At 32.6% G+C, this 71,736-nt stretch overlaps 7 protein-coding genes across 11 annotated transcripts; 4 read left to right on the forward strand and 3 right to left on the reverse strand.

Annotated features, from left to right (window-relative positions):
- Positions 1–3,109: 3,109 nt before the first annotated feature.
- On the forward strand, positions 3,110–23,035 carry LOC148278486 (purine nucleoside phosphorylase). Of its 2 annotated transcripts, none has more exons than XM_088231341.1 (6): positions 3,110–3,549; positions 10,891–10,985; positions 14,767–14,963; positions 15,812–16,054; positions 21,928–22,071; positions 22,686–23,035. In XM_088231341.1, the coding sequence occupies exons 1-6, from the start codon at positions 3,434–3,436 to the stop codon at positions 22,890–22,892; spliced, it is 1,002 nt and encodes a 333-aa protein (XP_088087467.1). In that variant the 5' UTR covers positions 3,110–3,433; the 3' UTR covers positions 22,893–23,035. The 2 variants fall into 2 exon arrangements, with proteins under 2 accessions (XP_088087467.1, XP_088087468.1); XM_088231342.1 differs by having other exon boundaries at positions 14,785–14,963.
- A 1,259-nt stretch (positions 23,036–24,294) lies between these two features.
- On the forward strand, positions 24,295–27,231 carry LOC148278487 (nudC domain-containing protein 1). Its single transcript, XM_088231330.1, has 2 exons — positions 24,295–25,617; positions 26,702–27,231. Exons 1-2 carry the CDS (start codon positions 24,390–24,392, stop codon positions 27,202–27,204), a joined length of 1,731 nt encoding a protein of 576 aa, XP_088087456.1. The 5' UTR covers positions 24,295–24,389; the 3' UTR covers positions 27,205–27,231.
- Positions 27,232–28,071: 840 nt separating this feature from the next.
- LOC148278488 (epimerase family protein SDR39U1) lies at positions 28,072–31,597 on the reverse strand. Its single transcript, XM_088231331.1, has 5 exons — positions 31,443–31,597; positions 30,858–31,062; positions 29,729–29,969; positions 28,691–28,921; positions 28,072–28,320 (listed from the first exon to the last, which is right to left on the reverse strand). Exons 1-5 carry the CDS (start codon positions 31,462–31,464, stop codon positions 28,105–28,107), a joined length of 915 nt encoding a protein of 304 aa, XP_088087457.1. The 5' UTR covers positions 31,465–31,597; the 3' UTR covers positions 28,072–28,104.
- A 465-nt stretch (positions 31,598–32,062) lies between these two features.
- Tsen34 (tRNA splicing endonuclease subunit 34) lies at positions 32,063–37,851 on the forward strand. Of its 3 annotated transcripts, XR_015823186.1 has the most exons (8): positions 32,070–32,326; positions 32,742–32,828; positions 33,393–33,528; positions 34,042–34,160; positions 34,767–34,871; positions 35,280–35,429; positions 37,428–37,699; positions 37,783–37,851. XR_015823186.1 is itself a non-coding variant. In XM_088231334.1 (7 exons), the coding sequence occupies exons 1-7, from the start codon at positions 32,275–32,277 to the stop codon at positions 37,619–37,621; spliced, it is 843 nt and encodes a 280-aa protein (XP_088087460.1). In that variant the 5' UTR covers positions 32,063–32,274; the 3' UTR covers positions 37,622–37,851. The 3 variants fall into 3 exon arrangements, 2 of the variants coding, with proteins under 2 accessions (XP_088087460.1, XP_088087461.1); XM_088231334.1 differs by having other exon boundaries at positions 32,063–32,326; positions 37,428–37,851; XM_088231335.1 differs by having other exon boundaries at positions 32,067–32,326; positions 35,280–35,439; positions 37,428–37,851.
- Positions 35,894–42,831, reverse strand: LOC148278490 (dynein regulatory complex subunit 11). Of its 2 annotated transcripts, none has more exons than XM_088231332.1 (9): positions 42,589–42,831; positions 41,400–41,953; positions 40,813–41,029; positions 40,451–40,682; positions 40,215–40,374; positions 39,600–40,111; positions 38,895–39,170; positions 38,308–38,532; positions 35,894–38,215 (listed from the first exon to the last, which is right to left on the reverse strand). In XM_088231332.1, exons 2-9 carry the CDS (start codon positions 41,933–41,935, stop codon positions 37,992–37,994), a joined length of 2,382 nt encoding a protein of 793 aa, XP_088087458.1. In that variant the 5' UTR covers positions 41,936–41,953; positions 42,589–42,831; the 3' UTR covers positions 35,894–37,991. The 2 variants fall into 2 exon arrangements, with proteins under 2 accessions (XP_088087458.1, XP_088087459.1); XM_088231333.1 differs by having other exon boundaries at positions 42,504–42,831.
- A 2,313-nt stretch (positions 42,832–45,144) lies between these two features.
- Ent3 (equilibrative nucleoside transporter 3) lies at positions 45,145–57,171 on the reverse strand. Its single transcript, XM_088231340.1, has 9 exons — positions 56,792–57,171; positions 56,130–56,284; positions 55,365–55,568; positions 54,026–54,252; positions 53,238–53,361; positions 52,832–53,014; positions 48,784–48,971; positions 46,868–47,114; positions 45,145–45,899 (listed from the first exon to the last, which is right to left on the reverse strand). The coding sequence occupies exons 1-9, from the start codon at positions 56,956–56,958 to the stop codon at positions 45,529–45,531; spliced, it is 1,866 nt and encodes a 621-aa protein (XP_088087466.1). The 5' UTR covers positions 56,959–57,171; the 3' UTR covers positions 45,145–45,528.
- An 8,489-nt stretch (positions 57,172–65,660) lies between these two features.
- Clp (Cleavage and polyadenylation specificity factor subunit 4) lies at positions 65,661–71,362 on the forward strand. The gene is made up of 4 exons (XM_088231336.1): positions 65,661–65,872; positions 66,009–66,291; positions 68,904–69,144; positions 71,044–71,362. The coding sequence occupies exons 1-4, from the start codon at positions 65,770–65,772 to the stop codon at positions 71,281–71,283; spliced, it is 867 nt and encodes a 288-aa protein (XP_088087462.1). The 5' UTR covers positions 65,661–65,769; the 3' UTR covers positions 71,284–71,362.
- The last annotated feature ends 374 nt before the right edge of the window (positions 71,363–71,736 follow it).

Genomic DNA, 71,736 nt, shown 5'->3' on the forward strand with positions numbered 1-71,736 from the left:
AAAATTTAAGTTCTACGAAATTTAACCTTGATTGTGCATTCATATATATGTATATTTATTTAGCTTATTGCGTTCTATTGTTTTTTTTATTGCCGAGAGATACCTTTTAAGCGGGGCCGCAATTGAACGTAGTTATGCGGAAAGCAGCCAATCCATAATTTTGGAAAAAATGTATATTGGTGTTATCGGGTGCAGTAAGGTCAATGCTATGTCCTGCTAAAAACAGCAAGACCGCTTTCATACAAAAAATGTTTTAATCATCACAAAAACGGCATTTCTTAATTTGCAGAAAACACCCACAGCACTAGAAAAATCTTAACGGATTTTTAAAATTATTAAAACTAGTCAAACATATAATTAGATTCTTGTTTGTAATATAAAAAAAAACTAACATATTCATTGTTTATAATTTGTTAAAGTCAAAAACATTCCAACTGTAGTGTAAATTTGTTAATTCACTCATTTCACAAAGGTGCTTTTATCTCAGTTTCACTTTTCTATGGCTGGCTGCTTTCTGAATAACTACGTTTAATTGAGGACCGTTTAAACAAAGCGAAATATCTTCAAAATGTAAAATTTTCAGAAGAAGGTTTTTTCATATTAAAAATAAAACTATTACCATTTCAAACAAAACAAAAATTAGATAAATAAAGCTGTGGCCACGGATTGAAAAGTAGTGCAAAATCTTAGTGAATGCCTTGCCTGTTTCCAGAAAATACGTCAATACCCCATACATAATTGAATTTTTATTTTGACTACTGTAGGAGTCGGAAAACAACTTTAAGGTTTGTTTGTTTTTTCCACTTCTAAATAAATTTCTGTCCATGTTTTTAGATAGTGTAAAAAGGCAGAAGATATTTCGTTGGCCCCTCTAGGTGCCTGGGTTTCAAGCCAAGTGTAAAAGAATATGTCATCTTTGTGCTGTTTTTTATCATCAGTATGTTGCATGATACGGGAATAAAAAACCTCCCCAAAGCTCAGTTTAGGCAGAGGCTGATTTTGCCGACAATCAAAGCGAACCTTTATAGTGTTTGACTCAACCTCATTCATCAATGAGTAAAGGGCTTTAGCTATCATGTTGTGGAGACGATAATGTGTTTTTATCTTCTTAACTCGAAATCAGTTTCCTTCTTTATTCCAAGTAGAAACTCTTTGCAGGCATAGCAAGTATCCTCACGTGGATTTCCAAAACCGAGGTTGAAGTTCTTGTAAAAAACGCTATTATATTTAGACAAACTCACGCTCAATGGAGTGTAAATATTTCGTTTTGTAAAAATTCACAACATTAGAACCGCTTACAACTTTGCACATATATCGTTTTGTTAAAATTTTATTTCACCAATCGATGAAGCTTATATGAAAGAACCCATTTCCATAAAAAAACGCATTTGGTTTTTTTTGTAGAAATTTCACTTTGTGAAAACGGTCCTCAATTATGATGGGAAGCTAAGGACATCATACCTTCACCGTGACGGTGTATTTGAAGGTGAATTCTCTCGAGCGATTACGAAGATACACTACCGACTGAGTAGGAATTGGGTAGGTACATCAATTTGTAACAAATTTGAGACATTAAAGGAGCCGGTTTAGTAATCGCTCGGTAGGTAAATATAGACGATCGTTAAGCATACCGTCCTGGTAATTGTCAAAAGTCACATAAAAATCATGTTTAAGCGAGCATTTTTTGCTTGAATAAGGATTTTCTATTTTATTTATTTATTTATGCTTTATTAAGTTAGTTCATAACATCTTAAGATCTAATATAAACTTTTAACAACATTATACCTATAACATATATTTTTTAATTAATTTGAAATATTTCAACCCTTTCTATTTCTTTTATTTCTTCAGGTAACTCATTGTACAGCTTCAATCCCTTGTACAACAAGTTTTAAGATTCTGTTTTTTTCCTCATTGGAAATCTTATCTTTTTTTTATCCCTTATTTTATATTTATGACATTGACATTGGTTAAATTTTACTGTTATTTTTATTTTCTTCATTCCTCCATTATTGGAGTCTATAGTCGCTTTGAAGAGGACATTTTTTATCACAGAAGTCTATATAAAATAGTTCTCATTTAAAGTACAAATGAAAACTCTTTTATATTTGAATGAAGTAAGGAATGCGGACTAAATTTTCGGGGTCATTCATTGATTGTATTCGATCATACGACGTCGAGATGACAAGTCGGTAGAGCATACCGAGGTAGATAGAGATAGTACAGAAGTTAAGTGTACCGTCTCGATGAATACATATGAAGATAGCTTTCGTAATCGCGGCACAGGAATCGTTTGGCGCCAGTTGTGTCTTTTCATTTAGCGTTATCCAGGGTGCACCTCGGGGAGGCGAACTAATATTACACCCCTTATATACCTACATACCTTTGCGCTCACACACGTATATTATTAGATCATATTTATAAAACTTTTTTCGCTTAACTTTTTATATTTACACGTAATAACGATGAATATATTTGACGATTTTACTCAAGTATTTAACCGTTACGTATTTTTTACGACTCCCTTAAAGCATTTTTATTTTCTATGGTTCAGCAACTGAAAAATATTGATGTTCGAAGCACATGTAAAATCTAAATGTTGCTTGAAACCGGAAATATGTTTTTAAACAAAACAAACCATCCCAATATAATTACGTCAAAATTAATTTCAACTAGCCAATTCTTGGCATTTCAATTTCTATAAATCGCTGTACTTGTATGGCGGGCGTACACCACTGATATACTTAAATAAAAAAATTACTATGTGGATACCTCAAGAGATTGGCTCATTTCACTTGTACCGTCCCTATACACACGGCACGGTAAAATTAGGGTGGGTGGATACTTATTTATTATCTTTTTTTTTGCGTTTTATTTATTTAGTTTCTACTCTCAGGTAAAAAAAATCAAAACAAAATCGAGTGGAGATGCTTGGCTTCGTGGTGCACTGGTTAGTGCGTTTACCCGCCATTAAATAAATCAAATAATTTTGAAGATTAATTATAATACGATGAAAATCAATCCATCCTATGTTGTTTTATTGTGCCGGGTGGATTTTTATTGTGGTGTGAAAACGGTCATTATTCTCACCACATGCGTTTGGTTATTTACTTTAGGTTCGTCGTTCAAGTGAATAGCATCAAAATGTCATGTAGACGTGTTTAATTTCTTTACATATAAAATTGTTTTTGTTTGAAGTTTGAGAGTTACAGTTTGAATGTAAGTGGAAAAATATCACATAATAAATAAACTTTGAAGATATCGCTTCCGAGAAACGGTATATAAGACGCCTCTCGTCACTGACCAATGTTTGTTTAATAAAGAGTCTAAAGCGAAGCGTCAAGGCACAACAAATTATTCTAGTTTATAACTGAAAGTATTCAGACGTAACAAGTGTTATTTTATTTAGTAAAATTAGCGAAAATTAGCGAAAATGTCTCAAATCAACGGGGTGACTACAAACGGGAATAAAAAAGCCCTTGATATTAATAAATTGCCGGAACTAAGAAGTGATCTTGGACAAGGGATTGATTTGCTGACTACATCTACGTATGTATTATTTTTAAATGACTATGTACCTATTCAAATATCCTGTTACTCTTATAAATATATATATTTTTTAAATTACTAGTAATCAGTATTCCTTTAGAAATCATGTAAAATTTAGTGGGTATGTTAGTGTTTTTTTCATTTTGTAATTAATTTATAATTAGTTTTATTTTTAAAAAATCTAAATTTTTGTATAACGAACAAAAAATATAAAATCACATTTTTTTTAATCTGGGTAGGTCAATTTTTTAAAAATCAAAGTACTTTCTGGATTTTATCCACCGTGGATTTTGTGCTTAAAAACATTTTGATATACTCAACATATTTTTGATTGGAATAACTGGTGAAAGGGGGGGGCTTATAACTGAAAATATATTTTTTAAATGGAAAAATGTAAAAACTTTTGGTTAAATCAATCAATTGAAAATTGAAGAAATGCGATTTTAAACATGAGCAGAATGGTGAATGTGAACGTTACACAGTGTGTAAAGTGCACTTAAATCAGCCAATAATCATTACAATATTTGAGTTTGTCCAGCCAATAATCGATCATTGCCTATGTAAATGCCTAGAATTTCATTTTTTCTTCTCAAAAAGGTTCTACATCTCCGTTGAAAATAAGTCAGTCAACAATAATATTTTTTAAATTATTTACATATTGTAAACAGATTATCATGCTTAGATGCATCTTTGTTATTTAATCTTTGTTACTTAAATATTTATTTGTTATTTTTTCACAGTTTGATTAAATATATCAAAATGAGGTTAATAAGGTACATAACGTTAGACAAACATGCATATAACCTAATGAAAACTAAAATTATACATTTATTTAAAAAAACTAATGAAGTCACCAGTTTTGGCTAAAGATAATGTTTTCTAGTAGAATAATTTAAATAATAAATAACGAGACTTACTTAATTCTATCGTAACGTTTTATTTATTATTTTTACCGCGTTTTTCTAACATTTTCAAAAGACAAAAAAAAATACAAAAGAATCGAATATGTTCATATTCCGAGAAACATACAATTATTTATCATTCTATGACAAGAAATTGAACACATTTTGAGTGAAACTAAATATTATTTTAAAACATAGGTTACAATAGAAAAGAAAAAAAAAGTTTTTTGTGAAATAAGTAAATAAAGACATTACAAAAGCAAATGTGTAAAAAAAGGTCACCGTAAATATTTACTTTTTCCCTATTTTTCCATTATGTCCTTTGTTTCTTTTCTTTGGCAGCTTTGTGATCCAAATTTTATGTTTTACATTGTATCTTGTGTTTTTGTAAAAACTGTATTTTTTCTTATTATTTGATGTTATTTTGTAAGCGTTATTTAATTATATAAGTACAACTATATTGGTTTAAATAAAATAATAATAAAAATTATTTTCAAAATAAGTAGGTAGGTATAATATAATAATAAATCATTGGTCGTGAATTGATTTCTTATGATTGGTAGTATTTTGATTTATTTTGATATATTTACTAAATGCGTTGAATATTGACATTCTAATTAGACGTCCATGACAGCTTTATAGTTATACAAACAAGAAACATATTGATATCTCGTTCCGTTCATTAAAAACATCTACTGACGTCAGCTTTAACTTCCATAAACTATTATAATATTATGTACTTACATAAATATTTTTTAATACATTTCCGTAAGTATAATCTGTGTGATGAAATTAATAATTCTTATTAGTAAAATAATATTATACGGGTTAATTGCTGAGGCCCTAAAATAACAATATAAGCAATTAATTACTAATCATTTTAAAAAAAAACAAATAGCGATTCTTAATTTCACTAGCATACAAGATTAGCTTACACAGTGGGTAAAATACTATTGCTATACTGAATGAGGAATTCAGTGGTTTTTAAAAAAAAAAATGTATTTATCAATCAAACTAAGCCAAATTAAAAAAAAAAATATGTATCGTATTATCATCGCTTTGATTTTTTATAGTTTTGTAATTTTTAAATTACACAACCCGTGATATCACGAGTTCAATAGGTGAGTTTTGCTTACATTTGAAAGTAGAACCCGTACCTATCAAAACACATTAAACAAAAAACATGGTTACCCGGAAACCGTAAATTTATCAAAACACAGCTCTCTTGAATCCGCGCCTCATATCTGAGGATGGTGATCACGCCCGACTCCAGACATGGCTCGTCTGTGGACAGTTTCCCTCCACCTGGAACGGTCTTGTGCTGCTATGTAGGCATTTGTAACTGATAGTTCTGATAATTCAGCAACCAAGCCGCTCCATCTTGTCGGTTAACGTCCACGGGACTTTGTCCCTTCGACACTTCCCAGGAGGATAGTTTTCTCCAAATTCCCTCTGGAAATATGTCTTAAGAACTGCAGGATTATATTCCTGCACATGGATGTTAGCTTTTCTCTTTTGTCTAGTTCCTGGAGTATAGATATGTTTAAACGTCTGATTATCCATGGAATCCGCAGCATTGGCCGCCAACACAGACTTTTGAAAGCTTCGATTTTTTTTCAGATTCTCTTAGTGTCCAACACTCCACACCGCACATGAACACTATGAAAATTAAGGCCTTCACCAGTATTTTTTGGTGTTAATGATTATACTGCGATTCTTCCAAATCTTCACCAGCCGACTTATAGCATTTTTGGCAATACCAACACGTCGCCTTATTTCGCTGATGAGAGAATCTAGATAAATGAAATTTTAGACTCATCCTACGTTGTGCAACAAAGATAATGGTGCTACTTTATTAGCTCGTTCAATGGCCATAAGCTTAGTTTTGATTCATTGAAAAACCCGGGTCTGAACTAGCAGCGTCCATTAAGTCGATTAGTTCTTTCATTTCAATTTCTGACGCATTAGTGTGGTGTCATCAGCATACATCAGGTTGGATAGCTTCTTTCCTCCAATCGTGAAACCTCTTGTCCAGCCGTCAAGTGCCTTCGGGTGATATATTCACTGCTGGAGACTCAAACAAGGCTGACGACAAAATGCAACCCTGTCTAACGCCTTTTCGAAGTGGGAAGTTTTTTGACAGTTCATTGATGAAATTCATTGAGAATTGATAAACTTTTATTGTAAAGTAATTTTATCAGTACGGGGGTATTGATTGAAGACAATGCATAATTTGCTCCAATACGCCCAGTCAAAAGCTTTTTATTATTAATGAAAGAGAGAAATGCAGGTTTGTTAAATTCACTGTTTTTTTTCGATAATTTGCCTGACATTAAAAATCTGCTCACGCGTATCCTTTCCCTTAACAGAACCTGTTTGCTCCTGTGGGATTTGCCAATCCAGGAAGCATTTTTACCTCAAATGTAAAATGTGCAGTAGAATTGTACTCGCATGCGAAGTGAGTGCAATCATCTTACAGTTGTCGCATTTGGCCGCTGAACAACACAACAACGCAATAGTTGATTAGTTAATGTTCGATTCTAAAAAAAACAACGTCAAACAAGGACCTATTAGTCCAGTCGAACTAAACAAATCGAGTGAAAAAATCCAAGAATTTAGGAAATGGTCCTGAACGCTTCCCTAAAACTTGGGTTAATGTGTATCAAAAGTTCCCGATGGGGGGGGGGGGGGGTAAACTCTAGGAGATGGGGGGTTTTTTCAGTTTTTCGCATAAATCTCGGAAACTATTACTTCTACCGGTATTTAATATATATCTGCTTCTACCGAAACACAATCAATTACAAAATGAAAGGTGATATAATTGCCTTTAAAAACAATGATTGACATTTTTGTTCTAGGACGTTTGGTTGCCGAGCTATGACCATTTAAAGTTTGGATGCCAAGGCAAATTGCATATTCAGCGTTCAAAATCCTTCCAAACTATTTTTTTTTGTATACGATAAGCATTTAGATGGAAATAATGTGTGTAGAAATTAAATTTGAAGTTTTTTAGAGAAGAAAATGTGTGACAGTTTCCGAGATTTATACGAAAAACGGAAAAATTTTACCTTAAAACCCACCCCCCCTCTCCTCGAGCTCACCCCCCCCCCACCATCGGGGACTTTTGACACATACCAACCAAGTCTAAAGAAAGCGTTCAAGACCATTTCCAAAATTCTGGGATTTTTTACACCGATTTCCTTTTTTTTGTCTAATTTAACTGGGTCTAATCAACACATAATAATTATATATTACATACATCTACGAGTACTTAAAAATATAAGAAAACTAAAAACAAAAAATATTGTTGAAATATAAGTCACAATATTTTGTTAGATAAAATACGTAATGGATCATTATTATTTATAATTACATAATCTTTCATAATTGGCTAAAAACGTCGTGCATTTATCAGTAATAATTTAATTGTTTGATACAAAATTATCACCTTGCTGTTATAACATCGTTGCAATACGATCTTTAAATGTGTTTATTTGTTTTTATGACCATAAAATTCCAGTCATTAATTTAATCGAACCCCGATCTTTAACCACGTACTCTGAAAATTAATATCATTTTAAATTCCTGGATAAGTACCCACTTAAAAACTTAAAGGTCAAATAATGATAAGAACTAATTATAATATATTAAATCAACAACAAAAATGAATATAATAAACGAATGTTTTCCATGATTGCATGTGCTTCTTGGATCAACTTTTATTAATTTTCTGACAAAGTGCGTTAGGCATATTTTTGTAGATATATAAAAATATCTACAAAAATATGTATTGTATTGATAAAACGATTTTTTTTTTTTTTATTGGGGATATCAACAGTAATACATGTAACAAAAATATAACAAATAAAATATACAGAGAATAAAACCAATGACAGATATCCACAGAAATACATTAAATACACGTACAATACATACTAGTGTGTTTGTGTGAGTGTAAGTGAGTGAGAGGGTGGGTGAGTGGGTGTTATGTTGGAATGAGGGTGGACATGTGTGTAAATATCAATATAATCTTAGTATTAATGAAAACCCGTACAGAATCAAACGTTTCGACCTCAGTTGCAGGAGCCATCTTCCATAGAGTAAAGTTTGTATGTGTTATGTAAAAAAAAATATGTTTAATGTCAGTGAATCTGTGATCAAAAAATATCCGAGCATTTAATTATTTGATATTTTAAGTTCGTTCAAATTTTCGTAAACAAATTCTGGATGGAATTTTCAAAGGACTTTCTTCAAGGAAAAACATGGCAAATTGAAGTAAAAAATAATAAGGGGTAGAATCATAGATATAGGTTTCCCTATTACTTAATTACTTACTATCGGCATCGTGGTGTAGTGGTCAGCGCATTTGCTTAAGCTGGGGTTTCCTAGGACAGCGGTGCCCGTATCTTAACGGCCGTAGTGAACGGTGATGTGGTGGACAGCCGTCGTAACAGTGACTAGAGAGTGGTTTCCAAGGAAAACGGTTTTTATAACATTTATTAACACCGTTTTCCTAGGAAACCACTCTCTAGTCACCGTTACGACGGCTGTCCACCGCATCACCGTTCACTACGGCCGTTAAAATACGGACACCGCTGTCCTAGGAAACCCTAGCTTTACCATGCATGAGGTCTCGGGTTCATTCCCGACATGGTTGACATGAAGTATTTATTTAAAAAGGTGTTTTTACACTATGAAATATTCTACTGACTAGTCCCTGTGTCGCGATAATGAACGCCATCTTCACCTGTACATATCAAGACCGTACACTTAACTTCTGTACTATCTCTATCTACCTCGGTATGTTCTACCGACTTGTTATCTCGACGTCATATGATCGAATACAACCAATGAATGACCCTGAAAATTTAGTCCACGTTCCTTACTTCGTTAAAATTTAAAATAGTTCTCAGTTATATTTTAAACGGGCTTCTGTGATAAAAAGTGCCCACTTTAAAGCGATTATAAACTCCAATAAATCCCAATTCAAGAAAAAAATGCTCGCTTGAACATGATTTTTATATGACTTTTAAAAAATTACCAATACGGTAACGATCATCTGTATTTATCTATCGAGCGATTACAAAGCCGGTTCCTTCAACGTCTCGATACGTACACTTAGGAAGATAGTAAAACAGATGGATAAAATATAATGACTGAATTTATTTTTTATAGTGGCAATAATCTGACACCTACGAGTAGATGCTCTTATACGTTTAATAGACAAAATCTAGACACATTATCCGTGCATCTATGCGTTAGTTTTAACACTGACAGATTCAGTTATGTCGGAATTTAATTCGACTTCAAAATTGACTTATTTCTCTCTCACCTTTTTAATAAGCTTTTAAGGAAAAATGTGCCAACTTCAAAACGATATATTTTTTTAATAAATCGTAATTAGATGAAATATTGCTCGGTGGAACTAAATTTTTGTCCCTTTTAACGCGTAGATATGCGTATCGAGGGGTATAAACCGATGTACTTACATCAAAACCTGAAGGTAAGGGGTCGGTAGTGTATCTTCGTAATCGCTTGAGAGAATTTATCTTGAACTATACCGTCGTGGTGAAGGTATGATGTCCTTAGCTTCCCATCATAATCGCGGCCCTTGACTGGTACCTGAAGCGTAGGACTGATCATCTTACCTTTATGTAAAAAAAAATATCAAGATACACTGCAATTGGTGTACCAATGCAGTGCCCTATGCACCATTGGGTGCGGAAAGGGAATGATGATGATGTAAAAAATGTTAGGCAATGTATGACGGATATTTAAACCAGCCAATGACAAGTAATGTAAATGCCTGGATTTACATAATCCATTTTCTAAAACATCCCAGTTTTTGCTGAAACAAAAAAAAATGCATATTTTTTGCGTTATTATTTACCCAAATGTAAAATTTTCAATGCATTAGAATATTTATGTACATCGTTTTGGCACTAAAAATTTGAGATTGGAATTAAAATTAAAATTTACTTTTAACTTATTGGATTTACAACACTGAACACATGTTTATACATATATATATATATATTTAAATTGCTATATTTAGAATTTGCATAATATAAGTGTCCGAATGTTTTTATAAAAATAATTACTGAATTAAATTTTATTTTAACTTTTTGTATGTACATATTTGAACATTAGCATTATGGCAATTTCTTTTCTTTTTTCACTTTTTTTACAAACAAATTCATATCGATACTAGTCTTCAATGGGAAAGGGAATAAAGAGAGAAGAAAAAATGAGAAATTAAGGAAAAGAGACGTTAATTCAGGCGTTTTATCTCTTTGTAAAATTATCAATGGATTGAATATGGACGTCATCCATTGCCCCTTCTCAAAAACGTTCTCCATCTTTGTAAATAAAATAAATCAGTGATAAAGGATTTACACTGATACAGGATTTATTACATTTTTACTTATTTATTTTACAGATATACTTATGAATCCTTACTGGAAACAGCCAATTTTCTTCTGGACCGAATCTCCATCAGACCATCCATTGGAATAATTTGTGGATCTGGAATGAGTAAGTTAATTACAACATTACATTGTTCATTCTATTTTATTTTATCCTAACATTTAAATTCTTTTTTACAAGACTTTCAATTTTAAATAAGGAATAAACGATATGTGTAAACAGGATCTAGATTTTTTTAAATATGTTCAAAGCATACATTAAAAAAAAATTTTGTGCAAATGGTTGTGCAAAAAAATTATGAGAATTTAGCGTTTTTATTATTAAAATTGCACAATAGTTTTTCCGTGTTGCCTGTAAAAAACAATTACATGAAAAAACTAACAAATTTAATAACTTATAGCAACAGCATTTTATCGATATCATGTTAATTTTATATATCGATAAAATATATGTATCCATACTAATGTTATAAAAACGAAAGTGTGTTTGTCTGCTTGTTTGTGTTTATTTCACGTCGAAATATAAGGACCGATCGACATGATTTTTGAATAGTGATAGCCGGAGAGCTGACAAATGTCATAGGCTACTTTTCATCACGAAAAAAGTATCTCTTAAAAATTCTTAGCGGAAAGATGACTTAATAATAAAACAGAATAACGATGCTATATCGCCTATCTGACAATCGGTCGGCGTCGTACTATTTGGTAAAACAATCGGAACTATCGGACCGTCGTATTTTTTGCAAAGCGATAGTTGGAGGGCTGGCAATTGATACCGGCTACTTTTTATTCCAAAAAAGATATTCCATCGGGAATTTTTTATTGTTAGAAGTCAAAACGATGCTATTATTTAACAGACCATCGGATTCACGCGGACAGAGGATGTGAAGGCCGGGAAGTGACACTGGCTATTTTTCATTCCGGAAAAACATCGCATACCTTCGGAAAACTTGTCTTTTGAAAATTAAAAACACAATCCAAAAGGTTCTTTGCTGAAAAATGCTTAGTAATTTCTCCCTAATACCCCGCAAGCGTAGGAAGCCGCGAGCTAGTTATAATAGATAGTATTAATAATGTGAATTATTCCTATATTTTCATTCCAAAACGAGAACTCTAAAATTTCGAATTCCTTGAACGCTTATTATTACAAAATAGAAGGACATTATCTGATCGGATTTTATGTTACTTCATTATATCTGGAAACCTCGCAAATTATCCGAATGTTTGAAGGAAAAGAGAACCATACATACATAATATTATCTTAGGGTTAAATGCAAAACCGTCACTGTGCATAATCAGAATTTATGGAAAGATCAAGAAAACCACTACCCAAAATTTCATTTATTTTTATTATTAACATATTACAACAGAGATGAAGAACATTTCATCCTTTTCACACCTAATAGGGCACTGCATTGGTTCCCCAATCGCAGCAAATCTTAATCATTTTTTGTTACAAGAAGGAAAGATGATCCGTCTTACGCTTCAGGTACCAGTCCAAGGACTATGAAATATTATCGTGTGAAAACACCCTTTTAAATAAATATTTCATATCAAGCATGTTGGGAATCGAACCCGAAACCTCTTGCATGGCAGGCTAACGCGCTGCCCATTACACCATGAGGCCGACAAAAACATTTTAGAGAAGGTAATATAGATGTCTAGGCATCTACCGGGTTTATGACCTGTCATTGGCTGGTATGAGTGGCCACTTTACACACTGTGTAACATTCACCATTATGCCCATAGTTGAACATCTATATTCCTTCGATTCTTTCGTCTTTTGATGTTTGTGAAGTTAAAGAGCTGAAACCTTGATTTATGCGGGTGAGATTCATTAGTATGTAGGTGAAATAATTCAATTAGATGGTGAATTGTGCCTAGTAGGTGAATTGGTTTAGCCGGATGAATCTCACCCACATAAAAGTCAACAGTTGGAAGAGTTGAGGAAATGTGGATGTTTAAACATAGGCAGAATGAGGAATTTTACACAGCGTCTGAAGTGGCCACTTGAACCAGCCAATGACAGGTCATAAGCCCTGTAAATGCCTAGACTTCCATATTCCGTTCTCGAAAATGTTTTCACTCTCTGCTGCAGCAAATTCAAATATGAATAACTCCCTAAGGAGGAAATCCAGCCAGTCTGCAAGTATTTGGAGATACTCAAAACATTGTTCATAAAACATGTTTACAAAAACACTATAAAATGCTCTTATACAGGGTGTTCTTTAAACCCTGTCACATCCGAAACCACAATGATCAGTATGGACAAGAAAACATATTAGCATATTAAAAAAATATATTAAGAACCAAGAATTTTATTAAAAATAAAATATTCAAAAAAACAAATGGTTGCTTACTTCTGCAGGGGAGAAGTGAGGGGAACGCGGCGCAGTATCAGACTCCCCCCTCCTCGTTTGTCCCCTGCAGAAGTAAGCAACCATTTGCTTTTTTTGATATTATTTTTTTAAAATTTCATTCGTTATAAAAAAATAATTTAATGTGCCAATATGTCTTCTTGCTCATACTGATCATCGTGGTTTTGTATGTGACGGGGTTTGATGAACACCCTGTAAAATCCCGTATAACTTTAATTTTACAGTCTGAATATTAATTTGCAATATAATCCTTTTAAAAACAAGGCGGTCTGACGATGGCCACGCCGCGAGAACAATCAAATCGCTTATTAATTTACAAAACTAAAAGATATCATTAAGGGTGCGTTTTTTAAATTTCATGATTAAACTAAAACATGATGCTAGAGAAGATCACAATCTCACGGAAGTATTTCCTGAGCAATAGGAAATTTTATAATTGAAACAAACTGTCACGAGACTCGAGTCTCAACGTGAAACAAAAGAAAATATAAAAAAAATGTAGAAAACTAACATCTTAAAGATTGACTAAATCATTTTTTTAAAATATCAAATAAACCAACCAATAAAATTTAAACATTAAAAAAACAGTCATCTTATTGGATATTGTTTTTTAACTCGAGTTTCTTCGAAAAATGTTACAAAAAAATTATGTATTACTAAGGAACTAGTCGAATCCCTCTTCTTATTCATTCCCTTTCCGCACCTAAAGGTGCATAGTTGTTCAACTGTTCGCCCTCTTCTAGAATATGCCTCCGTGGTCTGGTCTCCATTATATATCAATCGCATAAATCCAACATCGCTTGCTTCGAAAAGTAGCGTGGATGCTTGGACTAGAGAGAGAGGTAATTATTCTTATGCTGATATAGAGTCAATGTTAAATATTTCTAGTCTACAAAAACGTAGAACTAATATTGACTCCATATAAATGTTCGGCATACTAAATGATGTAATCGATGTTCTATCATTACTGGGACAAATAAAATTTAATATTCCGACTCGTAGGTTGAGAAAAAATGAAGTACTGTTCATCGATCAGCATAGAACAAACTATGGCCTTAATTCTCCAATGACCCGTATTTGTCGTATTGTTAACTCAAGACAAGATCTGAACTTTTTTGGTTTAAGTTTACAACGACTTAAACGAGCACTAAATAAATAGTCCAGATCTTGTCTTGATGTCCCTCATGTTTGTCAATGCTTCTTTTCTTTTTTTTTAATGTTTTAAACTATTCTTTTATTATAATATTTAAACCCTATAAATTGTATACATGGACAGTGTCCGTTAATAAATAAATAAATAGAGTAATGCATTAGTACACCTACATTGTATGGTACACTGCATTGGTACATACAAGGAACTAGTCGAATACTAATATAAAATATTATATTAACTTTAGTTGCAAATTGACAAAACTACCCTGTTCTTTATATATTGTTTTTTTTAAGACCCACGCATGTCTGTGTTTGATCAATGAGACTAAGTACAGAGCGGAGTGTTAATTTAAATTGAAGATCCTAAATTATTTTCAGGCCCGCTGGCCGACAGCCTGACAGAGAAAGTGTGTTTTCCTTACGAGGACATTCCTAACTTTCCGCTCAGTACCGTGGAGGGCCATATCGGGCAACTGGTGTTCGGATACCTCGCCTCTATCCCGGTGGTCTGCATGCAAGGGAGATTCCACTATTACGAAGGATATCCACTTTGGAAGGTAAATATGTCAAAAAAGGTGGTTTGATGGGATTTGGTGTGGTTTAGTGGTACCTGTATTCAATATTTTTGTATATTTACTTTTATGTTTAATTCAAGTAAAATAATACCTGGGGTGGTATTCTGAATGCAGAAGCGGGGTAGAAAACGCATTTTCAACGCGTATTTACGTACTAAATACACGCTAACGGAGCGATCTCTTTGCGCGTAATGAGGAAGTTCAGCGTTTTTTTTTTAAGTTTATTATTTTTTAAATTTTTTGTATATCGTATTATCAGCGCTACGATTTTTTATAGTTTTGTATTTCTGAAATAACTCCGCGTGTGAGGTTCTTTTCCGCTTATTCTCGAACAGTTCTTCCCATTGGTACATCCACAGCAAGCAAACCGGAAATCTTCAATAACTCTCATATGATGGGTTGATTCATATGAACCCGTGAAGTCTTTCAAACTAGTTCATTTTTATCAAAATATTTTTTATTGTTTTTTTCGTACATTTTCAGGAACTTAACCGTACAATTTAATACTCCGTTTTATTTAATTTAATTTATACTGCGCGCAAGAAATCATTTATTGTATCTAATTTCCCGTAGGGCTGAAGTTCCTCATTCCGTTCAGAATACCAGCCCTGCTAAATGAGTTTGAGAAAGGAAAATAATGTTATAAAGTCAGTTCAAGTTTTTGTAAACAATATTATGGTTGTATCCAAATATTTGCCGACAAATTCTGGATTTATCCGAGGGTGGATGTTATAAAAATCTCAAGTGAAATCAAACTATCTTAGTGCCCCTTTCATTTTTTTACATTACCTTTCTTAGATTTGGATGCTAAATTCAAAAACTTTTTTTAGTGTTGTATGCCGATCAGAGTGATGAAGTTATTAGGAGTCACACATCTCCTGGCCACTAACGCAGCTGGAGGGCTCAATCCTGACTTTAAAGTTGGAGACATTATGCTTGTAAAAGACCACATCAACCTCATGGGTTTCGCTGGCAACAATCCTCTACAAGGACCTAACGATGAAAGATTCGGTCCGCGTTTCCCCCCCATGAACAAAGCCTATAATAAGGAATTGATTGATATGGCTAAAAAGGTAAGAAATATTTTAAATTTTATTTTAACACGAATAGTAAATATAACAAACGAGTGAAAATGTAAAAGCTTTTCAATTTTGGTTGGGTCTATACTTTATTTACAAAACTTAACCTAGTTTCACATGCTGGATTTTTGTACGTGAATAAATTATACTAAAACGGACGGTTTTAACGGACCGATATGTTCAGTGATGCTGAAGTTCTCCAAAGACCCAGAGCCAACGGAGAACTGTTGTCGTGTGTAAGGTTAGAAACGTCTCATATTTGGGTTATGTTCTGAGGGGAGATAAGTATCAACTTCTTCAGCTGATAATCAAGGACAAGAAGAGGGACGGCGGGGAGTTGGCAGGATGCAGTTGTCCTGGCTGTGGAATATAAGAGATTGGACAGGAGTGAGAAGAGTTGAGCACCTGTTCCAAGTAGCGCAGGACAGAGATGCTTTTGCCGCAGTGGTCGCCAACGTCGGGGGGACCTGATTAGGCACCGGAAGAAGAAAACGGACGGTTTGGGTGACCATTAATAAATTAGGACCTAATTAATGCCCCATGAAAAACATTCCTTACAACCCTCACGTGTTATTACTTGTAATAATGCAGGCACAAATATTACAACACCAATAACCCTCGTCCTAGTGCAAAAGTAGTTATGCAAGTATTTTGATTAGGTATAAAATAAATTACTGAATTAAAGTTATTTGCATTAAAAATATATAATTTTAATCGTTTGATTGTTCAACCCTGTTTTTTGTTTTGAAATTCACTCGCTTAATAATAGACGGTGTTCACTTTACAGCAAAAACCCACCCGGCCCGATAAAAAAACTTTAGGTTGGATTGACTTTCACATTACTTTTTTTAAATAATAATTTTATTTATTATTCGGCAGGTAAACGCACGAACTAGTACACCATGAGGCCAACTAATCTCCACTCGATTTCATTCAGCAAAATTTTCACCCGCTAGTGGAAACTAAAGAAATAAAACAAAAAAAACAAAATAAATCATTGTTCACACACCCTAATTTTACCGGGCCGGGTAGATTGGCACTACACATACATGTCATGTAAAATGGGCCATACTGTCATCGTGCTTATTAGTTCTTTCGCGAATTCTTGTAAAAATAACTACGTACGGTTCATTATACGGCATGTACCTATTACGCAAATTCTGATGCTTTCTCTATAAAAAAGAGAGAGACTATTTTAGAGGATATGCGGTGGAGGATAATTTGGATGAATAGGTATTTAAACATTGGTTTGCTGTCGCTCAGATGTCGCTTAGATACTGTGAGAAAAAGACAACTGCACGTCGGACTGTTTAAGCCTAAAGAACATCGACAAAAACGACGATTCCGCCCCCCAAAACTGAACCAATTTTTTTTTAGATAGAGTATCGAAAATATTTATCATATTTGTTTGTGTACCGTACCTACGTCCGAGATAAAAATGGATGCTTTTAAAGGTTATTGGATGGTCCTAGTTCCCATAATAAACTATTTATAAAAATATAAAAAAACAACAGAGACATGTCAATGATAAATATCCATAGTGTGTAAATAAATAATTTCTCTAGTGCGGTGTTTTTCAATCTTTTTTGAGTTCGCGACCGCCTACGAGTAGAAAAATAGCTGGCCATACCTTACTTTTTACTTTTGGCTTGCTTGTGCCCGTGACCCTTGTAGCAAGTCTTCGCGACTCACAGGTTTAAAAGACACTGCTCTTGTGCCATAATCTAAGGAGAAAATACGGAAATACAAGGGAAGAAAGGTAAGATCGGAAGAATGAGGAAGTTCAGCCCTACGCGAAATTTGATATTAAATATATATTTTGTGCGCGTTAAAAATAAGAGCATTAAATTGTACGGCGAAGTTTCTCGAAGATGTATGAAAAAAAAAAATAAAAACGAACGACTTTGTAATTTTAAAAATACAAAACTTTAAAAAATCATAGAGCTGATAATACGATGCATATTTTTTTTAAAAGCTTAATTTAATAGTCTATTAACAAATAAATAAAAATTAAGCCCCTGACTATCCTCATTCACAACAACATAAAACAATCCGATTCTTTAAATTCATGGTATAAAATTTATCAAGTAAACTACTTTTGTATTATCAATAGAATGGATTACACAAAATGCGTCAATGATGACCCGAAGCCGATACCGCCAATAGTTTAATATGATAACGATTAAAATTACATGCAGTTGATTTGTTGACCATACCTAAAATACGAGTTTATGTACCTAATCTTAGTCAAATCATGAACATGATATTCAGATCAGTGAGGTTAAGAAAACAATTTAAAAATCAATAAATGTTGTTAAATATATAGATATAACCACTTACCGACTATTCCATGTCTACTGGTTTCGAGACATACCCGTATCTTCGTCAGGACACCAATTAAACCAAAATGCAAAACCCACTCTACACCTTCACCGTGGTTGTTGCACAAAAAATAAAACGTACGTTTCGGAACCGGAAGACATAAAAAGAAAAGTCGGTAAGTGGTTAAATACAAGTACCGTCAAACGTGACAATTTTGCCCAGTTTTAACAAACTTTTACAATATCATTTTTTTTTTGTATGGGACTACTCCTATCCATTTTGTTGATTAGTGATACTAATTATTCTGAGCGTTTTTACAGGTACAAAATGTTTGCTTTTCTTTTATTTATGCAATTTTAGAAGACAAAACATGCTGGGCAAAATTATCTCCACTAATTGACAATTTTGCCCACTTGGTAAATAAATGTTTTTTTAGGTTTTATCATCCTTATCATACGGTTTATTACTACTTTTTGGGCGAAAAAAACTGTTTATGTTTAAACAATAGCATCATTGAGGCATCACCATTATAAAATCAATGAAAAAAACCGGTGGGCAAAATTGTCAACTATTTCCTCAATTTTTCTATATAATGTGGATTTGTGGGCCAGGGTTGGCACATAATTGGATTTTTAACAAAACCAAAGGAGTTTATCTCTAATCCTTTTAATTTGTTTGTGTTTGACTATGCATAAGCCAATTATTTTTTTTTACAAACCATTTCAGTTCTGATGCGATTTTCGTAATTAAGGGAGCTTGCCCCAAAAACGATTTTTCTTTAAATGTGTATGTAGAAAAAAAACTATCTTTATTTTTTTGTAGAGCAGTGCAATTATTTTAGATTACCTATACTTTAAAATTGTATTTTATGTACAGAATTCATAATATTGTGTATGTTTTATTTTCTTCTTTAGACTGTTAAAAATATTTATACGAAAAACATTTAAAATAAAAAATATGTACTGTACAAGTAACAGTTTGGACTGTATTCCACAATCCTGTAGCAAGGGGTAGGTGTTGGCCGTGTCTCACTGCCGTCGTCGCTCTCGGGGTCGTAAATCCCGAAAGTTATGAAGTCTCGAAATTTCTCTCAGGTCCGGTGTCACTGCGTAGGTCGGTGGAAGATACTGGTTCGTAGTCCTGGGGTGAAGCGATGGTCAAGTCCAAGGTGTAGATCCAGTAGTAGAGCGGGAGGTCGGGCGGGGTGACGAAATGAAACGATCAGACTAACGTGATGTCTCGAGGCGAACTCAATATTTATTATTTTAAATGTACACATTATATAGGGCGTGTTACGGGCTCCCGCTACCTGCGTCCGAACCGGCGTTAGGCCAATACGGGAGTGGGGGGGGGAAATACCGCTCCCACTATACCCGGCCGGCGCGCCTCCCCCAAAGTGCATATAGGGAGGTGCCGGCGCTCGGCCCGGTCACTTCGCTGGGAGCCGCCGCACGCGCCACATCAATTACAAAATGCCTTTTTTAAGGCAGTCCTTAGTCTCGTTTATACAAATGCATGTTAGGGCAATAACGGGTCAAACGTCTAGATTCAGGCCCTTTTTAGGGCCTGTAACACAAATTTCTGCTCTATAATACCCCGGTATCGCTAAAGTCAGACCCGAAAGTGGAATATTCATCCTTTATTGTGGGTCCAACATTTAGCCTACAGATACCGGGGGCCCTAACTATATTATTGCATATTTCATTCATTTCACATTTTTAACCGTCCGTTACAAAATAAGTCTTCATAATTTCACAAAAAGCTGGCAAATTAAATAAATAAAACTTTCTAAAATGTGGTCGGATATTCTTACATTATTTTTGAATGGTAAAAATTAAAATTGGTTTTTGTATAACAATTTTTAATTTACTCACAGAAAATGACTCAATCTTGCAGTTTTTAAGATTTACATTAAATTTATGAAAACCTTGACGCAAGATTACAGGTTCAGGTAAAGATTTCACTATGTTCTAGTTAAAAACATTAGCAATATCCTCAGAGATCACACAAAGCTCCTTTACGTTTGCGTCTTACAAATGACATAACAATATTAAAATTGTGGTAGTTGATGCGATGATAACTTAACCGACATAATATTTGTCATTTTATTGAATGTCTCAAAATCTGTTGATTCATCAACTGAGCAGGCATCAAAGTCTGTTGTTTCCGTGTCGCTATGACATTTTTTTCAATGTTCTCTTCTATAAGGTGTAGGTATCTTTTGATCCTAATGGCAGAGAAAAATCGGATGGATTGTTTACCAATTGCTGTGTGGTATATAAAGTTTAAATGAACAGAATAACTGGCTTGTCATTTTCCCCCATCAGATTTAAAAATCTTATTTGTAAAATCTTTAGCAAAAAATTAGATTTATGGGCCAGTTTGAACAAAACATCCCGTTACCTCGTTTAAAATCATGTTTTTGCCGTTTACTTCATTTTCTTTTATATTTTCTACTTTGTTTTTTTCTACTTTCATGGATAGTGTTTTTTCAATTTAGTATGTAGCGATAACCCTAGACGTATATAATATATATTGTGTTTGTTCAAATAGATGTACAGAAATACGTTCTATAGCGTCTTTATTATGTATGCAATGAAATATATAAAACTTACTTTACTCCTTTCAACACAAACTCCGCAACAACAAAAGTTTTGACAGTATTTGTAGATATACTAAAACAGACCTTCAAGTTCAAGTTCAAATTTCAAGTGATCAACTGAATGAAGCTGGCGGTAAACTAAATATTTAGTTTTCCCATGGAACTATCAAAATATACTTACCAAATGTAATTTATATGATACCAGTAACTTTTCTTACTTTAAAACTTGATTTTGTTAAGGATTTCGGCAGTGGGCAAAATTGTCATGTTTGACGGTATTTAATAACATCAAGTAAAATTATTTTAACTAAGTATTTTCCTTCGCACTGTTAAAATTAAAGAAAAAATCTTTAAAAAGCTTCTGCTACTACTACTACTGCTATCTTCACGCCATTTTCGCGCAGGGGTAAGCAGAGAGGATGGAGGCACTCGGTGTTCTTACGGCTTCCCCGTCCCTCTTTCTTTACTTAAAAACAGCAGTAGGTAGGTACTGGAATAGAACGTGACCTTTTATTATTCTGGACAAATTTTATATGGTATTTTTTGTGAAAATAACCTTAAGGGCACTTTACAAAAAATATTCCAATACATTTTGCGGTTGTGATTCTAGAATCATAAGAACTAATTCCCCGATTCCTATAGGGAAATACCAGTTTTTTTTTGTTTACATTTTTTAAGTAATAAAAGTCTATGAAATACTGTCCAGTAAAAAAAAAATGCTGAGTATTAGTAGCATAAAAAATATTTTTAAATTTGTAATTTTGAATTCCCGCAAAAACGGCCATTCCATTGGCCACGCCCCTAATACGTCACGATTCATGTTTATTTGTTCTGACCATACAAATTTGTTTAGAACATTATCACCATACTTATTTTCTCAATAAACGGAGCCTTTTAATTGTGTTTTTGATGTATTTTAATTAAATTTGTTTTTACTTCACAGGTTGCCAAATCACTAAATTTTGACGGAATAGTTCGAGAGGGTGTATATACGTGCCTTGGAGGTCCTAATTTCGAAACTGTATCCGAACTAAAAATGCTTAAAATGTTGGGAGTTGATGCAGTGGGAATGTCTACAGTACACGAGGTACGATTTTTATTAAATCATGATTTATAGTATTTATTTTAACATTTTTTTACTATAAAATAAGCTACAAACTTTTATGAAAATAACCGACACCCGGTAAAATCAAATTTATATTGTTTGTTAGAATGTATTACGATGCTCTCTATAGAAATATTAAATAAATTTACTGATAATATACAGACCTGCGTAAGTACCTACTTAAAATCGTACACGTACCTAATATTGCATCGCCGGCGATTTGTATAGAAAAAAGTGCACTATTATTTTTTTCAATAAAAAAAAATCAATCGTAATTATTTTCTAGAATTCATTTTACATATTATTTGGAATAAAACGATAGTGCAAACTTCACAAATCATGTGGTTTTCAGTGGAATTTCAAAATGGCAGACTGGAGCACGTGCAAAAACTGCTTAATCTGATATTATTTTCATTTTCCTCTTATTAGTATGAAACTATAAAGAACTGCAAAAAAACACTAAGATAAATTTGGCAATAAAAAAAATAAGAATGTATATTTTTAAAACAAAATTATATAGTGTAAAGTATATATTATTAACCTATGTTTTTTAGGATTTCTTAAAAAATATTAAACATTTTTTTATGATTATCCAGGTTATAACTGCTCGACATTGCGACATCACCGTATTCGCCTTCAGCTTGATAACCAACCTGTGCGTGACGGATTACCACAGCTCTAGTGAAGCTAATCACGAGGAAGTAATGGATGTGGGAAAACTTCAACAAGCAACACTGACCAAATTCGTTTATCGTTTGGTAGAAGAAATCAACAAAATACAAAAAAAAGCTGACCGAAAATAGAAAACCTAGTCCTACTTTATTGTCATTGTTATTTATGAACGTACCTAGATACAATTTAGGATAAAAATATTAGTAAGTTTATGCACCTAAATGGATTTTATAATATATAATTATGTAATAAAATAAGTCACCATGAAAATAAACCACAGATTTTTAACCTTTTTTTATATAGTCCTTATTGTTTCCTCTTGCCCTCTTATTGCATGTTTTTTTGATATTTTTTTTTCCACTCACAATATTATGAAAATACGTAGGACGGGTGCTAAAGTAATTAGATATGCTACAGTATTTGGACATTCTAAATCTAATGGGCAGAAATAAATAAATATAATGCGTTCATTTTAATAAAAAGCCACATAAAAAAATGTTTATTATATGGCGGAGATAAATTTTGACATTTTCTTACTTTTGACCATAAGATTTAAAGAGTCCAATTACTATAGCATCTCCAATTACTATAGCACCCACCCTTTTACGTTTTAATTACAAGTGAGTACGGTTATTTACCGGGCGCATCGAATTAAATACCCATACGGAAATGAAATTTTTCGATAATTTAAAATAAAAGCAATTAGAAAAACAGAAAAAAGTAACAAAAAAAATACGAATGAATCAAAGAAAACCTTCTTTCGAATAGTGAACTTAAAAAAATACATCTATGTGTGTGTATATTAAATTGTCTTTTTCACTTTTTTCTCAAAAAGTTTTGTTTTTATTTGTTTTCTGTTTTTAAATTACTTTTTTTGGTATTTGATATTATTTTGTAATGTATTTAGTTGTTTACGTTAGTGAGTAGATTACCAAATACAAGAGCCTGACTCTTCTTTGGCAAGTCCAACATGAATTGTACTTATTTTTGTGTGTTTATTTTTTTGTTAAAACAGAGGTTTTTAAAAAAAACTAATTTCAAAGAAGTAAATGATGGCGTAATATTTTATACCCAATGATACAAAATCGAAAGACGCATGAGTTAGAATAAGTATGAGTAAGAAAAATGATTTCGAACTAGCTACCAGAGATTCTTGTATATATTTTTTATATGTCTCCTCACATAAGTTGGGAATTCACTATTCATTTTTTTAAATGAATCTTGAAGGAAAAAATCTATTTTAATACAATTAGAATGATTTATTTACAGTGGTCAAAATATTCAGATTAGGATTGTCCACAAGTTGCCCCGTTCAAACTCAAATATCTTCTTTAGAATTAACAAATTGTCTTTGGTAAATTAAATTGGCCTAGAACTTAATTGTCTATTTTTTATTCATAGATTAAAAGTGTAGTATCGAAATTTGGCCGGTCTGACATTTGTCAAGTGATTTATCTGTGCACTTGTACTTGTACAATATAATCTGTGTCTGTGACCACTCTGTGACATCAGAGATAATGTAGAACTATTTGTGACATCTGTGTATTCGCCCGTTGGGTGCTGGTTGGTTTTTGGCATATTTGTGAAATTTATACTCTGTAAATCAAACATTTTTCCATTCTGATACAATGAAGTGTTTAGTAGAATTGCGTCCTAATAGAACACTTTTACAGCCTAACTTTGACGGGTACAAATTATCTTTAGAACCTATTCCTGTTTGGCGAAAGACATTAGACACTGAAATTGACAGGGTTTTTCCGAGTGATGAGCAGTATTCACTTATTCACGCAAAATTATTTGGCCTGCACAATCACCTTGTTTACGATTTGTGGGCTGAAAGTGGGGTTTATTTTGTAGATAAAAACTGGAAGGTTAATAGAATACTACTGAAAGAAAACAGAACATTAGAGGAATTTCAAAATGTTTACGAAATTCCATCTCACATTGAGAGACAAAGTGGCCACTATCAAGTGTCGTTGAAATTCTGTTCAGAACAATACGCAGTTTTGGCAGATGGCGCAGGAACTTTACATATTGTTAAAACGGGCTTCCGAAATCGTGCGGATATTCAATGGAACTGCATATTTTCCGATCAGGTCTTGGGTTCTGAAATTTGCTTCGAAATAATAGATTGCAGATTAGAACACGAAGAAGGAAAAGAAGTGATTCACTGTCTTTTGCAACATATCCAACAAAGAGATAAAACTTTTGATACAGTTATTGAGTGGGTTTCTTTACAAAAGGAAAATCACGTATGGAATGTGGTGTCCGTGAAACAGTTAAAAGGACAAGGATGTTTGCACTACGCCGCTCTAGAGTCTCAGTGTCGTGGGATTTACATTGCTAGTGATCACGCATTCCGATTCACGAGTGATTTGAATAGTGTGGTAGCAGAACAATCAGAACCAGTAGAAAGAAATCTAATATACACTTGGCTTCAAACAGGAGAGGATGTAACATTAACTCTTCAATTGGATAAAAATTATAGTAAATCATCACTTGTCATTGAAACTTCTTCTAAATCTGTAACAGTCATATACAATGGATCGGAATTATTAAAGGGAGACTTGCACGGGGTGATCAATAACGATTTGACTACGTGGAATATAGACTCAAATGGGAAACTGGATGTCTTGTTGACTAAACATCACTCTGGGGCCATGTGGGCAGAATTCCTGGTTGGAGGAGACAAGAAGGGGGAGCAGGTAATGCACCCGGGACTGGTTGAGGAAGTTCACCGCAGGCTAGCCCACCTCTGTAGTGATACAGAAGCTTCTGCAGAAGGAGGTCCGGCCGCCTTCAACAACCAGGAGCTAGAGGAATGTGATGCAGTATCGGAAGAAAATACTTGCTTAGGTACTCAAATACGTTTTTATTTTTAAAATTTATTTTATTTATCATAGTCTAATATAATATTTACAACACAATATTTACATTTATACTTGTTCTAACATTTTTTTTCATTATTGATCACTTGCTGTCCTAATTTATAATATTAATGCAGGTTTTACGTATAGATACACACACATACTTAATTAACAAATGTTTTGTATTGGGTTATTATGGTGAATGTTGAGAAGTAGTTATTTACTAGTGTTACCAGCTTAGAGCGTTATGTATAATGCTATATGTTTAAAACCATTCAACTAAAAAATTATGCCACAGTTACAAAATTTATAATGATTTATAATTTATATTTATTTAAATGTAAAAATTTTGATGGATATATACAGGATGTTCTTTAAACCCTGTCACATCCGAAACCACGGTGATCAGTATGGGCAAGAAGACATATTAGCATATTTTTAAAAATATTTAGAACAAAGAAAATTTTTAAAAATAAAATATTAAAAAAAACACAAATGGTTGCTTACTTCTGCAGGGGAGAAGTGAGGGGAGCGCGGCGCAGTGTCAGACTCCCCCTCCTCATTTCACCCTTGCAGAAGTAAGCAGCCATTTGCTTTTTTTTTTTTTAAATATTCGTTCTAAAAAAATATTTTAATGTGCCAATATGTCTTCTTGCTCATACTGATCATTGTATTTCGGATGTGATAGGGTTTAAAGAACACCCTATAAATTATAATTGAAATAAATTGAAGAAAACTGATAATGTCATAAAGTTTGTGTACAACAAAATACTTGTAAGTGGCATATGTTCAAAGTTAATAATCAATCTGGAATTGATAAAATTATCCATAATTTGTTTTGAACAATGAATACTTAAATATATAATAAATTAAACAAGAGAAAAGTTTAACTGATTTGAAACAAAAATTGTGAGAAAAACAACTTTAAATAACTGCTATCCATTTTTTTGTATTCGATTTGTCACGATTGGCATATTTTATATTTAAATAAAAAATGGTAGTATACCTGTGTCTATTTATTTGTTATTTAATTATAAAGTACTAATGATTTGGTATTTGTTTTTTTTTTTCAGTAAGGATTGATGGCACCTCACATAAAGTAACCCATCAAGCTCCGTTGAGTGTTCATCAAGTGGTTTTGACTGTCACTCTCGCACTCTCCTCCCCGCCTGCACTGGGACTTCGGCATGATGTAGACACCTGTATATGGCAACTCAACCGACTCGGTGAAGATGGTCATACTTGGCCGGTCAAGCACGAGGGAACGTTGCCAGCCTTTGGATATGTTCAATCATCCAAGCAGCAAAAGAAATTTACTGTCTGCTCTCCTAACATGGAGTACAGTGTGGTGTGTGAAGCCAATCGGCACATGTTTGTTTACAGAAGCAAGTCAGCACCAAGGGAAGGATGCCAACTTAGGCAAAGAATTGGTGGTGGAGAAAATAGGCCGGTTAATATTGGACAGCAACAAGTAGTTTCTCTAGACCGTGATGGTGAAATACTCGGAATAAGTGCGACTAACGATACTTTATATATTCTTTCTGAGAAAAATGTCATTGCTCTTCAAATGCTGTAGCATTTTAAATACATTTCTTATTTTAAACATGTTTTTTTTATTGCTTCCGAGGCTTGTATTATAAATAGACGGTAAGAAATTAACACACTTCATGCGGGAAAGGTAGTTCTACCTGCATGCCTGACTGGTGCTTAGCAACAGGAAGGGTAGAAACAGCCAATACACTGGCTCCACTTTAAAGGGGGGAAAGGTAGATCTACTCGAATATTTCATCAAAAAAAAAACTATGATAGGCTGTCGTTTCATTTACCTACACACATATTCTTGCACAGCCCTTACGAGTAACATAAGAGCTTTTACATAAGATGATTGGTTTAGTCATGAATTATATTCGTCTTCTTTATTTTACACATTAATTTTTTATGATTGGTAAGCAAAAAGGCAACATTTTCTGATTGTATTTTTTATATGAAGTATTGTTTTTTGTTTGTTGTTCTGCAAATGCGAATATATACTTACTTATTTTTTCATGGTTGTTAACAACATATTTGACTTCTACTTATGTGTGTATTTGCAATTTCATTAAAAAATAACTGATATTTTAAGAGATCGAGCGATTTTTATAAAAGTAGTTTTTATTTCATTTTTCATTGATTTTTGCCCGCTGCGTTTACCTGTTACACTGTGTAAAATGCCTGCATAAAATGTGTTAATAGACTTAACTCAAACTTCCCATTTAAAAATTATAATATTTGTATGATATTTTGTCAGAAAAATTATTTTACTGTTATATATAATATTAACAGTTTTAAAAATAACTAAATATTTTTATTTAAATTTTGTAAGTATCTCTAATTTGCCCCCCTGAAGTTATTAAAAAAATATATTTACCCATGAAAACCCCATCATAAATAGAAAAAATAGTTAGATATACATATATTTTTATTAATACAGACTGATTTACTTAAATATGTTTTTGGGAAATATATATGATACAGATTTACATGCACTTTCAATATTGCAATACTTGAATGTGAATCCATATTCCTCACATCTCTTTGGAGTGATCATTTGACCGTGGGTTAACATTATCGCTCGCTCCTTACCGAGCAGGAGATTCATCATAAATGCTGGTACTGGAATAACAGCAGGGCGGGTCAAAGCCTTTGCGAAAGCCTGAAAAAGATATTCAAATTAAAGATTGTAATGTTTATTTACTTTTGTGTAAAACTGGAAACATGTATTTTAATTTTATACATTATAACTTTAAAATCTTTAATTTTTTTACTATGCAAACTTTATGAAAAAACTTTTTAACAGTCTTCCTCACTAAGATATCCTGTTCCAAGTGAGACTGTAGTCTTTTTTATTTGCTTACATTTTAGTCAAATAAAGGACCAATTTCTGGGAAATATAGTTTTAGGAATCGAATAGAGAAAACTCAAGTTAAATTGTTCCGTCAATACATTTTGACACAAAAGCACTCAATATATTAATGTCTAAAAGTAAATTTTCTCCAGAATATTGATAATTTTTGTTCACTTACGTTTGTGAATTCACTGTTGGTACAGGGGAGTGGAGCAACTCCATTTATAACTCCTTCGACATTATTGTTCATGCAAAATAAAAAGAGCTGTATGAGGTCATCAATATGAATCCAAGGTAAATACTGTGATCCAGTACCAATTTTGCCACCAAGTCCAAGAAAATAAGGGATATACAGATTCTTTATCATTCCTCCTTCTCTACCAAGCACAACACCACTGCGAATGCTTACCTACACATAAAAAAATGACAACATGTTGTATAATAAAATTAAATCATCAGTATCCCTGTAAAATAAAAGATATCCTACAAAAAAAAAACATGGTTGTGAGATTTGAGCCTCAGATTATTTATTCAAATCTATACAAATGGTCATATTGCTGCATAGCTACATGTTAATCTGAGGTAGCCTGCTTATATGGAGTTAAGGCTTCCATGTATCGAAATTTCGAGACCAGCAGTGTGATTCTGAACGCTTTCTAGGAGGTAGAGAATGCGTTGCTAGCATGTAATAACCTACTGGTTGCTAGCTGATTTCACCCTTAACTAGTTATTGATTTAAGAAGATTATTCTGTTACGTTATTCCAGTTATGGTTATGGCTATTGTGATATATGTGTGTTTGGAGATATTAGGGACAGTTGGTTGGTATGTTTTGTATTCATTTTAATAAAAGTTCAGTCTCAGAATTTCAAGACTTGGTCTCCGAGTCTCGAGACTCAAATTCGTGTCAAAATTGGAAGCCCTATATAGAGTATTGCATATGGCTGGTGGAATTTATAACTTTTGTACAGTAATGATTTTAAGAAACATTATAATTTTTTTTAACATTCATTTTTGTTATTCAGTGGTCTTTATAATAACTTACCATGCCGATTTTTTTATTTATTATTTAAAATAATCATCCAAAATTCTATCACACGAGGTAGAAGTTAGTAGACAAAAATATTAATTGTATCATGGGTGTTCTCTCTCTCTCTAAACTAAACTCTGAATAAGTTTGATAATATAATTAATCAACATAAATTGAATGCTCTTACTGTTCTGCATGTCCCTGGATTCTTCAGTTTAGATGCTTTTTCCCAATGGTGACAAAGTTTAGAGAGAAAATCATACTCGCAAACATTAGAGTATTCATCGTATTTCACAGAATCAGATGGGGGATAAATCCCAACTCCTGACATACAAATAAAAGATGTTGGTTTTTCACTAGCTTCATTGATAGCTTTAGCTAAAATAGATGTAGTATTTACTCTGGAATCATACACACTTTTCTTGAATCTGAAATAAAATGTATCAATTACAGACTGTATTCACTTCGGATAAAAATTGTAAAACAGTTTTGATCAAAATGTTCTAGCAAGTGAGTTGGTCTTATCAAAATTTAATTAACATGTAGCACAGTTTTTTACAAGATACATTATTTTTGGGCTAAGATACATATCTAAATATTAATACAGTGCCTTTTTGTACAACATTCAATCACAAATTTATTTGTGACACAAAAATAAGACAAAAACTGTACCCTAAAATCAAGGCCAAAATTCTAGCTGGTTTGTAAGTAGATTATAGATTCAAATTGACATTCAATAGTTTAAGTTTCATATTTAATATTTGAGTTCTTATTTTTTAGCCAAATATTTCAATTATGAATCCACATTCCAAGTTGTGCTAAAAATAATAATCCACGGGACCACGGTTCAAAATGAATGAAAGGATTTATGCAAAATCTTTATTCTAAATATCGTTGACGGCAATCCATCACCATGTATGTAAATCACCGCCTAAGTAATCCAGCTATGCCATTTGCCGCTAAATGTATTTAAACATCGCTAGTAAAAACATGAAATATAATTGTAAAGTAAGATTTACCTAAATGTTAAAAAAAATATATAATTTTACTGAACATACATAAAAAAAGTAATTTTAATCTCTTTCCTCTAAAGTGGTCAAATCGCGGTGATGGATTGCTGTCGACAATATATTTTCGTGGTAACAAAGGACCAAGCAATAATGCAATTTTCTTGGAATCAACTATGTTTTTATCTATAATATGTGGAAAGCATTTAATGCATTTTTTACTGCTTATCAGTTGACTAATCTGTGTATTCCCATCTTAAAACCTTGTTAATTATGAAACCATAAAACAATAAGTACTTAATTACTTACTCATCATTCCACCGTTTTGAAAAATCAAGTACATTCACTCCTGCTAAATTGATTACTGAAGTAGTTTTCGAGGGGAGACCATTTTTGGCTATATAATCCCATGTGATACCACACTTCAAAGGTTTGCGAGATATTACAGTTACATCATAACCATTCCATTTCAGAAAATATGCCAATTGTTTACCAATAAAACCAGTACCTCCTCCTACAAATTACTTTTTTATAATTGAAATTAGAAGAAAATATAAGTTTTTAACTATGCATATTATTAAAATCATCTACCTTTAAACAAATATCTGTAACTTTCTATGGGTTAATTATTTTTCTCTGCAAGTTTATTTTCGCATAACCAAAGTTATTTAGTGTAAGACTAAAAAGTAATGTGGCTAGTTTAAAAGTTAATACTTTTCTTACAGTGTTATTTTTCTAGTAGTGAAAGCAATGTTGAACATTTTTAGTTAGAGATTGTTGTATGAAAGTGCATGAAATTCAGTTATTCAAACAATATAAGGTAGTTATATAATTTACTTTGAAAGAAGGAAATTCAAATAATTTTTTTACACAGTTACTAATTTATATGCCTACCTATTAATACACGTTGAACCATTTCAACGTTATTTTTTCGTTTATAAAAATCACATCAAACCAAGCCCGCAATAATATTTTTAAACAGACCGGGCCATCAGGAGTGAAACGTCAAAATTGGTCCAAATAAACAATAAACATCAATTGAGCTTATCGTAGTGATGTGTCAGTTCGAATAACTGTAGATCGGATTCTCGTATTTAATATGTTTTATGTTAGGAAATTTTTAAATGTTTTTTACAGATCAGTACTGCCTCATTCCTATTATGTCATATTTTATTATATAAGGTGAATAATGTACTACCCGCGTACCGCGGTGGGGGCGGGTCGTGTATTATTTGTAAGATTTTAAGGCAATATATGACGGATTTATTACTTTCGAAGTTACTAACTTTAGTCTGAATGATTTTTAAAAGTCTGAAAGTCTGTGGCCACCACCTTTCAAGTGACCAATAGGCCACATTAACCGAAACGTCCATCCGACGAAAGATGATTCCTTCTTATAGTGATGTGTAGAACAGAAATGAAGTATTCATTCAATTACTAGTCATTCGATTAGTAAATTCATTATATTATTTTTATCTCAAGCCACAACTACTTGTATTATTAATCTGTGGCCACAACCACAGACTAAATGGGCACACTTGTACAGCAAAAGTATGAAAGAGGAAGATGAAAATCACGTGCATCTCGATTTCGAAACGTCAAAAGTCAAAATGACATTCGATTTGTTTATTCTCCATTGGCATTATTTTGATAATTTAAAATATGAAGCGGTTAAATAAAATAATATTTCTAATAATAAATATTGATCACTAAATAATACGCCAAGATGATAACTTTACATTTTTTTGATGGAAAAGCCTTCGTTTGGAATGCTGAAGGTAACTTATGAGATTTACTTACTATTATAAATATAGCTTTCACTATAATAATAAAAATACATTTATAGTTTTATTCCACTTTTATTTATAAAATTTTACCAGTGACCGACATCGTCAGACTGGTGTCGGCCACGACGAAACCCTGCCATGAGTAAAAATTTATAAATAAAAGTGGAATAAAACTATATACGTATTTTTATTATTATAATTAAAATGCAGTTCCATCGAGAAATGTTAATAGAAAAACTCAATCTATTGCTTCAACTATTTAAATGGGTAATATAATATACTACAATTATGAATTTGATCAAATATGCTACTGTTATGATAACTCTCTTAACTTCATTTATTTAAAAATACCTGTATTTTAATATACTTCAGATCAATAATTTGGTGAATTTTATTTTACTTATAGACTGGATAAAAATACGGATGACTTATAGAATAACTGGTGAATTGATTGGAGCAATTGCACCCTTTCCACGTCATGGCGGATTTCACGGTAAATGCAATACATCAATCGCTTCTTTTCTGATAAATACAACAGTGTCGATTTCCACATTTCACAAATAAAACACCTATGAATAATTCTAATTTCTCTATTTTTTTTTTATACACACATTACAATTATGAATGAAAACAGTAATTATAAGTTCATAATGAAAATATATTATAAACTGTTATTCTTCTATATATTTTGTTGCTTCAGTTACACAATAATTTGAAAACCATGATACAGGTAGCTTTAAAGTCTTTAAAAATGTTTAAAATAAAAATAAACAATAAAAAGTATTGCAATACATGTAATGAAAATGTTTTCAAATCACATCACCCAAAATGCGATCCCTGCAAGTTTTGGTACTATTGTATATCTGGACCAAAAATTTGCATTAATTGGGGAGGGCTACTATTGTTTTTTTTAAATTTAATTATATGTATTGCAAAGAAACAAGCCTGTGCAACGTCTTTTTTGTTAATTTTCTCACTTTACTCCCATATGTACATAAAAAAAACTGTTACCGAATTATAAATACTAATATTCCTTAAATCTGAATAATTTTTGTAGGATTTCCAATGGCTTTAATGTCAGAGGAAGCTGCATTACTTGTTGACGAAGGTTACTGTAAACTAGTTAAATCCTCCGATTTATGTCAAAAGGCAGAAGACAACACAATTCATTTAGCAGAAGAAACTGAAAAAAGGTAAATACTTATCGCTGTATTTTATATCTTTTGTTTACTTTAACAGTATTATTATTTCTCTTTTATCTAGTTTTAGTTTATTTACACTTTAGACATCTATCAGACACCATCTTTGTTACATCTCAAAATTACACCTTATGTGGTGTGAATCTAAATGGTTTAATAGCTAAAATCTCCGGTTGACCTTATGGTAATAGCCTCATTTGCTCTTAATAATGCAATTAGTACACTTAATTTTATTTTATGATAACCTATGATGAAAAATATGTATCAAATTTTCATAATCAATCCTAAAAAAACATTTTAAAAAAATATTTTTTTAATGAAATTACACTGACTAATATTCACTATGCCGTTCTAGAATATTAATGTGAAAAATATCTAATTGGTTTTTATCTCATTTCCTTACTATTCTCAATAAAAATCACGTTTTCCATTTTATAATTATTCATACATGATTTATTTTTACATTTGATTTTGATTTGACATTATTCTTTTTAATTTTTTTTTTAGGTTGTACTCGGAACAAGTAGAATGTATGAAAGAAAAGCGTGTAGAACAAATTAGTTCACGAATAGACATGATTATAGCAGGAAAACAAAAGAAGTTAGCTGTTCAAGGAAAAGTTTTAGGTAAATATCGAGTACATATATATATAATTTTGATTTCCACAAAATAATGTATATTTATTACAGGTTTAAAAAGGGTAATTACTATATGTGGCTGACGTGAGCACCCGGACTTCAAGAGCCCGACCATACACTAGCGAAAAAATCGCTAGTTCCGGCTATTGCTCCTGTACCCAACACGGCACGGTATGCTGCTAGTACTCGAAACCAGAACGAGTTGTTTTCTGTCACTTTAGTACCGGGGGATTTGAATTTAAATTTCTCCACGATGTGTTGAGGGGTACCCCCTCGTCAAAGATATCTGTGATTAAATCAATAATGATTTTCCAGCATTACTACTAGCTTTACTGGACTTTCAAAGGAATAAATTATTATTTTATATTTTAAAAGGAAGGAAAATGTAATTTATAATTGGTTTTTTATACACTGTACTAAAATTATTGGTCTATCTTTCATAAAGAAAATGTGTTAAGCATTTAACAATAATTTATCATGCCATGTATTATATTTTGTTAAAATTATATTTTTACAACTATTAGTTAGTCTTACTTTTTTGGTGAAAATATTTAGTAAAATTTAATTCGCATTTATTGCCTCTCAATTTTTTAGATTGTAACCGAGAAAGCATGCTTCAAGAAGAAATACAAAAGGTACAACCTCTAAGTACGGGGAACACTTTAGTCCAAATTCCTACCGAGCACCCATGGCCATACAGTTGAGTACACATTTGTTGAATTATCTATGTATTATGTAAGTAATATAAAACCATTCAGTGCTTGACAATATTGGAACATTTTTTCTGAGAAAGTGATCAGTGCAATTTCTGTTAATGTCCTTAAAAATCAATTATATCTGTAAATCTAGGTTTTATAAATTTAAGTTATATTATATAGATTAGTATTAATATAAATCTCCACCAACAATCCACAGAAAGTGGCTTGGTGGGATTCTTGTTACAGTAAAAATAAAAATTTCAAAAAAATAATGAAAATATTAAAAGCGTAAAAATGCATATTAATGTAAGCACAAGTTTCTAGCCGATAGTGTACAATTTAATAATAAAATCACAAAATTATTTAGATTTTCGTTGTATGTAATGATTAAAGTTTTTTTTTGTTTCAGGTACAAAAGATGTAGATATAAACAAATTGAGTCCTAGTGTATCTTCAGGTGAAGGAAAGCTACGATATGCTGTTTTTAAAGATTTATGGAAAAGGGGTCACCACATAACTGCTGGAGCTAAATTTGGGGGAGACTTTTTAGTGTATCCAGGTTTGAGAGAGTACATAGTATATATTCATATTATTATATTGGAGGATTCATATATCGCCATTCTTGTAAAAATTATCTAAATAAATGAAACTATCTTATATATTCTCGATTCTCTCATAATATGCTTTGGCACTAGGTGCTCACCACAGCCAGCACAGTAGTCAGTCTTATAGTTGAATTGAGGTGATGAAAATATAATTTATGCAAATAGCGTGTTTTATTAAATGTCTTGTGTACACCGTAAATTGTTCGTAATCTGATTGAAACCTCAACAAAAATAAACACCAAATAATTTTATCAATCTTTCCAAACCGAAAAAATACTTGCCCACAATGACTACATAGTTTTTTCTGCAGGCGCATCTACAAGGAAAACACAATGAATTTTTATTCTGTTTTGGAATTTTTCAAATCTCCACTAACTAGTTATATATGAGGGCGGATTGAAAATGAAGCTACCTAAGTAGGAAAAAAACTTTTTTTTTTCAAAAACCATTTATTTCTCAACATAGTCTCCTTTTACTTCGACACACTTAGTAAGACGATATTCCAACTTTTTTATACCATCTGATTAATACGATTTTGGGAACCTCTCAAAATACGCATTAGTTTCGGTAATCACTTCTTCGTTTGAGCTGAATCTTTTTCCTGCGAGCCATTTTTTCAAGTTTGGAAACAGGAAAAAGTCACTAGGAGCTAAATCTGGACTATAAGGTGGATGATCAACCAGTTCGAAGTGTATTTCACGTAATTTTATCATCGTATCCAATGCTGTGTGAACCGGTGCGTTGTATTAAAGAAAGAGCACTTTTTTTTTCTTTAAATGTGGTCGTTTTTCCTTGATTGCATCATTTAATTGATCCAATAATGCACGATAATACTTTCCTGTGCTTGTGAATCCTTTTTCAAGATAATCGATGAGCAATATTCCGAGTGCATCCCAAAATACAGTGGCCATAACCTTGCCAGCCGATTTCACTGCCTTTGCCTTCTTCAGAGCACTTTCACCAGCTTCCACCCATTGTTTTTATTGATTTTTGGTTTCAGGTGTATAGTGGTGCACCCACGTTTCATCAACAGTTATTAATCGACGCCAAAAATCAACAGGATTACGCTTTATCATCTCCAAACACTGCTGTGAAGTGGTCTCTCGAACTTGTTTTTGTTCAACACTGAGCAAACGCGGCACCCATCTTGCCGATAGCTTTTTCATATGCAAATGTTCATGCAAAATGTTGAACACACGTTCATATGAGATGTTTACCATTTAAACAATCTCATGCAACTTCACTCGGCGATCATTCATAACTATATCGAGGATTTTCTTTTTGGCCTTCCTGTTGATGGTTTTGTTGCAGTGCTTGTTCGGCCGTGTTTAAATTCAGCAATCCAATATTTTACCATGTAATCTGACGGAGCAGACTCACCGTAATGTTTATCGAGCTTTTTTGTCTCTTTTGCCGTTTTCCCTTTCAAATAATAGTGTTTAATCACTGCACGAAATTTGCTTTTTTCCATTTTTCAAGAAACACAAAAATTGTTTACTTCATATGACTACAACAAATAAACTAATCGATGAATTTTGGTGACATTTTAACAGCTGCCGTTTTACAGATCGCAATTTGGAAAAAATAAATATTTTTTGTGTTTGTGCTGCCATCTAGCTCTAGGTAGCTTCATTATCAATCCGCCCTCGTACATAATTCTTAAGGTTGACACAACTGGTGTGTACTATAATATGCGAAGAACAAAACTATTATAATACGACTGACTATAATGTGCACCTAGCCCTACGAAAAATGTTTCTGAATGGCACTGACCAGCATTTCTCAGATTAGGATCTATGGAAATAATGATACAATAAAAAAATGATCCTCTACCAGTTGTTAAATTTCTTAAGACTTTATTTTTTAAGCACTATGCAATGGCGCATTGTGGGTTTAATAGCAATTTTTTAATTGAATTCCAGTAGGTAAATAATGCAAAATTTAATTTGCAGGGGATCCCACCAAATTTCACGCTATGTACATTGTTAAATGTATATCATCACAAGAAGAAGAAATGCAGTTAGCCAGTATCGTGGGGTTCGGTAGACTGGGAGTTTCAGTGAATAAATTAACTGTTTATGCTTTTTTCAACAATAATTGTGAAGTGGTGTATCAATCTTTACAGTGGCATGAAACATTAAGTTGAAAAATAAATTCAAATAATTACATATTAACTTATTTAAAGAAAGTCCATTCTAAGACATGTAAAAAATAAATATCACCGGTGATACTGCAAACAATAATGTAACAGTTCCTTGGTCCCTAGAATGAATTTATGCAGTGAAAATTGAGTGCGTAGTATTGCAGTATCACCAACAAAATGTTACAATACTTGTTCAACTATTAAAAAAATAATAAAAAATAATTACGGGCTAACACCATGTTTTTAATAATTTATATTAAAATAATACTCGCTTCTTTTTTTCAAATTTCTTGTTACTGTATAATATACAATCAGCATAAAAAATACAAAAGTCGTAAAAAATATATTGACAAAGAGTTAAACGTTATTTCTCCTATTTTTTTTTCTTGTTTCCTTGTTGATTTTCTACAAATGCCAACTTTTGCCTTCCAATTGTTGTCTTCCACCAAAATTGCTCAGCCGCCTCATCTTCTTCTTTGAATACTGGATCATATTTACTCAAAGCTAGTATAACCTCATTGGCAGTCAGAGGTATTACTCGGAGTTGAAGCATACGCTTAGTGGTTATAACACTTTTTAGAACTTTCAGGATTTCACCTTTTAAAATAATTTTAAAAAAATATTAATGATTAGTAAATTATCACTCCTACAATGACTTATTCCTTAAATTGAAATCTTTTTACGCTCACCAATAGTATAGCCGTCAGATAATTTAGCAATAGCGGAAACTTCAAACAGGGGTCCTATTCCACTGTACTGACGCAGGTGGTTCCTCCACATATTAGAAACTGTGCCATAATCAGGACGGGGTATCATGATGAACTTTTGATATGCTGCTTGTAAGGATTTCACATCAGCATCCCAAGGCACGGCTGACGTTCCAATAAATAATATTCTATCCTCTGCTGTAATACCTGAAATGTTAAAAATAGAGTAAGAAATTTCAATTTGGTCTTACACATTTCTTCAAAATTTCCTACAAAACTGACTACATATCTTTATTAGGTTATTAACAATAAAATTCTGCTATTGTTTGAAAATACAAAACTGTCATTTTAATATGAATATTAAATTATTGTGGACATTCCAAAAATAAATGCATGTATGTATAATATGTACTGATAGAAATATTAAAATAAATACATATATTATGTAAAATTTGCACAGAATGCATATGTATTATTATTTTTTGTTTATGTTGAGAATGTAGTAACATATTTGCAGTCTAAATTTTTGTTTTATTGTTTACTATTTTTTTTTTTAATGTCCATTGTACCTTTTATTATTTTAGGAATGTCCTTTTTTAAACGCTTGGGGTCTGTTAAATCTGTTTTAGGGACTTTTCTGAGAAATGGCTTCTCTGCATCGTCCATAAATATAATGGATGGTTGTAATAATTTTGACATTTTAGAGATCAAATGCAACAGCATTATCAACCCCGGTTTTCCTGGATATTTTCCCACTATGTTTGCAGGAGACAAATCAAATAAAACTGCTCCAATTTCGGTACATATTGCATGAACTAGCATTTTCTTTCCACTTCCACGGGGACCTAAAATTATAGATATAGACACACACAATAATTTATTAATTATAAACCAACATACTATTTATTTTTTTTAAATAATTTTTTTACATTACATTATTTAATATTTTAAAATCTATATTATGGGTATTATTTAATTCCTCACCAAGTCTAATAGCTTGTTTCTTAGTGAGGGATAAGGATTGTTTTGTTTTCTTGTAAATAGTTTATTACTATTTATTTTACCACTATCCCCTTGTACAAAATTTGCACATTTAATGAAGACAAGAGTCACATAAATAGTAAGAGGATATGATAATTGTATTCCATTATATCTTATTACACTATAATTATTGTTTAAGTTATTCATGTAAATAATGGAAAATCGTATTCCACTATACAAGAAAAGAATAATGTAGAATAATTGTAACTCCAGTATAAAATGAAATACATTACCTGTTATAAGCACTGATTTAATGAGAGGTAAATTTTGATGAAGAGTATCTGATCCCATAGGAATAATGCAGTAATGTTTAACAAGATTCCGAATATCTCCCAAGGATGGTAATCTATCTTTTCCAAGTTTCCGAAAGTCAAAAGCAGCATAAGAATTTTCTCCTATATATGAGTCAACTGGAACTTCTGGGTACTTTTTTATGATTCCGTTTGTTATTAATTCTTCGAACAGAGACTCCAGTGTTCTATCTGGGGTGAGATCTTTTTCTTTCTTTTTTTTGCTTTTTTTACCTCCTTTTCTACCCTTTTTTGGCTTTTTCTTTTTAGTTTTTTGACCACGGTCTTTATCCCATGCGACTTGAAGTATATCTAGTTCTGCTCTCATCAATTCATCGGCAACTTTTCTTATTTCCATTTCTACCAAATTATATTTGTCTTCTTGAATCATTAATTCATCATGAATTTGATTTATATTATTTGTTTCATCTTTGTATTTCCATATGTCTTCATATCTGAAAGTGGTAATAAATTATTAAAATTGCAATAGATTATATTATGCAGGAAATAAAAAGCTCTGTTAAGTGAAATGATTGTGTATTATAAAGTGAAACATACTCATTATCAGCTAGTATGACATCGGGCAGTATTTTAGTAGGGGATATTTTGTATCCGATTTCTTTTTTAGCATCTTTTTTACCCTCTCCTTTTTCTTTTTTATCATCTTTACTCTTTTTAGAGCCCTTGGAAGAGGTTGTACTTGATGCACTATCTTCACCTAAACATTAAATTGATAAATTTACATACATTGTGACAGGTTTCCAAGATAATATATTCATTTTATATTTTTTAACCTTCAGAATAGTTTTTAAACATAGCTATGGAGCCTCCTTTTTCTTCTGTTGGAAATTCTGGCATTTTCCCAGAATGGTTGTAATACTCTCTAAACCAATGTCTTATTTCATCTGTTATTTCTTCCATTATGAGAACCCCCTTCTTATCCCTTATATTTGTTTCAATTTTTTCCAGAGCTTCTACATATTTCCTTTCATTTTCAGCTTGCACACCACGTCGATGCTCTTGTGCCTAAAATAACGAAGACTTTGTGGTTGGCTGACTATTGTTTTATTAAAAAAAATATTACCATGGTTCCAAAGTACATAATTAAATTAATTTATTAATTAATGTTCATAATTACTTAAATAAATTTGTTTACTTTTTCAACTTTTATCTGCATTACATTTTCTTTAACTGGTGTAGGTATCATTCCTATCAATATCATTTCTTCCATTTTTCGTTTTTTTACTTTACGACGCGCTATAAAACCTCTCCACATTTTTTGAATCATCAATGCGGAAACATAGCTAATTTCTTCCTTTTTATCCGGTTTTCCTTGTTCTTTCAACAGCCGTATTTCCTTCATAAATATACATCTGAAAAACAGGTTTATACTTATTACTATCGACATATGACATCATCATCATTCCCTTTCCGCACCTAATGGTGCATAGGGCACTGCGTTGGTACACCAATTGCAGCGTGTCTTGATCTTTTTTTTTGTTACATGAAGGTAAGATGATCAGTCTTATGCTTCTGGTACCAAGCCTAGGACTATGAAATATTCTGGTGTGAAAACACCCTTTTAAATAAATATTTCATATCAACCATGTCAGGAATAGAACCCGAGACCACTTGCATGGTAGGCAAACGCGCTGATTAAAATCGACGTCTAAAACTAGAAAAAATAGTTTTTCTAACTATAAAATATATAAAAGTATGGTTGATATAATGTATATTATTTACCTCAGCCTTCCCTGTCTCGCTCTTTCATGAATTTGTATGATTTTGATGGCTTCCAGTTCTGTTAACTGTATTTTTTTGTTTTCTTCTTCTTCATAACCTAAATTCTGTAGAGTATTTTCAATAAAATCTCTTTTATATTTAATGTCGTCAAGTCTTGAATTTCGAAAATATTTAGGTACTTTAAGTTCCGCTTCTATTGGAGAGAGGCGCAGTTTCATCAAAACATCGTCATTGTAGCTATGTTCTGACAAATCGACATTCTCCAGATCTGTTTTTAATTCTATTACTCTACCAAGGCATCCATCTAATAATTTTCTAATTAACAGCCTTTTTTGAGGTTGAACAATTTGGTCGTAGCATTCTTGCAGTTTATTACAAGCAATTACATATTTGTAATATACCTCAATAACTGCAGTTTGAAAAATATATTTTTCTTCTTGGTACGGTTCACTTTGAAGAGCTGTGTCGGTACCAGCTGCCTCAGACAAAACAACTCTTGCATCTGCCCATAATTTATTATAAGTCTTGTGAGACATTTTAAAGATATTCAGATCCTTAAATACAAACAAATAATCATATTACTGCTAAATTATTTAATTTAGTGTGACTTTTATTGTGATATTGATTATTGATCAAACATAGCACCTTGGTAATATCTGAATTGTTAAGGATAAGGTACCTATGAGTGAAATATTGATAGTAGTATTGATTTAACAAGCATCACAGATATTCAGAGCCGGACCCACCACAGGTTCAGATGGCACAAAGAACCAGATACTCGCTTACAAGAAAGGAGAAAATAACATGCTTGTATTCATTTACAAACGTGTATATTCCCATCCCTTTCCAGTAAGTGACAGAGCGCTAGATTGTGTCGGATCCGGCCCTGTAAATAGTACATTTATATACTGAGGATAGAAAACTGTAATTTTTTAATACTAAATTAATTCTTCGACATATAAAATAATGTACCGAAACTTTAGTCAGTTTAAACGGGAGACTGTAATATTGATATTTTAAAATAATATTAAATGAATTGTTTCAATGCAACAAAACCAATACGTGGTAAATAAAGTGAGAGGTGAATAAAAATGGTGTAAATACCTTCCCCTATGAGAAACTGATGTTGTATGTAATAACATTTTCTAGTAAGCATTACAAATTATTTACGGGTTTGAGCCTGTCTCACCTTGTATTTGTTTATTTTTTTTAGCAGCTGGATATTTTCATGTTTTTAGAAGGCACTTATTAATTTTGGAATCATTATTGATTTTTTCGACTGAAAAATTTAAACATTTGAAAAAATATTTTCATGTTTTCGTTTTAACTTTTTTTACATTATATATATTTTTTAAAATTTATTACTATCCTTATTTGTACCACATTTTAAAATTTTGAATTGTCAACATGTCAATCCGTTTCCATAGAAATTATTTTAATTTTGAATTTCGATGTATTCAGGGTTTACTATGATGGTACTTATATTGCAGTAGGGTTTACTATGATGGTACTTATATTATTTTGTTTGAACATAGGTATATACTTTATTATATAATTACATTAAATCTTTTAAACTCTTCTTATTTTTTTGCCATTTTGCCGTATGTACTCTTTATCACAACTGTTGTTTATTTAATTTATGAAATCCCTCTGTTTACTCAAGAATCCAGTATTTAGATGCTAGAATAGCGTTTGATATAGAAATAATATCGTCTATGTAAAAATAATACCACATGTGAACCAAAAAATCAAAATTTTTTTTTTTTGCATTTTTAATTAGACAAGCCACATTGATTTATATATTTTAATTTTAAAATTGATCAAAAGACCGCTTGCATTTGATTAAATTCAGTACCACAAATAAATCCTCTCTACTAAAGAAGCAAAGCAATATTATGGAATATACTATGATTTTGAGAAATCCAATACACTGGATGAGACGTACACAATTTTCGTAAAGGCAAACTGTGAATACGCCATACGTAACTGCCAGTTTAACTGCCACAATTAACTTTGTGTAGATGCATACAATAAAGATTTTCTAATATAAATCAACTGCATTTAATTAATTTTTTTCATGAAATCTCAAGGTCCCTCCTTAACATTTTCACAAATGGTTCATCCGCAGTATTGTTCTTACATAGACGATGTTAAGTAAATAACAGCATTTATCGATACTATTCCTGGCTGATTACCTTTCGTTCCCATCCTTCCTTTGACCCATCCTTATGGTACCTACCTAACATCAAGATAGAAGATATTCAAAATAAGAAGATTCAGATTTAGAACAAAAACAAAACAACATTTTTGACTTGACATAAAATCGGATAAAAAGTGGTTTGAATCGTCGCGCGTTGTGGAAAACATTGTTATAGTTCATTTTGTGATCCAGTACCAGAAATTGAAGAACATTCAGATTATACTAAAGGTAGGTATCCATTCCATATTCCTATCCTTTCTCAAATATTTCCCAATAACAAAACTGAATGAAATTCGATTTTCATTTACAATCCGCCTTTTCGTTAATAGACGATATACTACTTTTAGCCTCTTGTGGGTGTGAATTTTTATAATGAATCTACATCTTATTGAAGTACTTGGGGACCATATTATTACTTTAAGTGAGGATAGTATTTATATTAGATGAAAATACATAAAACTGAAATAAAAAGCAGTTGAAATAACATGAAGATTTTTATTAGACAAGTAATCTTAGTAATAATTGTGATGATGTATGAGATATTTACAATTCGAAAAATATACATTCCTTAATATTTAATATGTGCTCAGCTTCAATGCGATATTTTAATTCAAAATACCAGAAAGCATTCAAATAAACTAATTTTTAAATTTAGGATACATTTGTCTGCGTCCCATTCCTATTAAGTTAAGAAATTAAAGGTTTGTCTCAATATAATAGAAAATATATTTGATAAATAACAAATAATGATAATATTTATTGCTATAAGTTATTGAAATGAGCAAATTTGTGTTTCCAAAAGAAATTATTTGGCAAGAAGTACCTTATGCAATAAGTAATACTATAATAATCGTGATATTGATCCTAAATTCTATTAAATTCTGAATTATTATTCTATATTCATAATAATATTCATTTTCTCCAATCATTATGCAATATTTAATACTATGCGTATTTTATATATTATAAATAAAAATATCACCCTATAATATTTTCAATAAGTTAGTCAGATTTACAAAAGTTTGTAATGAGTTATGCAAATAAATATTATCAGTGACACAAAATTTATTTATTATATATTAATATATACTAATAATTATATACTAATATAACTCATAAAAAATATACAAATGAAAATTCTTATTTGAACACAAAAAATGGCACACAGTAAAACTAATCATCAATAAATTATGTATTTGAACAATAGTTCATACTCAATAAAACTTGTCATTTTATAAAGACTTATTAATAAAACAAAATTAAAAGTAAGTAAATTTCCACATTATTGACTTTTTAAACTAGGTCAACATTTAAAATAAAATTTATTTAACCATAGCGCAAAAACAAATACACATAGTAACATTTATAATATAGAACTTTAGTTTTATCATCACAGCAGTTTGCTAACTGTAATTACTGTATTTTCTCAATTATAAGATGCATGTTTTCCTATTTTTGGCATCTTACAATCGCTGTAAAATTCCGCAGTCATGATGCATCATCACTGCACTGATGAGAAGGGTCAGTTGGTCTGGAACAGCGAAGCAGGTAATCGAGTGACCATAGTCACTGCCTACGCACCTTTGTGTTTTGATAATGAATCTGAATAAATTTTAGACTCTGATGGTAATAGTACCTACATAAATAATCTGCCCAATTTCAAATCCCTTTTACTATGATTTAATTTGGCTCTAAAAATATTGTGTGTTTTATAATCGAGAAAATATGGTATTAAAATACTGTAAAAATCAGCTATGAATATCATATTATGTTTGTAATTCATCCTAATATGTACATTTTTTTGTCGTTCATCATTAATCCAAGACCAATAAACATATTAATCAAGAATTAAAAATATATTACATTCATACTTTTAAATGCTATTAGAAAATCAGGAAAAGACAACTGTTAATATTTAAAATATTTCATTTACAACTGCCAAGAGATAGTTGAAGTGTGAGTCGTAGTATTGAGAGACAAGCTAGTGGTGTACACATCACTCGAAGTGCTGGTTAGAGTTGAGGGGCTAGTAACAATGGCAATCAAAGCTGTAGTAATATTATTTAAAAAGTTTGTAGTTGTTGTAGCATTGACAACCATGGCCGTAGCCATTGTAGTTATTTCTGCGAGCGTAGCATTGGTGGGTCTCGTAGTTAGTTTGGTGATATGTCCGATAGTTGCGTAGAAAGCGCCGCAAGAAGCTGGAGCTAGAGGCTGCGGACCGAGCATGGCGTCCAGCAAGTACGCCACGAGAGATCCAGCCGTTAATCCAACATTGTAGGACAGTGTCATAATGTTACCTGCCGATAAATAAATGTCAATAATTTATAATTAAAATAAAAACACATTTTCGCTAACCACTTATTATTTATTTAATTGAGAATTCTCAATTATCATCATCATCATTCCCTTTCCGCATCTAATGGTGCATAGGGCGCTGTATTAGTACACCAATTACAGCGTATCTTAATCATTTTTGTTACATAAAGGTAAGATGATCAGTCTTACGCTTCAGGTACCAGTCCGGGGACTAAATATTCTAGTGTAAAAACACCCTTTTAAATAAATATTTCATATCAACCATGTCGGGAATCGAACCCGAGACCTCCTGGATGGTAGGCAAAAGTACTGACCATATCACCATAAGGTCGACCTCAATTATACCTCGAAAAAGAAGCATGTGTAACTCCGAAACCAGTAAAACTAGGTGTTTTAAAATATATATATATGATGTATAACAACAAAGTGAGTGCTTTAAATGAAATAAATATTCTTTATGTTAATCATTTATTTCAAATGTGGAGATCAATATCAAAATTCGCATTTAAGACGGCTTTACTTTGTGGAATATTATAATTCTTATTTTTAACAACTTTGCATGACTCACTCGGAATTTAAATAATCTGTCAATCAATTTCATGGCATCCTTTGTTGTCAGGTCAATGATTCATATGAATTAAAAGAAGCTCTATTGTCAGGGGACCACTGGTTGAACCTGATAATGTGAAAACGCTCGCCCCCTGTCTAATAGCCCGAAACTTTAAAAATTTGGCCATGGAGGCAATTCTCATATGAGAACACTCGTCCTTCACTCAGTAGCCAGGCTGGAAAGCGAGAACCCGTCACAATAGATCTATACAGGTTGTAGTGACATTAGGAGCTTATATAGCACTGACTTCATTTTTAAAAATAAGAATTATCATGTCATTTATGTACTTAAGCGTTTAAATAAAAATAAATAAACTTTTGATTTGAACAGTTGACTTACCCGCCATTTCTCTAGCATCATTTCTCACCCTCTGTTGTGCGGCCAGCATAGGTGCCGCACCCAAAGTGCCTCCAGTGATGCCCAGCAACAGGGACAGGATGAGGGGGGCCAGGTCTCCGGCAGCAGCGATATGGGGGGCCCCGCGGGGAGCGCAGCACAGGAGGATAAGCGGGACAAAGAGGAGGCGAAGAGAGCAGCAGGCAGCCATCTTGCTACGTGCCATTTCTGACACTCGTGATGCAAACATCTAGAATACAACTCCTTTTGAAGAACTGTGCTCAAAACTCTATACTTATACATACTTCTAGCTCAAAAAGATTCATTACTATAAAGTGTACTAAATTATTTCTTATCTAATATGTATTCAAAAGCAATAAGCTAACTTTAATGCGTTGGTATCATTACCAACCTTTCTTTCCATACATAAACACACACAAATAGTTTTTAATATATTCGTGGCCATCTGTTATTGATTTTTATAATGTATAAATACATATAAATGATCTTTGCAATTTATCTATAATTAGCTTTGCTGACGATACTGTGCTACTATCTCAAGAAAGCTTATGAGATATTGTATTTGGAAATGCTGAAAATAACTTAAATTTAGTAAAAAAATGGTTAAGACTCCAAGTATCCAACACTAAATCACTTGAAAACAAAATAAATAACATTAAAAATTAATAATAAAACTATATACAGGTTGTTCTTTAAACCCTGTCACATCCTAAACCACAATGATCAGTATAGGCCAGAAGACATATTAGCATATTTTAAAAAATATTTAGAACAAAGAAAATTAAAAAAAAAAACTGATTGTTGCTTACTTCTGCAGGGGAGAAGTGAGGGGAGCGTGGCACAGTATCAGACTCCCCTCTCCCTCTCCTTGTTTCTCTCCTGCAGAAGTAAGCAACCATTTGCTTTTATTGATTTTTTAAAATTTTATTCATTCTAAAAAATTATTTTAATGTGCCAATATGTCTTCTTGCTCATACTGATCATCGTGGTTTTGGATGTGACCCTGTATAACTATTCACAGCTGTAATTACAATAACCAAATTCCAAATATTAAATGTATTTGTAAATAGTTGGACAGAGTAGATTCAATTAAATATTTAGGCATTTATATAGATGGGAATTTAAGATAAACTAATAAAGTCAAACATATTAAAAATAAATTTAAAAAGCAAATTTAATTTTTTAAAACTATAATAAATATAATGAGCCTAAAAGAACTTGTAATAATATAATGAGCCTAAAAGAACTTGTAATAATATATTTCGCAATAACTCAATAAGTTTTGGAATATGGAATAATTGGGGGATATGCAAATGACACACTGATCAAACAAATAATAATTGCACAAAAACTTTAATAAAAATTATCTTAAGAGTCCTTATCAGAACTAGCTCCCTCGGTTTATTCGAAAATCTTAATCTAAAATCTATAAAACAACTTTATGTAAAAGCTGTGTTACTATAGGCACATAAACATTATTCTCTACCTTCCATTACAAATACAAGAGTTACTAGATACTCCACCCTGATGCTGCAAAAAAAAATAAATTAATACAACCTTCGGTCAAAGAGGATTGGCCTACTACTCAGTTAAAGTGTACAATCTACTTCCATTATCCATAAGGAAAATTAGTAAGTACTCTCAATATAAAATTGCTATTAAGAAATGGATAGTGGAGGTGGGTTGCGCACGGATCGATGAGTGGATCAAGCCAAATACAAACAATGTAAAAGTATAAATAAATATTTTGTCATTGTTACTGTTTCAATCCACAGTAAAATATATGTTTTTGACCATCTATATTTATGTCTTTAAACCCTTTATTCAATTGATCTACGAGATGAGAATTTTATCATTTGTTGTGAGAATATTAATCTTGTAAAATAATAAATACTTACTTTTCCAATGAGATCTCCAACATTAAATATTGTCATCAGAATAACGGGCATCCATGTTCCAAAACGGCAACTTGTTATTTCCGACAGTATTCCTGGGTAGAGGCATAAAGTCACAAAGTAGGCCAGGGCAATAAATACCATGTAAGGGTAAATCTGTTGTGCCACTTGCCACCGTGCCCTCATACCAGCTAAAATAACATGTTTTTAAATATTGATTTAATTTAAAACAATATATGTATATTTAACCAGCGGACCCGACAGACATTGTCCTGCCCGAACGTTGGCTTGCCTGCCATTAGCTTGGAATTTTTAAAAATAGATAGTAGGTACCTTGATACTTTGTTTATAGTTAAATTCCAAAACATAAAATAATTCATTTTCAAATTTAGAATTCTTTTAGCAAATGTCAAACTCGGCTATTCTCACCAACAGGGGTGCACTTTAATCATAAATGCGATTTTCAAAAATGTATTGAATGTCAGTAAATATTATTTTAGCATTGCCTAAAATCCAGTAAAAAGAAATAAATGAGAAGAAATTATAAGGAATTTAAGGAAAGAATCTGATTGGGATCCATAAAAAGCGAATGTTGTTTGTAAACATTCAAAAACAAACTTTTTTTAAACACAAAAAAATGACATCCTTCCATTTATTTGCATATACATTCTCGTCGAATGAACCCTTGTAGGTCGATGAAAAAAAGATATTTGCTTCCAACTTTTTTTTTACAGATTCGATTGAAAATGTTAATATCTACAAACACGCACAGTGCAAAGATCTACATTTCGCTGAAAACCGCACGTAAATAGGTTAAGCCATTTAGGAGGAGTTTGGTGACATCACACGTACAGAAGAATTATATATATAAAGATAATGAACAGTTCTAATGATAATTGCCCTCATCCATTACATTTATGAGTGTAGTATTGCTTTTGATTAAAAATCCACATTCAGCTGCCGTAGAGCTAAATGTGTTAAGTATATCCCAGAGTCACTGTTTTGTTGTGATGTACTTAGTTTTTTCTCTAAGTTCTTTTACTTGGTTTCTCAAGAAAAAAATGTTTAAAAAGTGTTTTCTGCCTTTAAAATATCAGTTATTTGAATAAGATTTGTATAATCTAAATGTATTAGTTTTGGTTGACTACAACTTACTAGATTAAATAGTAATAATAATAATACATCATTTAACCATGAAAACTTAAGTAATGGTGAATGACAATGATAATATTGTCGTGATTGTAGAACAACAACACATGTGATTTTCTTCAACTTTAGAAGAGAGCGGTTTAATTTTTTTTTGACACTTTATGTCATAATTCAATAAGTACAAAAGTATATCCTTTGATACTCAGGTTAGTTATATTTGATTGTTTTTAAACTTGGAATATAGAAAAGCCCTAATTAAATATTTTCAAAATCAAATATAAAAAAAAGTTAACACATTGTTCACACATCCGTTGTTGTTTTACTATAACGACGATACATTCATTTCATATTTATTTTTATTATAAAATTTCATATTTGAACCACGACAGATCAGGAGGCCCAATTACAGTGGTGAATTACATCACAGAAAAGGTGTGACAAAAACCACATTTAATGTTTATGTTTTCACAGGGATCCGAACCTGGAACCTTCCATGTGTGATTTGAGTTGAACCCTTATCTCAGTAAAAAGATTTTATTTTTTTTACACATTTGAGGCTGAAAAGGCTTCAGAATCCCAAATAAAAATCTTTTTTTCATTTCAATCAAAGTTTATTATGAATAATTCATGATAATGCAGTTGAGACGAAAAGCAGTTTAACCTCTCCCTTACTGTCCTAAATACACCCACGCGTTACGGTGCTGTGTAGTCACTACACATTAAAAAAAAGATATTTAAAAAGGGAAAAATGGAATATTTATAGGGAATGGCTTTAATTAACCATAATTTAATTCAAAAATGATAACATTTCAAATCTAACTGCTGAAAATATGAAAAAACCATTGGGTATTGCTAACGACTCGGGCGAAACGTGCACCTGCGCCAACTTCCCGAGAGGTACTAAGTACCTAGGTAGCTAGTACTGGACTATGTGACTGGACATGTAGTGGACGTGTAACGCCAGGTGTTATTGGTATACTGTGAGTATACTTTTGATGATATTTGTAATTTATCCCCGATTTCCGATAAAATACTTTTTTTGTGCCTAATAAGTTATTATTTAATAACAAATTATTTCAGTCGATACGTAAATGTATAATGGAGGAATACTGAAAATCTAAACCCAATATTTATTATATTTATAAAGATATTAATGTTATTAAACACCATGTGTACTAGCTACACATCACTGGGGAGGGAGGGTTAACTGAATGCTGTTATGCTTGTGTTTTAGTTCATGAGAAAAAATCTAATCATATTTTTTTTTTTATTTTTTTTTTTTTTATTTTTTTTTTTTTATTTTATTTTATTTTGGAAAGCCAACAGATTACAATGTTTATTAATTACAGTGTAGGTTAAATTATATATTAAAATCCAATTACAGGCCTTCTCGTAAGCTAAAAGATAAATATTACCAATAAGAAGTTAAGAATAGATATTAAATTTAGATATGTATGTACATTTTACAGTGCGGATAACATAATAATAAGTATACATACATATGCAGCGAGTATAACATTTGCGATAATTATTGAGCCTTATAAGAAGAACAACTTAATTGAAGAAAATAATAATTATAAAAATAAAAATAAAAAAACTAAAAAACTAAAATAAAATTAAGTGTTTATAATAATTAACCAAATATCAAACTCACATACACATGTACATGTACATATCCATACACAATGTAACTGCACAGGTAGGTATTTCGGTTAAATAAGATATTATATAAGAGAATATTAAAAACATATTTTGAAAAATAAAAAATAAAAAAAAAATTAGTGAAACATAAATTGATTTTCAATTACTTTTCTAAAATTGTTGTATGTTATATTATTAATATCAATATGGTTAAATTTATTGTTATACAGATTGCAAGTTCTACATATATAAGAATTTTGGCAAGCATTAGTTTTATATTTAAAAATATGAAATTGGTTTTTGTTTCTGGTCTGCGCTACAGGGATCCTAAAACCAATTAGGGATAGGAGCTGTGGACAGTCAACCTGATTATTCATAATTTTGTACAGATATGTATATCATATGTATCCTATAGGATACATTGCCAAGAAAAGGGTTTAACCGCCACACCACAGAGGCCACCTCATGCAATCAAGGACATAAAATCCTTACTTGCAACCGCGACTCCCCGAGCAAGGCTTTGGAGCAGTTTTTTCAGCATGTGGGGGTTGCAAAGCCTCGCTTGGGGGGTCACGGTTGCAAGTAAGGAAAAAGTAGAAAGTAAGGATTTTAGGTCCTATACTACAATAATTTCACAGTAAATAATCAAATTATTTTATAATTAGAGCATATTTATCTTTTTAGTTTTTATAAGTATCCTTTATTAAAGCGAACGTTAGTTCACATACATATACAGGACGTGGGGAATGGGTCCTCAGATTTCGAAGCGTTTCTTGTCAGCTTTGGATATTTTTTTTCTTCATCCCGAGGACGTTAATATTATGTAAATTAAATTCCATTTTAAGCAAAATCTACAAGATTTATAAATCCTGCTGCTGAAAGGCCACTAAAGGCGCGATTCTTGGTTGCACTTAACAACAACAACAAACTATCACACCGTTTCCCTGTAAGGGTAGGCAGAGGATAAAAACCCATATTACTCTGTCTTTGCACACAGATCTCGCTTCCTCTACATTCATACATTTCCTCATGCGCGCACGCTGATTATTCCGACTTTTGACACTTGATTTCTCAAAAAATATAATAATTTATGGTCTCAAAAGGAAGAAAATCAAATAAGTCAATGTTGAAATCACCGAATGCATGAACCCAGTACAATAAAATTAAGGTCCTGGGTTTAAGATTTTTTTCATATTCAAAAAGATTTAAAAATACTAAAATAGAGGATAGTTAATGTCTAAAGAGATATTAAACAACTTACATTTAATCCCCGCCCAAGTTGCTCCTCGTGACCTTCCCGAGTTCTTACTCCTTACAATAACATCTTCAACTTTAAAACTTGGTCCAGATATTGGCAGAGAAGATGAATTTAGAGTGCTTAAGGGATTGCTAGTTGGCTCGTAGACTGGATTTGCAAAACTAAATGCAGAAAACTGTCCACCATCTAAAAGCACAAATGGTTTTCATTGACAATCCTTAAGATTTTCTTAGATGTTGTTTTTCTTCTCGACAGTGTAGTAAAAAATATACATCATTAGCAAAGTTCATTTAAAGGAAAATAGTTATATTTTATTTACAAAGACAGATTGCCGTTACGAATTATAGAATTGAATCATTAAAAATGATATGAAAAATATTTGTACATTTTGTAATAATTTTATACATACCAACAGTGCTAGTAGGCAAACTATCATCAGAGTTAAGGGATATGCCAGCATCGGGAGGTGGGCTAATTTGGAGTTTTAAAACTCCATACTGCCCTTTAGGAGTATCGTTAGTTTCTAAATCCATCTAAAAATAAATATAGTTGTGAGATGATTTCATTTTTAAGATAATCCCATACATTTCAATTTCGTGTCACTCTCCACTGTTATCAACGATCAGTTATATACAAAATGGGGAAAGAAATATACTGCAATAAGGAAGTTCAGTACTGCGGGAAATTGGATTTAAAAAATGTTTTCTTATGTGGGAAAAAAATTGTACAGCGAAGTTTCTCAAATGTATAAAAAAAATAAGAATGATTTTAATAAAAATAAACTACTTTGAACGACGGCACTAATCCTTCCCAATCAACCCAACGACAGAGTGCTGGGATAGATTTCCGGTTTAAGAAAAGCCAAATCAGCAGATCTCACCGAAGAAAACTTGTGACGTCACACGTAAGAATTTCAAAATTACAAAACTTTAAAAAATTATAGCGCTTATAATACGATACACAGGAATGTTTTTTTTAAATTTTATGGCTTAGTTTGACAGTCTATTAACAAATAAAAAAACACAGAACTTCCTCATCATTTCTCAATAATTAGCAAAGCTGTTGAATGGTTTTAAATGAGTTTTATGCACATTTTTATTTAAAGAAATTTAAAAACATGTTTTTCAGATGTTTGATATTGTTGCCTGCACTAAATGCTTCGTAAACCTAATAAATAATCTTTTTTTATTCACTTACCAATCCTGTATCATCTGTTGGTTCTAAAACAATTTTTCTCTTAGACTCTTGGCAGAGCGTCATATAAAATTCAACAAAAGCAGTTTTCCGAACAGCTATGTACAAAGCCCAGCAAAATGATATTGTTATTATTGTCATGCCGAAAAACAGTTCAGTGTTTTTCTTTTCATCCTTCAGAATTAATTTTGTCAAGATTCTACTTCCAGATACCCAAACTCCAGCTGCGCCTGTGATATAATAACACTAAAATATAATAGAGGTATTTTCCAAAAATTTTAATATAATTTTAATTTTGTGTACTAGGAAACCGTCATCATCATTTCCGTGCTGTATAGGGGACTAAATTGGTACTCCAATTGGGGCCTATCTTGATCATTTTTGTTACATACAAGGTAATGTGATCAGTCTTAAACTTCAGGTGCCAATCCAGGAATTGTGTTAAATCAATATTCAGTAAACCATCATCAATAAATCATCATTAACATGAAAGATCTTCAAACGAAAAAAAAAAGAGCTGAAAAAATATCTTCTAGATACTTTATAGTGCCTGTTTATAAATAAATTTGTAAAATATAAATAAAATAAATGTAATATAAACCTGTCATAAAAAAAATGTGTTCCACTGAAAAGTCTTTATACTTAGCGGGTAACAAATTGTTATATGTATTCTTTAATTATTAAATAAATGCTGCTCTGCAGCACTGAAACTGAAACTGAATTAAAATCAATATTTTACGTCCACCCTGCTAGGAATGGAACCAAGGACATTAAGCATGTAGACGAACGCACCAACCACTAAACTACAAGGCGGACTTATCTCCGATCAATTTTCTTCTTCAGGATTTTTACCTGAGAGTAGCCATCAAGTCGAAAGCACTTGTCCAGGGTTCTGGTACTATTTCACACTCAGAAGATTATTTTTTATCCACCCGAGTGGAGTGTCCGAACACAAAAAAAATGTAATAGGAAAGGCCAACAATTTTTTGTGCATTCTTTTTTACATAAAAAGCATTTTTTATTATTTCAATTGGATTGTAAGAAATTTATTAATGCAAAAAATACACAGTTACTTTATTTTATTTTACTTATAATCTTAGCAAGGAGATAAAAAAAAATCAAATTATTTTTATTGTTTTATGTAAATAAATATAAAATACAATACCATGATATTCAATCGGAAATAGCAATAAAATTAAGATCCACTATGATGTAGGTTAAAAATTGAAAAAGGTAAGATGATATGGGTCGTTCTTAGTTGTGTCACTATAAACTGTCTCTGCAATAAACTAATGTATGCATAGTATGTTTAATAAATTATATTAAAATAATTGGAACTCACTTTCTCCAGTCATTACAGCCTGTGTGTATCGTTTAGGAAGCATGCTGGTAAATCCATAATAACTAGATTGTTGAACCGTGCAGCCAAGAGCTATTGCTCCAACAGCTATCAGATTTATTTTATAAGAAATGCTAGTGGGAAAAGATTCCATGTCAATCTCACAGAATGCCACAAATAACAAGGTAACTAGTGAGACAGTGTAACCTAAAAGTTTAAAATATTATAAGTAATAATTTACAATCCAGAAAATATAATTTAAGAGTTATATTTTTATATACTACAGTGATACAAGAAAAAAAATTGTTAAAATTTATTTGTTTACTTAGACTTATTTTTAAAATATGTTTTTTTTATTATTTATGTATTACTTAATAAAAGAAAAACTTTATAAGGACTTAGCTGAGTATTAGACTTAAAGAGAATAAAGGCAATTTTACATACTTTTTAAATATTATTTTTTTTATAAAAATAAATATTTGCGTTCTTATGGTTTACCTAAATATTTCATTTTGAGGGCCATTTTCAGCGAGTAGTTATATAACTCACTAATAGAAAATGAGAATCAAGTTGGGGTAGAGTGGGATTCGAACTACTGACCTTTGAGCCGTGAGTCTACGTTTCTAGCCACAGGACCACAAACCGGTTAAATATTAGAATTCAAGTACCTACATACTAACTAATAAATAATATTCTTCCAGCCACGGGACCACAACCCGATTCAAGTATTTACTTACTTAGTATTGAGAAAAAAAGTGAATGTCTTACCAAATGTTATTCTTTTGTTAAGTGACAATCTGTCCATAAAAATGTTGTTTAACAAAACGGCAACAAATGCAGAAAAAATATAAACCATTGACATGTCAAACATTATTGGAGTGTTGGAGTATCGATCTTGGAAAAAATCAACGGCCAAAATAAAGCTGAAAAATAAATAAGCTGAAGTGGTCAATAATAATAACGATTTCAGAAGAGCGTTTGGAATAAAAAAAACTCGAGATTTTATCAACAAATTATTGTTATGTAATAAAATATGAGTATTACTGTCTTCTATATAAATAAATACAACTAAACCATATTTTCATTGTCATTCTAAATTATCTCAATTCTAATCCAATGTTGGTTAGTTGGTATAAGGTTGTATGGTATGAAAGATTTTATTTAAAAAAACATGCATCTTTAATTATTTTTATAAGAGAATAAAAATGTCCAAAAAACATAAGTTTTCAATCAAATAAATAAATAATAATATGAAACGACAGTACTGTATGATTTTTTCAACATTTAAATAATCAGTATCAGGTGTAGTAAGAACATAATGACCTAAAATTATTGGGGGAAAATTATAATAATTACTGAATGATTAATAAAATATTAACTTAACAAAACACAAGTTGACATTGATTTGTACCTAAACAAAATATAAGTACCTGTTATACGGCAGCAAAAAACCTACACCAGCCAACATCATGGCCATAAAGATTCTGCTCTGTTTATCAACAGGAGCGGATACATGATTAAGCCAATTGGCGGATACAAAATCTCCTCCGCCGCTTCTTCCAATGTGTTTATATCCTCGACCTAAGTTTTCTCCCATTGTAAGGTTTTTCACTAAAATGTGCTCTTAAAATCTTACGCACATAACGTAAATAGAAAACATTGTGTAAAAAAATAGGTTGACTAGGAAGGTAATCAAAGTATTTTCTTTAAAATGTAAAAACTTTCTAAATTCCAATAAAAAACATTATGAAACGTATTTTAATTGAGATGAAGTATCACAACTTACAACCGGCTGATCGCGTATTATTCTTCAAACATAAACAGCAGTTATTGCGCAAAGATGCACCCCTATGCGCATGCTTTGAATTTCCCGCATTGATTTTTTGACATTTCTCATAGACAAGAAATATTTCTTTCTTTCTTATTGTGGAAAAATATTATTATCCAACCATTTAAAGAATGTAATTGTCTATGACTAACAGTGGTGGCGGTCGTTTTTGTTTGTCTTAGATAATAATTATTGTGTTTTTTCCTTAAAAAGTCGAAATAATTCACTAATTTGGTTAAAAAAAGAGTGGTGTACATAAAATTTTTATCTATTATTAAGTGTTTTCAGTAGTTTGTGTTTGTTTTCGTTCCCTGTCCCGAAACCTAATAACCAGGTAACAATTATTTTTTCCATACACGTGTAGCCAAATTTTTTTTTTGGTTTTTACAACTTATTTTGTACTTTTCTTTCTTTTTATTTTTTGTTATAAATGAACGATAAAGAGAAACCTCCGGATCCACCGGATGGATCTCAATCAGATGCGTCGTGCGGTACAATGGACACTGTTCCAGATCCCGCCGAATTTGTTACAATAAGGCCTAAATCAAAAAAACTCAAACTTATAAATTCGGAGAGGAAATCGAGTTCTGAGTCAGACCGCCCCCTCCCACACAAAACACCTAGCCCCCGACCCTCTGCTTCTACAAACCCAGGTACTCCAGAGGTCACAAACACTTTACCGCCTATTACCACACCTACCAAAGTCCAATCCCGCATGTACAATGGAATGGATCGTGCTCCATTTATCGTACATGTAACAAAAGTACAAGTAGACGGCGTCACCCAAACCAACTTGTACGATATTGACTTCGGTCGATTTCTTCATAAAAACAATATTCGGACTGCCTGGAACGGAATCAAGTCCGTCGGCCGTAACCGTATTTCTGTGGAGTTTAAGACGGCAAACGAAGCCAATACGTTTGTAAAATCAGAAATAGCTAAAAAAGATAATTATAACGTTTTCATTCCGACTTTCCTAGTAACTAAACAAGGTGTTACCAAAGGCATCCCTTCGCACTGGTCTGAACAGGACATTGTGGAGAATGCCGAGGTACCTCATGGATTCGGAAAAGTAATCAAGGCTCGACGACTGAATTACAGATCGAGTAATGGTGACGTAGTCGAATGGAAACCCTCCCGCACGGTGGTTTTGACCTTCGACTCAAAATCTCTACCTTCCCACATTTCCATCTTCAATGTGTCCCTCTCCGTAGAACTCTACGTATTTCCGACAATTCAGTGTTTTAAATGCTGTAAGTACGGACATACAAAGACTGTCTGTAGATCCCTTGTGCGCTGTTACAAGTGTGGCTCCTCACACAATGGGGAATCCTGCACGGTGGCGGCTGAAGATATAAAATGCCTCAATTGTTCTGGTAACCATTCTGCCACCAGCAAGCTGTGCCCTGAGCTTAAAAGGCAACAAAACATAAAACACACGATGGCTGACAGAAACATTTCATATATTGAAGCTTCTAAAATGTTCGGAAAAGCGACGATTTCCTATGCAGAAATCGTCTCTAAAACGACAAAACCGAATGTCAATGTTGTTATGCCCGCGCCCTCCGCGCCAATATCCTACAAAAAATCAGTAGAGAGGAAGTCGAGGTCAAAAAAACTACCTTCCAAACCTAATGTTCCTCATCATGACCCTTCACTTCTGTATTTCCCGAATGGACAACTTCCATCTGGTTCTAATGGGAATGCTTTTCCTAGCACAGTCCCAACATCGAACAATACAATTATATCTACCATATTGAGTATTCTAGTATCGATCCTTCAAAACAATCCACAAATACCGTCCAACGTCGCCCATCAACTTCTAAATATAACCTCCCTACTTAACCACCACCATGGCTCCTCAGATGAGGATTCTGCAGTGGAACAGCCATAGCATTTTAAATAAAAAAGAAGATCTCTTGCATACATTGCAAGAAGAATCTATTTCAATTGCGGCCATTTCGGAGACGTGGATGGTCCCGGGATCTACTATTAGATTCCGGGGATTCCACTGTCTGCGAGATGATCGTGAGGATGGGAAGGGTGGCTCTGCCCTCCTCATCAAAAACTCCCTTCCCTTTATCCCTATTAACGTCAAGACTGATGGCTGTCCTTTCCAAGTGACAGCTGCAAAGGTTAATGACTTGACCATCCTTTCCATGTATATCTCCCCAACCAACAAACCCTCAAAATCGATACTTTTATCTTTGTTCCAAAAATTGACCCCTCCGTTCCTTATCCTTGGTGACTTTAATGCTCACCATGCCCTGTGGGGTGCTCCGACATGCGACAGGTTGGGAAGAGATATTGTTGATCTCTTGGATGATCTGAATATGTGTGTCCTTAATGATGGCTCCGCGACGCGCCTTCAGCTTCCAAATCAGCGACCCAGTGCAGTGGATCTCACCATCTCCAGCGCTGCAATGGCACCATCTGTGCAATGGTCAATTAAGGATGACACTATTGGTAGTGATCATTACCCTATAGTAGTCAGCCTCATATCCAGCCATAGATATTGCCAAAGTGGCCTATCCCCTGGGGGAAGACGAAGACCGAGATACATTACAGAAAGAGTTAAATGGAGATACTTCTCTGACGACATTGAACTTAAAGTGAACGAGCTGCCCACCCCGACGAAAGAGAATGTAGTGAAGTGCTATGAAGCATTGTCATCATGCATCGTCGAAGCAGCAGACAAACATGTCCCTGTAAAGGAGAAAGGCAATAGAAGTAAACCCCCCCCTGCCCCATGGTGGGATAGCGAATGTGCGGAGGCAGTTTTGAAAAGGAAAAAGCAAGCTAAAGTTTACTCCTTAAACATGAGCCTAGAAAACCTGTTGAGTTTTAAACAGGTTCAAGCTAAAACAAAACGCCTCTTAAGAGACAAGAAACGACAAGGATGGAAAAACTTCTGTTGCTCTTTATCACGAGACGTGCCTATATCAACTGTTTGGAGCATGATACGTCGATTTAGAGGTTCTTTCACTCCACCAGTGAGACGTCCTGAGACCCTAGGGTGGGTTGAGGAGTTCGCCAACAAATTAGCCCCGCAGACCGCAAATAACTGGAATGAGTCTCCCTATTGGTACCAGTTTACAAATAGAAGCTGGTTAGATCATAGCTTCAGTTTAGATGAACTGAAGACTATTCTGACCCGGCTCACAGACTCAGCTCCAGGGATTGACGGTATACTGTATAGTTTTATCCAACATAACAGTGATCCTACCCTCTCCTACATCCTATCATTGATCAACATGATCTTTGAATCAGGAAACATCCCCCCTTCATGGAAAACCCAATCCATTATCCCTATCCTTAAACCCAACAAAGACCCAAACTTTGGGTCTTCCTACCGCCCCATAGCCCTCTCCTCCACACTGTTGAAAGTGGCGGAACATATGGTGAGACAACGCTTGGACTGGTGTGTGGAGAGCTCGAAAACTCTCCCCGAGTCTCAATTTGGATTCAGGAAAAGAAAGAGCACTATTGAAAGCGTGTCGGTTCTGACATCTGATATCAGAGCCGCTTTTACTAAGAAAGAATTTCTTATAGGTGTCTGTCTAGACATAAGTGGTGCATATGACAATGTTATTATCCATATTCTAGAAGCTAAAATGCTACGAATTGGAATCCCGCGAAAACTCACTTCCTTTATAGCAAATTTGATTCTCTCCAGAAAGGTAGAAATCAGTGTTCGCGGTCATGCTGTGGTGGAGAGAGAGTTGAGCAAGGGACTACCTCAGGGTTCTGTCCTGAGCCCGATTCTCTTCAATATCTATACGCATGACATAAGCGGAATTGTTCCCTCAGAGACAAGTTTGCTTCAATATGCGGACGACTTCTTCATGTATACATATGGGAAGGACCCAAATAATCTAGAAAATACTCTAAATTTAGGTATGAGAAACATCAGGAATTGGTTAGTGGAACATGGCTTGGATCTATCGACTGGTAAAAGTAATGCCATAACCTTTTGTAGACAGCGAAAAATCCCAACCATAAAAATTCAACACGGAGATGAGATAGTACCTTTTACGTCCCAGATTAAGTTCCTGGGAGTAATTCTGGACACTCATCTTACATGGAACTCATACATAAATCATATAGTAAACAAGTGTCAAGCCGGATTGAATACGTTAAGAGCAGTCTCGCGAGTATGGTGGGGGAGCCACCCTTTTATACAGAGACTTTTTTATACTGCGTATATCCGGAGCCATCTAGATTATGCCTCGTTCCTTTTAGAACCTTGTTCAAAAAAGAATCTCCAAAGACTTGACCGGATCCAATCCCAAAGTCTGAGACTAGTCGTCGGAGCCATGAAATCATCTCCAATTAACGCTTTACAAGTAGAAGCTTGTGATCCCCCACTTGGTATGAGAAGACAATACTTGGCGGATAGATTTCTTCTAAAATGCTCTATCCAAAAAAACAACCTGCTCCTCAAAAAGGTACAATTTCTCTCTGACTGCGTGACATCCTCATCTTTTTGGTTTCATAAACCACCCCCTTTACTAGTCAACAGTTTTCATTTTTACAAATCTTTCGAATCTAACATTCATCCTAAAGACCTTCTTCCCCTTTATCGATTCCCATTTAAAACTTCTATTTACGCCCCAAGTATTGAACTCACATTCGGAGTCGAAAGCCACCTACAGCCCCGGTGTACATTCAACCGTATTCGGTCGTCAAGATGGATAGGTTGGAAAATTATCTACACTGATGGATCTCGGTCAGATTCGGCAACCCATACGGGTGCGGCTATATATTGTGAAGACAACAACTTTCAAAGATTGTACAAATTGCACAAGAATGCATCTGTATTTACCGCAGAATGTATCGCAATCCGAGAAGCTGTCAAATACGCCTTAAGCTCACAATATAGCAAGTTCCTAATCCTGTCGGATTCCTTGAGTGCCTTACAAAAAATCAAATCCCCTCCATCCTTTTATCCCGAGGATGAGCTCTGCGTGGAAACTCGATTTCTTCTTTCTATATCAGAGGCATCCAATAAGAGTATTGTTATGTCCTGGATCCCTAGCCATTGTGGTATTCCCGGTAACGAAAAAGTGGACGCGTTAGCAAAGGAGGCGGTCCACTCCGGGGATCCTGCCTATAGTAATTTACTACCACTAGGTGATCTCCTTGTTATGACGAAGGAGAAGCAACTTCGCACATGGCAAGAATATTGGGTAGCCTCTTCCCAAGCCAAGGGTAAACATCTTTTCCAACTGAAACCAAATGTTACAGAAAAGCCTTGGTTTTCCAAAGTGATTCTGAACAAGTTTGAGACATCCTCCATATGCAGAATGCGCATTGGGCACTGCTGCAATGGTTCTCACCTGTTCAGAATCCATGTCCGGGACTCTGCCATTTGCGAATGTCAGCTAGATGAGGAAGATTTAAACCATATTTTTTTTGGATGCCCCATAAATGATTGTTATCCTGATTTCCTATCCGACCTCTCTGATATTAATATCCCATTCCCTATTCATATTCTAACTCTCCTGTCCCTACCCAATAAACGTGTATTTAAAATCCTATGTAAATATCTAGTTGTAAATGGTGTAAAGCTGTAAATATGTTTTATTATTATATGTATATATTATATTAAATACTAACATACTAACTTGTACATATTATATTACTAACAAATGTGTATATATGTAAAAAAAAACAAAACTACTCGACACTGGCCAGAACACCCAAGTTGAGATGTGAAAAGGCCATGAAAAAACGAAGAAGAAGAAAGAATGTAATTATTTTTGAAAACATTGATGTATATCGCAATTTCAAGAGCATTACCTTTTTTTTTTAACTACGAAAAACTGCGAATGCGTTTTATTCTAAAAACACTATTCTTGAACCCATTGTAATACATTTTTCAATTATCAATCTGAAATACAATAAATTTTTTAGGCTGTTTTCCCTTTTCATTTCAAACTATTTGATAGCATAAAAAATAACCACTCCGGTGGTGCTATTATGAAACGCTCTCGCGGCCGTAGAAAACACTTTTACATCCAAAATAAGCGAGATAAAAGCTTTTTCTACAGTTGCGAGAGTGTTTGGAATATCACCCCAGACATAGAATTAAAAATAGTCCAGAAACCGCATACGCGTATCAAACAGAAGGTGACTAAACTACTCTTAAAAGAGTATTTTTACGTTTTGACCCATTAGTTTCTTTGTAGACGTCGCTCAGTACGCAACTCCCGATTTGAATTCCGTGCATATGCCGTGTTGTGTCGTTTTAAAGTGTAGAAATACTGCTGGGATCTTTAAGAAACAGGATATGATCACATTTCATGTGTAATTATAAAATGCATGTGTAAGTAGCAAATACATTAAAAATTGAATTATTTTTTCATTTGTCAAATTGTCAAAGAAAACAAAATGGACGTTTCGTTAGTGTTTCCAAGGTAGTAATTTTGTTTACCCTACTTTGTTCATCTAATGAGAGAACTAACGAAAATTGGATCTCGGATTAAACAACACCGTGGTGGAAATTTTACCGACATTATCTTTAATACATCGCATATTTTTTCTAACATAATACAAAAATATCCGTTTTATCTCAAATATAATTTGTTTTATATTTTAAGTTCAAAATTAAATTACTCTTATTAAATTACTCTTTACTTATCTACTCCTATGTGTTGATCAATGTTTCCGCGTGCACAATAATATTTTAGAGAAATTAACAAATTGCTTTTTTTTTTTAAACTTTACATTTGTGTTATGATTATATTTTTTCCCATCTGGCAATATTATGCGGTGCTTTCGCGAATACACGCGGCGAAAGTGGGGGGATTTTTGGACACAGGTCGATGTATTCAAATATGAATTTACCCTTCTTCTGGACTATTCTTAATTCTATGACCCCAGAGCTGGTATTCTGAATGGAATTGCGTGCGAAGAGATTACTCTGTTAGCGTGTATTTAGTACGTCAATACGCGTTAGAAAGTCGTTATCTACGCGCGCTTTTGCGTTCAGAATATCACCCCAGGGATGAAAGTAATAATTTTAAATTTTGTGTTCATATATTTCGTTTGCGTACAGTTATGTCAGTCATTGTTTTTTTAAAACATAAACACATATTTTTTAGTTGTTCCACTACATGTATGATTTTTCTTCTTCTTCTTTTTTCATTGGCTTTTTCACCTCCCAGTTGGGTGTTTTAGCCAGTGTCAAGTTTTAGATTATACTTAGTTAAATATTTACGCATGTGTTAGTACTATATATACGTTAGTTTATTAGTATTTAATATTAGATGCATTATACATATATAACCTATTTTCAACTTAATATAATTTATAACTACATACTTACATAAATTTTAAATACATGTTTATTGGGTGGGGACGGGAGAGTAAGAATATGAATAGGGAATGGAACGTTGATATATCGGAGAGGTCGGATAGCAACTCAGTAAGTATAACAATCATTTATAGGGCATCCAAAAAAAAACATGATTTAGATCTTCTTTCTCAAGCTGACATTCGCACATGGACCCGGACATGGATTCTGAACAGGTGAGAACCATTACAACAGTGTCCAATGCGCATTCTACATATGGAAGATGTCGCAAATTTGTTTAGAATCACTCTGAATATTTTTTTAACTTTACGGGTAAGATGTTGAACTTCGTGAAGTATTCAAAAAAGTATATGAAACTACTAAATCGATAAATTATGTGACGAGTGCCCAGACTATACTACATAGTTGAGTTACAAATCAATTCGGTAAAATACAGCAAAAGTAAGTTTTTTATATTTATTTCATTGGTTTGTATTTTTTTAGATATTTGTTACTTTTAATATTTGTTTGTAATGTTTACGTATGAAGATCTGTCTTTGCGTTTTATTTCACAAATAATCTACTTCTAAACTATGTTTCTCACTATAAAGATTTGAATGTCTGATTTTGGGAAAACAAGAATGAGGGATGAAAGTAACTAGTTGTTATCCCGATTATGCTAGTTGCTTCTCGTATCAGATTTAAGTTTACGATTTACTAACAACCGTCCAGTACAGAGCTGCGGGCATTACAGGGGTGAGATAGGAGTAGAATACGGCGGCCTCCGTGGTGTAGTGGTCAAGACGCTTGACCCACGCACGGAAGGTTCCGGGTTCGATTCCCGGTGAGAACACAAAAATTAAAAATGTGATTTTTCTCAAGCCTGGGTGCTGTGTGATGTAATTCACCACTGTAATTAGGCCTCCTGGCCTGTTGTGGTGCAAAAAAATGTAAATGTAAAAATAAACGCATAGTGGTAGCAGAAATGTTTGTACAAGTAATTGTTTTTTAAATTTGTTTGTTACTTCCATCCCGCGTTACTTTCATCCTTGGTTCCCCTAATATAAAAATTGGTGAATCGGTCATTTAATTTCTGCTTCTAACAAATATTGTTTATGCCGGAAAAAAATTCTGTTGAAAGTGTATATTTTCTATGGTATTTAATTTTTTTTTTCTATGGTTGACTTTGATTACTGACTCTAGCGATAACGCTTGCCGCTTTTTAGGTGTATTATAAAATGAATAAAAACTTCCATTAATATTGTATATTTATATCAAACAATATGGAAGTCCTAGTTGCATGTGTAGATCATATAAAATTCGACGTTGAAATTGCTTTAGAAGAACAATATGGAGCTTTGCCGCTACCTTTTCCAGGAATGGATAGTAAGTATATTGATGTTTTTTTAAATTATCAACCCCCTAATTTTGTATTGTTCATAAATTAAACACGTTCCTCAGTGATCTTCGTATGCGAGTTATGTTTTCTTAACATAAATACAATAAGTCAACTTGTTTACAGAATCCACAGCAGCAGTGTGCGAATTCTACAGTATTACAGATGGGCCAGGCTGCGACAAGGGTGCGTCGTGCCCCTTTAGACACGTACGCGGAGACAGAACAGTCGTATGCAAACATTGGTTGAGAGGGCTATGCAAAAAAGGGGATCAATGTGAATTTCTGCACGAATATGATATGTCTAAAATGCCAGAATGTTACTTTTATTCGAGATTCAATGCTTGCCACAACAAGGAATGCCCGTTCTTGCACATTGATCCTGAAAGCAAAATTAAAGATTGTCCATGGTGGGTGCTTGATTTATTTTCTGACAAGTATATCAAATTGTATGAAACCGCTTATATAAAACATGTTAGCGCCTTACAAATAAAATTATTTATACAATTAGTAAATAAAAACCTCATAACTCCGTACGCACACAATTGTAATGTGGCGTTTTCTATATATTTTTTGTAATTACCAAGTTATTGATTCTTTTTTAAGAAGACCAATTGAGGGGTTTAAATGCAAAACCGCCATCGTGCATGCTCACTATTTATGGGAAGACCAACAAAACGCGTAGCCAAATGACTATTTCTTTTAAGTTCAATGTGCACACTCAACTTAAAATGAATAGTCTCTCGCTTTGATCGTCAGCAATAAAGGCTACTAAGAAAGTCTGACTTTTGAAATGAAAAAAGGTTTGTTTCGCGATATATTCTCTTTCCCCAATTAACTTTGTCCAAAATTTCTCCAATTTTTTATCCCTTCAAAAATATAGGAATTGTCGAGGTCCTCGATAATTGTTTGAGCCAATTTCCGCTGAGCCATTTCTTCAGGTTTGGAAGTAGTCACTAGGGGCTAAATCTGGAGAATATGGCGGATAAGGGAGCAATTTATGAAATTTCGGCATAGTGACTACGCACATGTGCAAATGCGGTAGTTTTATCTAGAAATTGACATTGAACTGGTTCAAGAAGATTATAGACAGAATAATAATATTACATAGTCATTACTTAATGGTTTAAGGCTGGTGCCTAGCAGTTAATTGTAACACAAACACAATGAAATCCATAATATAGTAACTTTTGATTTGTTATTACAATAGTTTGTTATCTGTAATAATTATAAAATATACAGATATAATTGAAAAAATCAGCTATTAATAACCTAAATGTTTGAAATTCATAACATTCATCCTAATATGTACATATTTTATTATCAATCCTTTAAGTCCAAGACCTAAAGAAACTTAAAGTGCATTTCATTATTAATAATTGAACGTGGTTATGCAGAAAGCAGCCAGTCCACTATTTAGAAAAAATTAAATATTGATGTTTTCGGGTGCCGTAAGATAAATTCTATGTTCTGCTAAAAACAGCTAGGTCACTTTCATACAAAAAACTAATAATCAGCTTCTGAAAATATTGTTGATCACAAAAATGCCATTTCACAATTTGCAAAAAAAAACCCACAGCACTAGGAAACCTTACAAATAGATGCTGATAAGATAATCCCTCCAGAAATCTAGTTCTCTTCAATAAATTAATGTTATAAATTCATTTATTTAAAAATGCCCATAATAAATAAACATGTTTTAATACAGAATGCCACCCCATACATTCAAATTTTGAATGAGGTATAATTAATTGAGGCGGCCTCCGTGGTGTAGTGGTCAAGACGCTTGACTCACGCATGGAAGGTTCCGGGTTCGATTCCCGGTGAGAACATAAAAATTAAAAATGTGGTTTTTCTCAAGCCTGGTTGTTCTGTAATGTAATTCACCACTGTAATTGGGCATCCTGGCCTGTTGTGGTGCAAAAAAAATGAAATGAAATGAAATGAAAAATTAGATCTGGCGTTAATGCAAAATGCATATTTTAGGTTGTGTGGACAGACTTTTTTAAAAATCACCAATTTTCCTTTAGCACATAGTCAAATTATTTAAAAGTTAATATAACAAATGAATGAAGTTATTTACAATTAAGTAGCCTAATATAATATAATATGTTCAATACATAATGACACAACATACATCAAATTTTTACTAGGGCTGGTTGTAGTCAACCAGACTTTAAAAATCATTAAAACTGGTCAAATACATAATTAAATTCTTTTTTTGTATTATTAAAAAACGAATTTATGCATTATTTATCATTTGTCAAAGTAAAAAGCATTCCAATTGTGTAGATTTGAGTATTCACTCTTTTCACAAAAGTGCTATTATCTCAGTTTCACTTTTCTATAGCTAGCTGCTTTCTGCATAACTACATTCAATTGGCAAACAAACATGAACTGTTTATTGTGATTGTTGGGCAAAATGTGTCACCATTTATTTTGGGTTTCATTTATTTATTTATGTTTCAGAAATATACAAATTGCATTTCTGACTCTGACTAGTAATCTTTTTTTATTATTTGTAGAACTTCACCAAAAATCATTAGTTGAAAAAATATCACACATTCGATAAAACAGTCAAAACTCAAAAAAGCAGAATTTTCAGGAGAGCCAAAAAACTAAATTAACACGTCTTAAAACCATGTAATTTAATTGAGTTTTTTTGCTTTTCTATTCACTCTTTAAAACAATGCCGATGTGTCATATATATTTAGATTTGTCTTAAATTTTTTAAAAACATTTTTTAAAGAAATAAGTTAAAATATGGCACTGATTGAGAACAGCAACGTTCGTGTTAGTGTTTACTGTATCATACAGTCATCAAATGGGTAAATACAAAGCTAGAATTTTGACAATTTTTTAGCATGTGAGAGTATTTTTTATAATTCTGTATATTTAACAAAAAAAATATATATTTTAGTATCACTAGTTTATCAGTTACACGATATGACTAATAAAGATTTTTATTATTAATATTATGGTTAGTTCATATTTGTAAATTTTATTGACCTCTCTATTGAAGGTATGACAGAGGATTCTGTCGCCACGGGCCTCACTGTCGCCACAGGCATGTGCGAAGAGTAATATGCGGTAACTACATTGCTGGGTTTTGTCCCGAGGGTGCGGAGTGCAAATTGATGCACCCAAGGTTTGAGCTGCCGGCTCCCACGGAACCAACGAAGGATAACAAACGCCAGCCTATCTGTCATTTCTGCGGAGAATTAGGCCACAAAGCTACCTACTGTCACAAGATTCCCCCGGAGGTAATACAATTCTTATATTCATATAAAATAAAGTTCATGATTTTTAGAAAATAGCTTCAAAAATTTTTGATAAAAAATAAGAAGTTACGTATCATCGGAAACCAGGCAAAACTCAATATGTACATTTATTGTAGTATGCCTATGTTATTACGTTCTATATTTTTTAACAATCTCTGCAAAGCTGTAGTTAAACAGGTGTTTCGGGGATTGCTCAATGAACTTACTGATTTTTCCATGCAAAAGATTGTCAAAAAATATATAACTTGGTGACATAGAGTCACTCTACCGTGAATCTATACTTATAGTAGGGCCAATTTAATAGGTCACATTTGACATTTGTTGGTTTTAGCTTCATAGTGAGGACCTGCTTAAAAACATCGATTAAAGTGAATGAATCGATTCGGACTTCAAACATAATATATGTGAATTGAATTCAGTACTGTAATTTTATTTAAAAAATCACAAGTCGAATCCCTGTCCTATTATTATTTTCTATCGTAAATTTAAGGAACAAAATAAGATAAGTACATAATTTAACAAAATTATCAACATTAGATTTTTCTGGGTAACATCCCTAGTGTTTAAAAAGAAAAAGGGTTCACTGATGCAACATTGTAACGACGTTTAGAACAGAAAAAGTTTAACATGTTTAGAATGGTTTATTAGTGAAAGTAAATCATAAAATTACCTTATTTTGTCATTATTACGATAAATATGTAATCGTTATTGAAAAAAGTTAAGCAATTGTGCAGTTCTTAATTCGAAAAAATAAATAATATTTTATTACCGCCCTTACAAGGTTTGTTGTTGAATTTTGATGAAGTGTCAAATGTGACCTATTAAATTGGCCCTACTATAATGAGTTTTAACTGTCAAATAAATTTTTAAATGATACTTAATTGTTCCTTAAAGAATAAACACTAAGAGTCACACTGAACAAAATGTTCAGGAAATAAGATTTCGTGTATGTGAATTTTCTAAAACATGATAATTTTTTAACCAAATGAGATAATTTCAATCTTTGAAAAACTAATTATTATTTTGATAGTAAAAGTAAATATTAAAGCACGTCTGGGGCTACTGACGTTTTTTGACAACTTAAAAAAACATTTTTATGACAAAAGTGGACTTCGATGTTTTATCCACATAAAAAATAGCTTATTGCGGTAATTTCTACAAGTGTGGACTCCCGTGTTTTACCTTTTAAGGTACAGAAATTAGCATGAACTTTTAAATAAAATTCAGTCAGTTCATAACACGCTGGTATTTTACTAATAAAAAAACTAATAAACAGTTTCAAATGCCACATGGCCGTAGAAATGATTTCTTCTTATAGCTGTTTGATAACAAAATTAAATTATTTATATGGTTAAGTAATTAGGTAAAAAAACTTTATTAAAAATCAGCCAAAAATACAAAGTATTAAATTACTAAATTAATTATAATATTTGGGTCTACTTTTATAGTTTGATAATCAATCTTCCCATTTCTTTCATTTTCAATAAGTAACATTAATAAAATGCTCTCAATTAATTTTCAAATAACTAGCCCCAAGAGCACGTATTACAAAATATTTTTTTAACTAATTAGGAGCACTTATCAGGAGTATATGTATGTGTTTGAATATGTTCATGTACTTAACATGAATGTGCATCCACTTATGTGTATTTATGAATACATTTCTGGTGTTCCAACTCAACATGGATTTTCTAGCGAGTCGGGGCAAGGTCACAGACATGGGCCATTCTTGGCTTTGTGACTAAAAGCTGTGTCATTGTATTCATTAAATTTATGTACTATATTTAAACCGGTCGGCAAAATAATTACGTAGTTGAATTGTTTAACAAATATTAATTTTATAAAATATAACATGTAACAGAGACAAAAAAAATATTTCAGCAAAAAGAAGCTGCGTTGAGACAAGATGAAGCCAAGTACAGAGCTCTTGGCTATATGAGACCCTCTGAAAATAATGATGATGCAAACCGAGTTCCTGGAATGCGTCCACCTCCCAAACCTTTGGAAGAAATTACTTGTTATAAATGTGGAACTAAAGGCCATTACGCAAACAAATGTCCTAAAGGCCATCTCGCCTTCCTCTCTCATAACCAGAATAATGTTAATAGAAGAGGACAATAATCTTTGGAAATAATTCAACTTAGTCATATGTTAATTCTTGTATATACCATGAAATATAATAAACAATTTATTTTCAAAATATTTAGTCATGAATTTTAATTTATTTTTGCAATGAAAAGTGTTTTCCTGAAGTCAATAATAAATATTATTTACAATATTTGAGTTTGTCTAAATGTTTGTAGACAAAAGACTGATTGGAAAATTGTTTTCAGGCGTTGCCTAGTATGTGAAATAATTCAGTCTGATGAATCTCTTTACAACAATAAAGGTTTCAGCTCTGTAACTACACTAAAATCAACAAATGGAAGAATTGAAGAAATATGGATGTTGAAACATAGGCAAAATGGTGAATGTTACACAGTGTGTAAAGTGGCTACTTAAACCAGCCAATGACAGGTCATAAGCCCTGTAAATGCGTAGACTTCCATATTCCCTTATTTAAGGTATTCTCCA

The sequence above is a fragment of the Micrasema longulum genome, unplaced genomic scaffold (assembly GCF_059751315.1).
Source record: "Micrasema longulum isolate JH-2025_06_02 unplaced genomic scaffold, ASM5975131v1 h1tg000874l, whole genome shotgun sequence".
NCBI classification, from domain to species: Eukaryota; Metazoa; Arthropoda; class Insecta; order Trichoptera; family Brachycentridae; genus Micrasema; species Micrasema longulum.

Bases quoted from the DNA above. Each gene is read 5' to 3' on its own strand.
- LOC148278486 (XM_088231341.1), top strand. From the start codon at position 3,434: ATGTCTCAAATCAACGGGGTGACTACAAACGGGAATAAAAAAGCCCTT. The intron at 10,986-14,766 runs GTAAGTTAATTA...TTTAAATTGAAG, and splicing joins AATTTGTGGATCTGGAATGA to ATCCTAAATTATTTTCAGGC. The intron at 14,964-15,811 runs GTAAATATGTCA...AACTTTTTTTAG, and splicing joins AAGGATATCCACTTTGGAAG to TGTTGTATGCCGATCAGAGT.
- LOC148278487 (XM_088231330.1), top strand. From the start codon at position 24,390: ATGAAGTGTTTAGTAGAATTGCGTCCTAATAGAACACTTTTACAGCCT. The intron at 25,618-26,701 runs GTACTCAAATAC...TTTTTTTTTCAG, and splicing joins GGAAGAAAATACTTGCTTAG to TAAGGATTGATGGCACCTCA.
- LOC148278488 (XM_088231331.1), bottom strand. From the start codon at position 31,464: ATGGTTCAACGTGTATTAATAG. The intron at 29,970-30,857 runs GTAAGTAATTAA...ATTTTATTTCAG, and splicing joins TCAAAACGGTGGAATGATGA to ATTCAAGAAAAGTGTGTATG. The intron at 28,922-29,728 runs GTAAGAGCATTC...TTTTATGTGTAG, and splicing joins ATCCAGGGACATGCAGAACA to GTAAGCATTCGCAGTGGTGT.
- Tsen34 (XM_088231334.1), top strand. From the start codon at position 32,275: ATGATAACTTTACATTTTTTTGATGGAAAAGCCTTCGTTTGGAATGCT. The intron at 32,829-33,392 runs GTAAATGCAATA...TAATTTTTGTAG, and splicing joins ACGTCATGGCGGATTTCACG to GATTTCCAATGGCTTTAATG. The intron at 34,161-34,766 runs GTAAATATCGAG...TCAATTTTTTAG, and splicing joins TGTTCAAGGAAAAGTTTTAG to ATTGTAACCGAGAAAGCATG.
- LOC148278490 (XM_088231332.1), bottom strand. From the start codon at position 41,935: ATGTCTCACAAGACTTATAATAAATTATGGGCAGATGCAAGAGTTGTT. The intron at 40,683-40,812 runs GTAAACAAATTT...TCGTTATTTTAG, and splicing joins TGCAGATAAAAGTTGAAAAA to GCACAAGAGCATCGACGTGG. The intron at 40,112-40,214 runs GTATGTTTCACT...TACCACTTTCAG, and splicing joins GTCATACTAGCTGATAATGA to ATATGAAGACATATGGAAAT.
- Ent3 (XM_088231340.1), bottom strand. From the start codon at position 56,958: ATGGGAGAAAACTTAGGTCGAGGATATAAACACATTGGAAGAAGCGGC. The intron at 53,362-54,025 runs GTAAGTGAATAA...ATTTATTTTTAG, and splicing joins CAACAGATGATACAGGATTG to ATGGATTTAGAAACTAACGA. The intron at 53,015-53,237 runs GTATGTATAAAA...TTGTGCTTTTAG, and splicing joins TTTGCCTACTAGCACTGTTG to ATGGTGGACAGTTTTCTGCA.
- Clp (XM_088231336.1), top strand. From the start codon at position 65,770: ATGGAAGTCCTAGTTGCATGTGTAGATCATATAAAATTCGACGTTGAA. The intron at 65,873-66,008 runs GTAAGTATATTG...ACTTGTTTACAG, and splicing joins ACCTTTTCCAGGAATGGATA to AATCCACAGCAGCAGTGTGC. The intron at 69,145-71,043 runs GTAATACAATTC...AAAATATTTCAG, and splicing joins GTCACAAGATTCCCCCGGAG to CAAAAAGAAGCTGCGTTGAG.